This window comes from Myotis daubentonii, chromosome 3 (assembly GCF_963259705.1).
Source record: "Myotis daubentonii chromosome 3, mMyoDau2.1, whole genome shotgun sequence".
Classification (NCBI taxonomy): domain Eukaryota; kingdom Metazoa; phylum Chordata; class Mammalia; order Chiroptera; family Vespertilionidae; genus Myotis; species Myotis daubentonii.
In genome coordinates this window covers 96,696,278-96,768,366 of record NC_081842.1, presented here as the reverse complement: position 1 = coordinate 96,768,366, position 72,089 = coordinate 96,696,278, and the positions used below count along the sequence as shown (strand labels likewise).

Below are 72,089 nucleotides of genomic sequence, written 5' to 3'. Positions count from 1 at the left end.
GCTTCATTTTGTCCCAAAGCTCCCTTAAACACTCCTCCTGTTTTTTAATTTTTATTTCCAATTGCTGCTCTGATTGGTTGATTTTTCTACCCTATCTTGTAACTCGCTGATTCAGTCCTCAGCTTCTTCTATTCGGCGATTGAAACCTTCCAGAGTGTTCTTTACTGAAGCTATGTTATTAATTTCCTCTTGATTTTATTCATGTTGGTCAACTTCCCATTCAGCTCCTTATAATTCTCCTTGAGTTACTTGTAATCTTCAGTCAGATGTTTGAGCATCTTTATAACCATTGCTTTGAATTCTTTATCTGACAAATTACTTGCTTCCATTTCACTTACTAGGTGCACTGGTTAATAATGTGGATTTTTTTCAATAGAGATGGAGTTACACATATGTTGATATATATGTGATTTGATATGTATGCAATTTTGTATTGACAACACGCTTCAAAACTTCATATGTCAAATTTTCTGAAGGTGTTAACATCATAGATAATTTTACGCTTAAAAATGTTGAATTTCATGCCCAAAAAAGAGCATGTGCGGGAAGTTTTAATTCATTATTTTATTTTGAAGAAAAGTGCTGCTGAAAGTTATTGTATCCTTCAGGAAGCTTATGGTGAACATGCTCCTTCTCAAGATACTTGTGAACGCTGGTTTATATGCTTTAAAAGTGATGATTTCAATGTGAAAGACAAAGAATGTCCAAGTCAATTTGAAACATGCTTTGATCATAAAATGACTAGAATGGGCCAGAAGACACAGCAAAGTAATTTTGCTTCATGATAACGCACCATCACACACTTCAAAACTAGTTAAAGACACATTAAAATATCTTGCCTGGGGAGTATTAACCCACCTGCTGTATTCACCAGACCTTGCTCCTTCAGATTACCACTTGTTCCAATCGATGGCACATGCACTTTTTGAGCAGCCCTTCAAAATGTACGAAGAAGTGGAAAATTGGGTTTCTGAATGATTTGCCTCAAAACAAGAAAAATTCTGTAGGACAGTATCCACAAATTACCTGAAAGATGGGGGAAATGTGTAGCTAGCAATGGACATTACTTTGAATAAAGCACTTTTGATGTTTCTCTTGAAATAATTGTGTTTTCTTTTATTACAAAATCCGCATTATTAACCGGTACACCTAGTAGCTCCGTTTCTGGTGATTCCTCCTTTTCTTTCCTTTGGGGATTGTATTTTGTCTCCCAAATTTTTCTGTCCCTTTGTAATTATTCCTATGTCTTAGATCAAACCTCTATCCCACCCAGGTTTTTGGGGAGGTGGCCCTGTAGTTGATGTTTTATAGGACCCAGTGGTGCAGCCTCTCAGATCTCCTGGGCTGGGTGTTCTAAGAAAGCCCCCTATGGGAGAACATTTGGGTTCTCCTGATGTACTTGGGTCTTGAATGTTATTGTTTCCTTCATGTGTGGCGTTTCCTCACAGGTTGTCTGTTTATGTGGCTCACACCTGAATTTGTCGTGCAAGCTGTTGTTGATGTGCTGCTTCCTGTTCCAGGCAATCTACTGATTGATCAACTGGTCCGTCACTTGTGTCCTTCTCCACAGGCATTGGAGGGGTCAATCTGCCTCTAAAGGAGGCTTGCTAGGAGCATGGTGCTCAGGGCTGGGTCAGATACTTCCCCTGATCCTCAGGCTCTGCCCTTTGCCTGTCAGCCAACTATCAATCTTAATCACTCAAAAGTCTGTTTCTGACAGGGCTTTAGGAGAGGGAAGTGCTGTTTAGCTTTCAGAGAATATGTTGGGTGTGTTTACCTGCTGCACTTGATTTTTGATGTCCTGTTCTTGGGAGGAATCCCCCCCCCCCCTCCATTTGCTGCCAGTGAGGTTGGGGTTCACTGAATTTTGCTCTGATGTTGTTGAATCTGGTCCTTCGGTGTATCTATCCTAGGCCTCCTGGAAGCTTCTCTAGTGCAGGTGAATGTGAGTCGTTGTCCCTTTCCGGACCTAGGCAACCTGATTGAGGTCTGAGAGTTTGAAGTCCCTAGTAGTCCAGTGGTCAGGGACTCCGTAGCCTGAGGCTGGGTGTGCCTTGAGTCTCACACCTTTATTGTCTCTCTTCTGAATTGTACTCCCTTCCCCCATGGACCTGGTCCATCAGGTGTGTTCGAGGTTGGCGTGTGCATGTGCACAGTCCCTTTGGTGTGTGACTCCCTGCAGGGTCTTAGAGCTCACTGGCATGCAACTCACTGCGTGGCCCCAGCGCCCTCAGCGGGGTAGCTCAACCAAAGGTCCTTCTGGCATGCACTCATTGTTTAAGGTCTGGGCCAGCAGGGTGGAGCATGAGGTCCTGCTGGAGTGCGCTCACTGTGCATCCCAGAGCTTGTAGCATGCGACTCACTGCAGGGGAGAGGCAGGGGTCCCTTGCAAGTTATGGCTGGTGAGCTGCTCACTGCCCAGGTTGGGGGTGGTGTCCGAGGCCAGTCTGGGTGTTGGTGTGGCTGTGCTCCTAGCCTCCGCTGCTCCCCCCTTCAAGACGGTGTGGTTTCTGTGCCAGAGTGCCTGTGGCCATAGCAGGGGCTCTTTGTCCAGGAGATCCTGCTTCACCATCCCCCAAGACTCCTGCACTATCTAACTGTCCCTCATCCACAAACACACGCACACCACACACGTCCACACACTCCCCTCTCACTCCTTTACTCACTCACACTCTCTTCCCCACTGCAATCCTGCCAGCCACCATGTTGGGCTAAAATGTATTTACTATATGACAATTGTTAATTGTATTATGGGTCTTTAATAATCTTTAAGAATTAACCTTAGAAACATAACATCTATAAAGTTATACTTTGAGAGACAAATGCAATTTAAGAGATGTAAAATAATGATTTTTTTCATGAATGTATATGCTTGTATTATTAACTTTGTGGGAAAGCAATCAAATGTCAAGAAAAAAAAGAAAGTAGCAAATTAAGGCAGAGAGGAAAGACATATTAAAGAAATAATTCTAACCTGTAATTCTTGAATAATAATGTATCAGATATTTATTATATGTGATATATCAAACATTTTAAACAGTGTGTTATGTGCATATTTCATTCTATTAAAAGAAAATCACAGTAGTTTAAAAAACATGAAAGTGGTGTTCTTAGCTCTTAAAATAAAAATAATCAATAAAGAACTTAGATGCTATTACTTTACATAAAATATGGATATGTTCTTAATTTAATAAATATCTGAGTTATGAAAAGAACCTTTAAATTTCAGATTTAGTGTTTCAAATAATATATCCATTGTGCTATTTGAACCAGAAAAAGTGACTAAATATAGCAATTGGTTCTAGTTAACTTACTGACACTTTTGTTAGAAATTTTTATTTTTCCATTATAAAATATCCTGGATGTAAATCTGATTAAACCTATGCTTTTTACTATGTAGAGTCAAAGCCTCGCCTAGAAGGATATGTGAAATTATGGATGACATATAGATTGCATTTACATGGGATGAGAAAGTAATGCTTCAGATGTTTCATTAGGGAGCAAAAACAAATCCTTCTGAAGACTTTGGTGGTTCCAAGTAGCCAAATAAATCAGGGTTGTGTGTTTACTAAACTGATTTATATGTATATCATGGAATAAATCTGGAATGTTGGCTACAGTAATGAGAATACCCAAACAACATCAATATTTCATTTACTAATGGTAATATGCAGTGCAAGACGGGTGTAATGTATTTGCAGAAGCGTTTGGGCAAGGAAATCAGACACATAGGCTTACTTTGCAGAGCAGTATACACTGATTATGCTAGGAGATTGTGTATCATCTCTGGTTGAGCCTATAAATCTATGTGAAAAAATATTGAAGACCAGATTTTGATAAGGTATTATTGGAATTAATAGAGTGGCAAAATACATAGCCTACATAAAATCCTTGAGAAATAAAATCTATTTCCCCAAACTGGAAGTAAAACATTGTTTTTCTTTTTCTCTTTAATATATTAGGGGGCTTATTTTTTAAAAAAGCATTTTAAATAGTATAAAATATGTTTAAAAATTAATATGCCTTAGGAAATTGAGGAAGATATATTTTAAATAATATATATTTGTGTGGAAACTGCACTGCATAATGTTAGGATATTTTGACTTTGGGGTAGATATCTTTGTCCTTTTTTTGAAAATTGGGAATTAAAAATGTGGTATAACTTACTCATCACTATAAAGGTTTGAATGTTAAAAAATATAATTTTCATTAATTCTGTAGAAACAGAATTAGGTTTTATAATTCTAAGACTAGTGAACTTCATTTTATGCCATATCTATCCTCTTTTAATGTAAAATATCAGATACTATTTGCCATTGTAAAATTAAGCAAGGGTTGCCCAATCTCAAATAATGCATTCTTTATCTCACTTTCCAACATAAAGGTGTTGGAATAAGTAACCTGCAAGGTGTTTTTCTGTTGTTGTTTTGTTTTATTTTATTTTTGCAAGTTCTAAATGCTGTGAATTTATTAGCGTGACTGTGGGAAACTGGCATTCATACATTTCTGGTGCAAATTCCAATCAGTAGAATTGTCAAATTATTATGGGGAATTGTCAATAATTTGACAATTATTGTCAATAATTTGACAATATCTAACAAAACAACATACATGTTTACCTTATGGCCAAAAATTACCCTCCTAGCAATTTATGTTGTAGATACATCTGCAATAATAAGAAAATGCATTTACATAGAGTTATTAATTGCAGCATTGTTTGTATTTACTAGATGCTAAAACAGTCTAAATGCTCACATAAGAAGAGTGATTAGTAAATTGGTATATCCATAAAATGATCATGCAGCTCTAAAATAGAATAAAATATCTATAAGAACAGATGTAGAATGATTTTCAAGAAAATGAAAATGAGTATATATCCATATAAAAACACATTTGTGAGAAAAGAAGGGATAATAAAATATATATGTACTTCCTTATTTATTCATGAAGAGATAAAGAAATATGTAAAGGATAAACTAGAGACCAATACTAGTTACTTTCATTGGGATAAATGCATACAGAGCAGAAAGAATAGAAATAATAGGGACTGAGAATTATATTCCTGTGAATATATCTTTTTTATACAATTCTGACTTTTCAAATTGTGTTGATTCTTCACATACCCCAAAAATAATAATATCAGAAATCAAAAGGGATAGAGAGGACACACTAGTATAAACATGAACAGGAACATACTAATTCAAGTGGATTTCAACAGAATACTATAATTAAAGTAAAGGAGGAAAAATCCTAATAGTATTTGGCCTACGTGCTCTTAAGCTAAACACAAATCCTTTGCTTTAGTTGCTGCTTTGATCTCCCATTTTTACTTGTTAGCAATTCTGAAAGTACTTTCTGTGTACTCTCATTATATGAGTAAGTAAATAGGTTAATATATTGTGAATAATGTGATTCAGATTTGTCACTGTCAAAAGAAGGATTTAAAAATACAGAAATAAATCCCTCTCTTTTTATTGCCACATAGTATTCCATGGTGTAAATGCAGACTGATGAACCACAGGGGGATGTTAAAAAAATAGAACTGAGGTGGCTGGGTAGAGATTAACCAAGAACTTGTATACATACTAGTGGCCTGGTGCACAAAATTTGTGCTCCAGGGGGGTGTCCCTCAGCCCGGCTTGCACCCTCTCCAATCTGGGACCCCTCGGGGGATGTTGGACTGCCGGTTTAGGCCCAATCCTGCAGTCTAACATCCGTCTCACAATCCTTGAGTCAGACTGGCAGTGAGGCATCCCTCTCGCAATCCGGGACTGCTGGCTCCTAACCACTCACCCAACTGCCTGCTTGATTGCCCCTAACCACTCTGCCAGCAGCTTGCTTGCCCCCAACTGTCTCCCCCTGCCGGCCTTCTTGTCCCCAACTGCCCCCCTTGCCGGCCTGATCACTCTCAACTGCCCCCCCACTGCCAGCCTGCTCGTCCCCTACTGCTCTCCCCTGCTGGCCTAATCACCCCTAATTGCCTCTGCCTCGGCCCCGCCACCATGGCTTTGTCCAAAAGGATGTCTAGAAGGACTCCCGGTCTAATTAGCATATCACCCTTTTATTAGTATAGATATGCAGAGCCCATGGACACATACAATAGTGTGGTGAAAGCCTGGGCAGGGGGAGAGGGGGACTTGAGGGGGTCAATGGGGAGGAAAAGGGTACATCTGTATTACTTTCAACAATAAATATAAATTTAAAATAAATAGAAATAAAATAAAATAATCTGTAAAAGTCCCTCCTTCAAAAATAAATAAATGAAAATACAGAAATAGGAAAAAATAGAATGAACCATGAGATGTTGAATTGGAATTGGCAGACACTTAAATAGAAGAGATGTTAATAGAGAAACGTGAATGTATGCAAATACATACTTTTATTTCCTAGCTCTGTCCTATGAGATAGCCAAGAAGCCATTAAAGTCAGTAGCACTGAGCACAATCAGTTTCTAGATTTTGGCTTCTATGTATAAGTTTCTACTAAAAGGAACTAGCAATCCTTCATAAAGTGGTTTTTGCCAGGACTAGATCAACTAATCCTAGATGAGCTTGGGATATCTTTTTGTGCTAACAATTATTTCAAAAGCACATATGAGTCAAAATGAAGGTGTTCTTACTGAGAAACTAGGGACTATTTGAATATCAAATAAATAAGTAAATAATTATAATACAGTGAATACAATAAGAATCCATAAATCTAAAATGATATAAGTTAAAAATAAATGCAAACAAGAAGAAACCATGTTTTTTACAGTAGAAAGACAATTGAAATATGTAAAAAGAAAGACAGAATTACAAAAATTGCCATTTTATCCTTCCTTGGTGTGGCTCAGTTGGTTGGAGCAATATTCAGTTCACCAAAGGGTCACTCAAGGTTGTGTGTTTGATTCCTAATTGGGGAGAGAACAGGAGACCAACCAATTGATGTTTCTCTCTCCCTTTCTCTCCCCCCTCACCCTTCCTCTTTCTCTAAACTTAATAAGAAATTGTCATTTGACAAGCATAAAATAATAATTGACATAGGCAAAGATTATCAATGAATGTTGAAAGTAGCATTAGAAAGTTTTATGACTAATAGCTAATTAGTAATAATCTCAAAATATATCACCATGAAATACTTATTGATTATAGTGGAGACAGTAATAATTTTACAGTGGAGAAACCTGGAAATAATTGCCTTAACTCAGTGATTAAAATAAGGATCAACAGAAGCAGGTTAAATAGGCATCCTGAGTCTTTTGGTTCCGATGCACTGAGAAAAACAAAACATCTTGACCAGGCTATTCAATCCATAAGTGCAATTCCTAAATCAAATCATGAGGGATAATAATAATAAAAAAAACCTCTATTGAAAGATATTTTATGAAATAATTGATCCAAAATGTAAACATCATAAAAGACAAGAGAGAAAATGTCAAGTGAATGGATTATCTGGTCTGGACTTACTTTAAATATAAGGTACATTTTAGGGACACTTCCAAAATCTGAATAAGGTCTGTAGACTTAAGTATTTTGTCAATGTTCATTTCCTGCTTGTGATAATTTTATGATTATACATGAAGATGTCCTGAATTACTAGGAATTGCATGTTGGTAAAATGTTAATATTTTGCCAATCTGCCCTTCCTCTATATAAGTAGAATAGTACTATCTTTGTAACTTTTTATTGAATTTTAAATAAAACATTAAAATACATTTTCTATTGCAACATTTTTAACTGTGATAATTCTACCTATCAGAGTGCTTTTATTTTTAAATGAGTGAGTCAACCAATCCCAGTCTATATATAGAAAAACTTCACCAAGTCACTTAGTAATAGGAAGTGCATGATTCTTATAACTATATCTAGCGCTGTATTTTCCATCTCTTATATCCATAGTAATGATTGGTAAGTAATTAAATAGGTAATTGCTTGATATCAGAGGTGTTAACAGTTAGGGTCTAGGTTCAGAGGACTGAGTTCAAATTCCCACTGTACCACTTCCTAGTTGTGTATCATGGACAAATTATTAAAACTATTTATATTTTTGTTCTAAATTTTAAAAATGTGGATGATTATATTATCTAACTTATTGAACTCTACAACATTATAATCATTGCAAATTAAAACGGCATACCTTACAAGGTAACATAGCCTGATGACTGGCACAGTAAGCAGTTAATAGAGGGTGGGGCACAAGTAGGTTTACAATTGTTTGTATGGAAAATAATACAATAATTAATAAGTAAAAATACACAAATAAGCTCTGTTTCTCACCCTCAAAACTGTAAACCTACTTTTGCCACACCTGTATGTGTGGCAGGCAGAATTTCAACAAGGTTCCACTCCAAGATTCCCACTCCCTGGTATGCAAATCCGCTATAATTCCCTCACTTTGAGTTTTGAGAGGAACTGTGAATATGATTGGATGCCCCTCCCATAATTGACTTACAGTGTATGGCAAGAATAAAGAGATTTTGATAAAGTAATTGAGGTTCCATATCAATTGGTCTTGAGTTAATATAAAAATAAATTATCCTCAGTGAGGCTGTTCAGTCAAATGAGCCCTTAACCAGGGACTGGGCCATTTGTGAAGAGGCAATTTTCTGCTGGTTTTGAATAAGTTAACTGTCACACTGTACCCGAACTGTGTGATGGCCATGTGGCAAGAAATGCAGGAGCCTTTAGCAGCTAAAAGAGACCACCTGCAGACCATCAGCAAGAAAATGTGGAACTTATTCCTACAACTGCAAAGAACTAAATTCTTCTAACAACCACATGAGTTTGGAAGAGGAGCCTAAGGAAAAAGACAAAGCCCAAGGTAACTTGACCACATCATTGAACGATGCTGAACAAAGCATTAAGCTCAGCTTTTCCCAGGCTTCTGATCCAGAGAAACTTTGAGATAATACGTGTCAGTTCAAACTGCAACGTGTGTGATAACTTGTTACATAGCATAGACAAAACGTACATGCTATTATAATTATATGAGCTCTGCATCTGAATGTTCTTGATCATATTTTTTATTTTAAATATATATTTTTATTGATTTCAGAGTGAGGGAGATGGAGAGAGAGATAGAAACATCAATAATGAGAGAGAATCATTGATCAGCTAACTCCTGCACACTCCACACTGGGGACCAAGCCCATAAGCTGGGCATGTGCTCTGACCGGAATCAAACTGTGACCTCCTGGTTCATAGTTCGATGCTCAACCACTGCACCACACCAGCCGGGCATGTTCTTGATCATATTGAAGTGCATCTGCAGCAAAAGAAACTGACAACAAAACAAAGAGACAGCCACCAGATGGGAAGTGATATTTGCAAACAGGAGCTCCAACAAAGGTTTAATTTTCAAAATATATAAAGAACTCATAAAACTCAACACCAGAAAAACAAGAAACAAAACAAAACAATAAAAAGGGCAGAGGACCAGAACATATGCCTCTCCCAAGAAGACATGTGAACAGCCAATAATATATGAAAAGATGTTCAAATTTACTGGCTATTAGGAAAATGCAACTCAAAACTACAATGAGATACCATCTCACACCTGTTAGAGTGGCCATTGTCTACAAGACAAGCAATAACAAGGAGAGGTTGTGGAGAAAAGGGAACCGTCATTCATTGCCGGGAGCCGGTCCATCCTTGCTGTTTCAAGGGACCTGGCATATATGGCATACTGTTCTTAATATGTTTGCTCACCTTCTTGGCGCTGTGTTTTAACCAAGGTCACCTCTCCGAGAAAGGTTGAATCCCCAGGTAGGGATTTTCCCCTGAAGTTAGGGAGGGAATAAAACCCCTCAACTAAGTGCCAGGTGGGTAATTAATCACTTTAACTATGAACAATCATGCTTAAGCTACATAATCTTTACTCCCTGGAATGGAGATAAGAAACGCCCTATCCTTTGGAATAGAGATTGATAGGATTGGAATCAACTGGTATAAATACAGATGCAACAAGACAACAACAGACAGAATTCAGAAGACAGAACCTATGCGGAACCTGGAGATGGAGGAGCTTCGCTGGAGAGAACATGGCAAGGGATCCTGGACTGAACCTGACTACAGAAATTGGCAAGAGAACCTGACTAGAACCTGGTGACTGAACCTGGCTGGAGAACCTGTACAGAACCTGGCTGGAGATCCTAAGCAGAACCTCTCTGGAGATCGAGACCAGAACTTGGCTGGAGATTGTGGCTAGAGATCCTGGCAAGGCTGCTGATTAACTGAACACTGTCTCTTTGTTCTTCCTTCTTCGCCGACTCTGTCTACACCTTTGGGAACCCCTGGACCTGCTGGGGTTGGACCCCGGCAATTCACTGCTGGTGGGAATGTAGACTGGTACAACCACTATGGAAAGCAGTCTGGTGATTCCTCAAAAAATTTCGAATAGAGCTACCATAGGAGCCAGCAATTCCTCTCCTGGATATATACATGGAAACCTTAAAATCATGTATTTGCAAAGATATATGCACCCCTATATTAATTGCAGCATTATTCACAGTGGCCAAGACATGGAAACAACCAAAGTGTCCTATGATAGAGGACTAGATAAAGAAGATGTGGTACATATATACATATACACAATGGAATACTACCCAGCCATATGAAAGGATGAAATGACGCCATTTGCAGCAACATGGATGGACCTTGAGAACATTATGCTAAGTGAAATAAGTCAGTCAGAAAAAGCTAAGAACCATATGATTTCACTCATATGTGGGATATAAAACTGAAACTCATGAACATAAATAGAAGTGGTGATTGCTAGAGGGAAGTGGGTGTGGGAGAGGGTTGTCCTAATATATGGCGACAGGAAAAAATTTCACTTCGGGTGGTGGGCACATGGTGCAATATACAGGTCTTGTAACATAGAAACCCACACCTGAAATGTATACGTTCATATTGACCAATGTTACCCCAATAAATTTAATTTAAAAAGTGCATCTGGCATTTAGTTTAAATGTTTTATACAGCATAGAATATATTCTTTTTATATACTTCACATTTTTATTCCCAATTTTCTTCATTTTACTTATAATTGATTTCTTAACATTTTCTTTTATTTATTTTCAATTACAGTTTAAATTCAGTATTATTTTGTATTAGTTTCAGGTGTACATCATAGTAGTAAGACAATCATACTTTTCAAAGTGTCCCCTCTCCTCCCTGCTCTCCAATATCTCCAGTACCCACCTGGAGCCATACATAGTTATTACAATATTCTTGATATGACAATATTATTCACTATATTTAATATGCTGTACTTTATATTTACATGACTATTTTGTAACTACCAATTTGTATTTCTCAATCTCTTCACCTTTTTCACCCAGTCTCTCAACCACACCTCCCCAGTAACCATCAGTCTGTTCTTTGTGTCTATGAGCCTGTTTCTATTTTTGTTCGTTCATTTATATTGTTCTTTAGATTCCACAAATTAGTAAAATCATACGGTATTTCTCTTTCTCTGATAGACTTTTTTCACTTAGCATAATACCCTCTAGGTCTATCCATGTAATTGCTAATGGTAGGATTTCATTCCTTTATGGTTGAGTAATATTGCATTGTATATACGTATCATCACTTCTTTATCCACTTATCTCTTAATGGGCACTTAGTTTGCTTTCATAGCTTAACTATTGTAAATAAAGCATAGCAAAAGATACTACAGAGAGTCTCCTGTTTCTAGCATTAACACCTTACACAATTTTTATAGTAGATAAACCAATATTGATACACTAGAGGCCCAGTGCATGAAATTCATGCATGGGGGAGGACATCCCTCAGCCCAACCTGCACCCTCTCCAATCCGGGAGCCCTCAGGGGATGTCCTACTGATGGCTTGGGCCCACTCCCCGTGGTTCTCTGCTCTCTGAAGGGCCTGCCTGCTCCACACCACAGAGATGGGAAAGCAGGCCCTGCTGGGTGCTGCCTGCAGGCCTCGCTTGCCTGCTGGGCTCACATTGCCGGGGTGACACCTCCAGCATCCTGTCCTGCCGCTGTGGGCACCTCCATCTTTGTCGCAGAGTGATAGTTAATTTGCATATTACTCTTTTATTAGATAGGACTATAATTACATAAATTCCAGAGTTTTAGCTTTCATTTGTTTTTTACCCAATGTTTCCTTTGGTTACAGAATTCCACATTAAATTTAGTTGTCATATCTCTTTAGACTCCTCTTGGCTATGGCGCTTGCTCACTTTCCTTGCTTTTTTAAACTTTGAATCCTTTGAACAGAATTCTGGTATTTTACGGAAGTTCATAATTTGTCGGATTTTTTTTTCATGATATGACTAGTGCTATGGGTTAGTCCAAGAAAGACCATAGTAGTAAAAATACCATTGTTATTACATCATATCAAGTATACATTAATCAACATTATTTATGAATATTTATGTTGCTATACATGTATACATAGAATAATTAAATAAATGGATGACAGATGGTAGGAGGCAGGTTTCTCACTATTGAAGTGGGAGTTTCTATATAAACAAGAGGAGGAAGTGAGAATGGTACATATGGTAAGGGACTGGAGGCATCAGAATAAACTCAAGTTTAGGTTAATATAGATACAGATGGCTACATATAGAAAAATTTATAGTTATGTGTATATATGCAGGTTTGTATAGCCACATATAATTTTGTTCTGTTAGCAGAGATGGCAAAACAAGCAAACACAATCAAAAGAAAACAGAACAAAGAACCAAAACATCTCATTAGCAATGAGAACATCTAATATTCAGATATATCTCATATATTATTCTCCAATAACAGGAACCAAGGCTTCTAGTAAGAATGCCTGATTCTAAGTGTAGGGCAGGCTATACACAAGATGAGTCTACACCCACTTACAATACCAAAAGGTAAGAAAGCCCCTGAACACACACTCGCACGCATCTACAGTGATAGGGAGGTATATCAAAGGAGTACAGGAGCTAACCGAATGAGTGACCAATGTTTAGCCAAAACTGAAGCAATCTGAGAAATCATAAAATCATATATTGCAAGCTATAAAATAAATATTTATGAACTCATAAGAATATAATTTGATACATCTATAATAATAAAAGCTTAATATGGTAATTAGACTGGATCTTCTTCTGTACCACCTTCCGGATGTGGAGAAGGCCAGATAGGTTTTCCCTCCTTGCACTTCCTAGGCTCCCAAGGGCTGCAAGGGAAGCCCATGTCCTGGGTGCCTGCTGGTGGATGGAAGGAAGCCTGGGTCCTGGGTGCCAGAGAAAAGCCAGTGCCAGCAGCCTGAGGAAAGAATGTCTACTCTTGCATAAATTTTGTGCATCAGGCCTCTAGTAAATGAAATGGGTAATAAATAAGAAGTCTCACATACAGAAGTATTCAAAATAACATATATGAACTAGAGGCTCGGTGCACGAATTTGTGTACGGGTAGGGTCCCTCACCTGGCTGGCGATTGAGGCCTGTCAGGGGACCAGCCGACCTGGGGGAGAGACTGCAGGAGGTTGGCTGTGGGAGTGCACTGCCCACCAGGGGGCAGCACCAGTGTTAAGCATCTGCCCCCTGGTGGGCAGTGTGTGTCATAGTGACTGGTCTAATGGTCATTCTGGTTGTTCAGTCGTAACGGTCACTTAGACTTTTATATATATAGATACTTTATCCCCAAGATGCAGGAGTATAATTGCCCACCCATGGGAAAGGTGACTTCCAAGGTGAATAGTATGGAAAGGTAGGGAAGGAGTAATGTGGAAGTAACTTTATAGTGTAGAAATTTTAATAAGTGATTATGCCAATAACGAAATATAAATCCCTTGTTATATTGAATTATTTATTCCACCAACCTGTAATAGTCTCTCAAAAGTATTGATTATGGTGTCAACATGTTGGCATGTCCAGTCACAGGATAAACCAGGACATTAGAACTGAGAATAAGTGTCTATAAAGGACCTAGAAACAGACTGTATTACATGGCTCTGTCTTGCTAGATATAATGCCACATTTTGGGGAAAAACATAACATAAATTATGGATTTAATAATGTAGAGTTACTTAAATTTATAACATTTTGTAAAAATAATTCTGGAACAGATGAAAGGATCTACATATAACTTGTTTTTCAGTATTATGTACATTTACTTAATCATCCTAAATTTATTAAAGTTCAGTAGTTAGTAGATTGCCTTGAATCTATAGAAGTTTAAAACATAATCATTATTTGATTTGATTATCATTTCATAGAACAGAAAGAGTGCTTTAAAGTGATTTTCATTTTGACATGTTATTGCCTGCCCTTATAAAAAATGGAGATTTATGTATATGACAATTGCATAACTTTAAGGATAATTCTGTTGATGAAAACTTGATTCATCTTTCAGAAAAAAGAAAAAAGTAAAAAAGATTTTCTTTAAAAATCAAGAGAATAATGATTTTAATAAGCCTCCTGGGATACTTATCTTTTCTTTTTTTGATAAACACATGATTATGAGGACAAGTTATATGAGTAGTAATAATTTCCCAGTAATGTGATCATTAAAAGACCTCTCAACTGCAATATATCAGTATTAATTGGGGGTAGATGATCATTTTAGTGACATGTTCAAGTCATTATCCATATTTCATTACTTCATTAATACCTGAATATTTTTAATGAAGTGATTATATTTTAACAATTTTCAATGAAATGATCTTAACAGGGTTATTTTAAAACTAGGAAGAAGAAAAACAAATAGAATTAAGCATTGTTAATTAAAACTGTTAAAAAGATATTTGGGAAAGGTGAACCAAATATTAACTTTAGTAATTTTTGGGTGTTGGAATGCTTTAAAATTTATTATAATTATGTTGTCTATTACCAGTTTTATTATATAAGCAAAATCAACCATTGGTGTGTGCTCAGAATCATTGCTCCAAATTGCCTTAACATTACCAAATAATGTACATAAAATATTCCTACAAAAATCCTGTATTGTTGGAGACCGGGTGTAAGCTGGCAAGGTCCTTGCACCTGAAGGGGCTAGCAAGGCTGGGACCTTTACCCACACAGTTTTTCCAGACTTGTTTGGATGGCGGTTATCAGTAGAATGAGAGCAACCTTTGTAGAATGAGAACAGCCTTTCATGGTTTACCAAGAAGTCTGTAACTATTTACTGAGATTTGCTGTACTGAGAACTTGTCCTTCTGCTCTGTCTCTCCCTTAGAGATTAAGAGGAACAAAGAATACATTCCTCTTGACAGACCTCCTATTCAGTGTTTTGTGTATAAAAGGCATTGCTTGGTTAATAAACTCGCTGCAGTTCCTTGATTGACCTGTAGTCCTCCCGATCCCACTCTCCTGTCTTTCTTTCTTTTCTCAATTCCCACCTCCCTACCTCAGCCCGGTTCAACCTGTCAGGCTGGCCCTGACACTGTATTTCCTAATAATTATTACTTTGTGCTTATATACTCTATTTAATACTTTTGTGCCTATTTATCCACCTGTTAAATGCAAGCTACAATGTATTTGGAAGGGATTCCAAAGAAAATTAAGTTTTCTGAGGGGGTCCCAGATTGGAGAGGGTGCAGGCTGGGCTGAGCCCCCCCCCCACCCCCCCGAGTGCACGAATTTTGTGCACTGGGCCTCTAGTCACTATTAAAGTTGACCTTGACCTGGCTGAATTCAAGAAGTATTTCTCAGGTTGTTCCACTGTGAAGTTAACCTACCTCTGCCTGCTCCACACATCTCACAGTGTACACTTTGAGAGGAAATCACTATGTATAGTTCACATTTAAGGACTGAGGAGTTATGCTCTACTTCTTTGAGGGTGAAGTACCTATATGAATTTTTTTGAATTATTCTGCATTGGAGATTTGTCTATTAAATACCATTTATCTGTTTCATTATTTATTTACTAGAGGCCCAGTGCATAGGTACAGCCCGTAGGCCTGGCCTGCAATCAGGGCCATCTTTCCCAGCTGCCATCAACCACCTGCTGCCACCCACCCTCGGTTCCCCATGTGCCATCTTGAACCCGAGGTGGGGCCTACCCTAGGATATACTTCGAGCTCATGTAAAAGGCTGTGATCCCTCCGGTGGAGGCCCCTTCGCAAGTAGTGCTTTTGTGTGGAATTTCTTTCAGGTAAGGGATGGGGTGTGGGTCCAATGCCCAAGAGAGTCCCAGGAGGCCAGTGGCACTATCAGGGTCATTCTGGTCACACCTGAACGTTCACTGCATTAATTCTCTGGAGGATTCTACTTGCAGGGTCCTGGGGCATGACAACCCATCCCACAAACAGGTCCCATGAGATTTCAGGTTGCACCACCACTGAGGAGGGTAAGATCAAGTGCTTTAAGCAGAGAACATGGGATTCTGACCAGGGTTAGGATTCAGCAGCTTTAGGAGACAGGTTTCTCAATAACCCACCTAACCAATGCCTGTTACCTTGCTGATAGCTTCTTCCTCCCCCTCAGAGAGCATGTGGGGAGGAGTGAGGAGCAACTGTCTGCAGCTGTGGGCAGGCCTGTGTCTCGACTGTGGGGAAAGAATGCCAGCCAGCTGACCTCGTCCCCCATAGCCACCCACCCCAGTTCCCAGTTAGCCATTGGGCAATTGGAACCTGCTGGCTGAGAAGTTGGCCTTTCCCGCCTGCTGGCCAGCCCCGCCCCCCACCACCTGTGTCCCTCTGTGTGTGGGGCCACCGGTGGGGTGGGAGCCTTGGCCTGGCACCGCCCATGCCCTCCACCATCCACTCCCTATTCTCTGTTCCCCATTGGGCGATTGGGAACTGAGTGGTTGGCCAGAAGGCCCCGATCAGGGGGGATGGGGCCTGTGGGCCAGGGGCAGCTTCTGCATTGAGCATCTGCCCCCTGGTGGTCAGTGCATGTCATAGTGACCGGTCAATCTGACGTTTGGTTGATTTGCATATTGCCCTTTTATTATCTAGGATATTTATATAGACTCATGAATATTTATTTTATACTTTGGGTTTAAATATAAGACTATGTAATTTTTGTATTGTTTAAATTGTTCTGTTAGCGTAGGTAGCTAGTTATTAATAAGGGAGAGGAGCAAATGGAATCAGAAATGAAGGCTGCTTAACTAGGGAGCTGAATCAGACATTAAATCCGATTAACTAGGTAGCTCTAGCATTCACAGACTCCCCAAGAAGACAGGAAGAACTAGCTTTCCATCTTCCTGGGGACAACTGGCTCATTAGCCAGGATTTCCTGAGGAAGGATGAAACAGTAGAGGAAATTCCTTTGCGAAGCACATGCTGGGGGTGGAAGCCAAGATGGTGCAGCGGGAGGTAAGCACATGTTCAGTAGAAACCAGATGGTGAGGCAAAACTTTAGGGCATGTGCAGTAGGAGCCAAAATGGCAGCATAAAGGGGAGCCCTGGGAAAATTTTGAGAAAGTACTGGATGAGATGAGGACATGGAACCCTAGTAAACCCAGGAAAGGGATTGGTTATGGGGGGAGGCCCAATACAAGACCACAAAGAATTAAGAAGAAGATTGGTTAGTTTGAAAACGCTTAACAAAGTGGATATACTCAAAGCTTAACAAAGGCCCAGGACTAGTTTGTTTGGGTGCCCTCTCTCCATAGCAGCTATGCAGGCCTGAAAGAAGCTGGGGCCCAAGTGCAGAGCATGTTGTGGCCCCCGCAACATTCAGGGGACATACAGATTAGCAAAGGGGAGCCAAAGAAGTTCTGCATCTCTGGGTCTTGGCCTTCCTGGGTCTGGCAGGTGCAGGTGCAGGTGCTGGTCTGAGGCCCTAGGGGCTGGACTTCTTTCCCAGCAAGGCAGAGCTGAGCCATCTGGTCAGAGCCACTTGGCCTAGATGAGACCTCAGGCACCTGGGGGCAGTCCTTTGTTTTCTCTGTAATAAATCTTACCACCACACCTCACATCCTCCTATTCGGGAGTCACTAGAATGCTTTTCTCATGACTCTGTGGAAGAATCCTGTTTCCACCTGGAACTGTACCAGTATTGGCCATTAGCTCTTTTACCTGACTCCTATGTACCTTGAAAATATCAAGATATTATTTTTTTTCCTTCCTTCCTTCCTTCCTTCCTTCCTCCCTCCCTCCCTCCCTCCCTCCCTCCCTCCCTCCCTCCCTCCCTCCCTTCCTTCCTTCCTTCCTTCCTTCCTTCCTTCCTTCCTTCCTTCCTTCCTCCTTCCTTCCTTCCTTCCTTCCTTCCTTCCTCCTTCCTTCCTTCCTTCCTTCCTTCCTTCCTTCCTTCCTTCCTTCCTTCCTTCCTTCCTTCCTTCCTCCTCCTCCTCCTCCTCCTCCTCCTCCTCCTCCTCCTCCTCCTCCTCCTCCTCCTCCTCCTCCTCCTCCTCCTCCTCCTCCTCCTCCTCCTCCTCCTCCTTCTTCTTCTTCTTCTTCTTCTTCTTCTTCTTCTTCTTCTTCTTCTTCTTCTTCTTCTTCTTCTTTTCTCTCTCTCTCTCTCTCTCTCTCTCTCTCTCTCTCTCTCTCTCTCTCTCTCTCTCTCATTATTTCTGGCATTACATAGTGCTCCAAGATTATCTTTTAAGAATAAAGTAAAAACTTTATTGTTTAGAGCAGGGGTCAAAACTTTTTTTGTAAATGATCAGATAGTATTTTTGGCTTGTGGCCATAAATGGTTTCTTTTGCATTGTGTCTTTGTTGTTCTTTTGTATTTTAACATCTTTAAAATGTAAAAAACATATATATATTGTTAGTTCTCAGGCTGTACAAAAGAGATTTTAATCTATATTTGACACCTGGCAATAATTTCCTGAACCCTGGTTTAGAGAAATAAGATTACAAAATAAACAACCGTCTCACTACTGCCTTCTACCCTCAATCGTCTATGAGGATTTTAAATCTGGTATGTTTTAACAGCTTATTTTGGATCATGATAAAGATAACATTAAGGATAGTCTTAAAACTACATTTTACTATATGTATACATTACATATAAACATAATTTTATAGGTTATTACTATAGGCAGAATTTTAAGATGCCCCATGACCTTTCCATCCTTTACTAATATGCCTTGGATTATGTTATATTAGTGGTAAATGGAAATTATTCAGGTGGGCCTAATCTAAGTGTGAGCCCTTTATAAGCAGCAAGTTTTTTTTTTTGTGTGTGTGTGTGTGATGGAAGATAATTAAGAGAGATTTGATTTCTGGCTATGAATATGGAAATAAGAGCAACCTATAAGAGCTGGAAATATTCCCTGGGGTATGATATAGTAGTATTGTGGACTTGATTCTCAGGCCCACAGATAGACATAGAAGGTTTTTAGTGGGGGAAGGGCATAGATTGAAAAGTGGCTTTTAATATTTACCCATTCTGTAAACTACCCAATCACTATCTTTAGCCTACTTGCTTATCTGAATTAGAGACTAACAAATTCAAATGCATAGTCAAGTTTTCAACTTGGAAGTCTTGTAAGCATTTCAAACTTAATATGTCTCAAATACTTGATTACCCCTGTTAACCTAGACCAGTGATGGCGAACCTATGATACCTCTGACACGCGAACTCATATTTTGGTTGATTTTTCTTTGTTAAATTGCATTTAAATATATAAAATAAATATCAAAAATATAAATCTTTGTTTTACTATGGTTGCAAATATAAAAAAAATTTCTATATGTGACACAGCACCAGAGTTAAGTTAGAGTTTATTCAAAATGCTGACATGCTGAGCTCAAAAGGTTCACCATCACTGACCTGTACTCCACCCCAAATATGATATTTCTTGAAGAGTTCCCTATTTCACTTCAAGTAAAGAAAAATCAACCTCTTTTTCTTTCTTTTTTAAAAAAATCTTTATGTTCAGATTATTACAAATGGTCCTCTCCCCCCCACTCCCGAGAGGTCCCCTCCACCCGGTTCTCACCCCACTCCAGGCCTCCCCCTCCTGACTGACCTCATCCATAGGTGTAAATTCTTTGTCCAATCTCTTCCCGCACCCCCCACAATCCCTTCCCCCTGAGAATTGTCAATCTGCTCCCTTTCCATGCCCCTGATTCTATTACATTCACAAGTCTTTTCTGTTCATCAGGTTTTTTATTCATTTGAATTTTAGGTTCACTTGTTAATAGATATGTATTTGTTGTCACTTTGTTATTCATAATTTTTTATCTTTACTTTTTTCTTCTTCTTCCTCTTCTTAGAGAATACCCTTCAGCATTTCATATAATATTGGTTTGGTGGTGATGAACTCCTTTAGTCTTTTCTTATCTGTGAAGCGCTTTATCTGACCTTCAATTCTGAATGATAGCTTTGCTGGGTAGAGTAATCTTGGTTGTAGGTTCTTGCTATTCATCACTTTGTATATTTCTTGCCACTCCCTTCTGGCCAGCATAGTTTCTGTTGAGAAATCATCTGACAGTCATATGGGTACTCCCTTGTAGGTAACTAACTGTTTTTCTCTTGCTTCTTTTAAGATTCTCTCTTTGTCTTTTGCCCTTGGCATTTTAATTATGATGTGTCTTGGTGTGGTCCTCTTTGGATTCCTTTTGTTTGGGGTTCTCTGCGCTTCCTGGACTTGTAAGTCTATTTCTTTCACCAAGTAGGGGAAGTTTTCTGTCATTATTTCTTCAAATAGTTTTCAATATCTTGCCCTCTCTCTTCTTCTGGCACCCCCATAATTCAGATATTGGTACACTTGAAGTTGTCCCAGAGGCTCCTTACACTATCTTCATATTGTTGGATTCTTTTTTCTTTCTGCTTTTCCGGTTGGGTGTTTTTTGCTTCTTCGTATTTCAAATCTTTGACTTGATTCTTGGGATCCTCTAGTCCAGTGGTTCTCAACCTTGGCTGCACATTAGAATCACCTGGGAATCTTTTTAAAATCCTGATTTCTGGGCCTCATCCTCTGGAAATTCTGTTTCTTTGTTACTAATGTTGTGGCCCCACCCCATAACAAAGAAACAGAATTTCCAGAGGATGAGGCCCAGAAATCAGGATTTTAAAAAGATTCCCAGGTGATTCTAATGTGCAGCCAAGGTTGAGAACCACTGCTCTAGTCTGATGTTAGATCTCTGTATGTTACTCTTTATTTCAGTCAGTATATGCTTAATTTCTGATTTGTCCTTTTTCATATCCTTGAGGGTCTCACTAAATTTCTCAGAAGTTTCTAGAAGATTCCTGAGAAACCTTATAACCATGGTTTTGAACTCTATATCTAGTATTTTGCTTTCATCCATTTCTTTTATTTGTGATTTGTCTCTTTGTATCCACATTTTGGCTGCTTCCCTGTGTTTGTTTCTATGTACTGGGTTGCTGCTAAGTCTTCTTGAGTTGATACAGTGGTCTTGTGTGGTAGGTGTCCTTTAGGGCCCAGTGGCTCAGCCTTCCCAGTCACCTGAGGTGGACGCTCTTGGTGCAGCCCTTTGTGGGCTGTTTGCACAATCTTGTTGTAGTTAACCCTTGATTGTTGTTGGTATCACTGGGAGGAATTGACCTCCAGGCCAATTGGCTCTGATGACCAGCTGTGTCTACACTGGAAGATCTGATGCGCAGGAGACACCCTTATGGGGCAGGACTTGCTTCAGTGGCTCTTTTGTGCTCACTGAATCTGCACCTTGAGTGTGTCTCTTATGGATGTGAAGAGTTGTAATCCGGTATGGTCTCACTCTGACCACTGGGTACACTGGCTCTTGGATCTCCAAGGAGGTGTAACATCAGCCACTGTCTGGGGTTGCCCAGCAGTAGCTATAGAGACATCTGCAGATTCCTCCTCTTTGTATGGGGTTTGGAAGTGCTCAGACGAGGCCCAGCTGTGAAGCAAGGCAGGCTGCTGCTGCCAGGCCTTGGGCCTTCTTTTGGAAGTTCTGGGGCTCTCTGACCCAGCTGCAGTTTGACAGGTTTTAGGCAGAGAAAGGATAGGCCATTCACATGCAAAAGCCAATGCACACAGCTTGGATGGGTTGTAAATTGGGAATCACTAGGGAGGTGCAATCAGCAATGGCTGCCAGTCATCCCTGCACCAGAGAGGTCCCCGGGTCTCCACATCCCGCGCCCCCTGGGCAGGAACAATGATCACTGTGAGCACCTCTGCGAGAAAGCTGCCCTCTCATTCCTGTCCCGATGTCAGACAGTCCAGTTTCCCCCCGTATGTGTCTGGGCCCCCCAGAGTCTTGCCCAGAACTGGAGTTCAGAGCAAGCAGGAGCTTGTATCTCCCTCCTGATTAAAAGAGCAGCACATCCAGGTGCCAGCACTTTCTGCACCTCTGCACCTCTTACCAGTCTCAATGTGTTTTCTTCACCTCTCTAGCTGTGGAACTTCCACTCAGCCTACTTTCCTGTGGTTCTGGGTGGTTGTTGTTCTGCCTTTTAGTTGTGATTTTGATGTGGTTGTGAGAGGCAGCAAGTATAGATGTTTACCTATGCCGCCATGTTGGTTCCTCTCAACCTTTTTCGTTTTATTTTCTTTTTTAAAAATATTTTTATTGATTTCAGAGAGGAAGGGAGAGAGAGAGAGAGAGATAGAAACATCAATAATGAGAGAGAATCACTGATTAGCTGCTTTTTGCACATCCCCTACTGGGGATTGAGCTGCAAACAGGCACGTGCCCTTAACCGGAATCGAACCCGGGACCCTTCAGTCCTCAGGTTGACACTCTATCCACTGAGCCAAACCAGCTAGGGCTCAACCTCTTTTTCTACCTCTTGTGTCATTATCCCCAAATAGGCCACTCTCAGTCTAATCAGAAGTATCACAAAATCCTCCTCAATAGTCTTCTTGTTTCCATCCTTGCAGTCATAGTGATCCTTTAAAAGCACAAATCAGATTACTCACATCCTACATAGGGTCTTCCGATGCTTTCCTTTTTAATCAGATAAAAGGTAAACTAAATCTTAGCTAACATGGCCCCTCATTATCCTTATGACCCCATCATCTTCTAGGTCCCCATTCTGTCACTCTACTTGAACCACACTCACCCTTTTCTACTTTACAAGCATATGCTTTCCTTAAAGCTGTGCACTCTTGTTTATTCTGCTTGGTAGAATCTCCCCCTAGTTATCCACATGGCTCATTCCCTCATTCATGTCTTGATCAAAGCTCTGAGAGGCCTATCCTCACTTGTTTTATCTTTTACCAGCTTCTATTCCTTTATCATTACTTTCTACTACTATTCTTGATTTTATTTCTCTTTATAGCTCTTAATGCCATGCAGCATAGCATATATTCTCTGTAATATCCCTTCAATACCATATAAACTTACTAAAATGAGGATCTTTATTTTAGTGTAGTTAAAACCTGAGGCAACACCTGAAACATAGTAGATACTCAACAATTATTTGTTGACTGGATGGTGACTGTGTGATTGTCTACCACAAGAAGAATAGATCATAGCTAAGAGATTGAAATGCTAGGAAAATACATTGGAATTATATTAGAATAGTTTGAAAATAAATGTTATTGATTTGTACCATACTGCTAATAATATAGATGAAGAAATTTGGAGATATTTCTCCAAGTATTTGGAGATAAAGCACACAATATTTGTTCCTGGAGTTGAGGGAAAGCAGGAGAGGGGGGATTGCAGATAAGCCTTTGGCTCAAGGTAGTAAAAGTTACTAAAAGAAAATAAGTCCCCATTCTGTTAAGCTTTGGGGAAATAGTGAAATCAAGACTTTGATTTTTACCGCTTATTTCAGATATTTATTATATAACATAGTTGGATTTTGAGTTTTTATTTCAGTAAAAGGAGTAGAGATATATATATTTGGAAGTTGTAATAAAATGGATTATTGTGGCCCACCATTCTTCACTATTTCAATTTCCATGTGACCTAATAGAATAGGAGAATTAACCTCAATTCAATGATTTTGGACTTGTTCAATATGCCTTGCTGTGGCAAATGGAAAATTAAGAAAGGTAATATAAGTGGAATGTTTCCTGGTTGAAGTTGTCATCTTTCACTTCTTCAATCTTCAAAGGACATCCGACAGAGGACAATAAACCTATTAGCTGTTAGTTCAAGAGGAATGAAGAGATAAATGGAGCAAGCCTATACACTGCACAGATTGAAGACAAATTAAACTGATCTCAGGAGAACTAGAGCTAACTGCACACTCATGGGAGAAATGAAAGCTTGATGAGTTGTGGGGTTGGTTTTTCTGCAAAATTATTGCAGTATACACCTGGCATATACTGAAGCAATTGACTTATAAATAGTAGTTAAAGTCAAAATATGGGATTAGGGCATTTAGGCAAAAATAAAACAGATGATGTGAGAATCCAGAACCAATACTAGGGTACCAAAGCTTTTTGAGGTTAGATTAATTGAAGGAGGAGCAGAAAAAAGTTGAGATTGGTTAGTTTTGTGTGTATATAGAAGCTCAAGAAAGTAAGGAAGGGAAAGTTAACTGCATTGAGTGGTGGTAAAAAGTAAACTAAGTTGATAATAAAGAAAGATTTCTTACATTAAGTAGCATTGAACAAACTGCGTCACCAAAGATAGCTGCTCAGTTCTTCAGTTCCCTTAATAATATAGTTCTCTTGTCTTTGAGATAAATAATTCATCAAGTAAGATTAAAATAGCTGTCTTTTTTCAAGTTCTATAAATCTTATGAAGTGAAACACAGGCATAAGGAATGTAAAGCCTGGGTAGTTTTCTTTTCTCCCAATTTATCACCAGATTATTTTAATTAGTGGTATTCAAAAAATTTATTGCATAACAAATGTTGCTTATGTATGTAACTAAGTTAGGCATATTTTAAGTAGTCAAAATTGTATTACACTTATGGAATCATATTTTTCTCGGTGTTTCCATGAGTGTTTTACTGAAGAGTAAAAGTATTTAACCCAATAGTGTTGTCTTCAATGTTTAACTATGTCTAGTTGATAAGTTTCTTTTTCTTCACAGAAGATAAATTACATATCTATCTCACAATGTAAACTAAGATCTGAAGATAATATACTTAAAAGAAGTGTTCTTTAGCTCTAAAATGTATTATTTCAATAAAAATTACCACTATAAATTTATACATTAAGCAGGTATTTTATTTCCACAATTTCAGTCATATACACAATTTCAATTACAATCAATTTACTTTAGAATCCAAAAGTATTTAATTCTAGTATTGTACTTATTAAGTCTTAACTGATTACCTCATTCCTTTATGTATATTTTTTGTTCTTTCCTAACATTTCTTTTCTCTGTCCTTACTCATCTTCTCTCTTCCTCTCTCTCTCTCCTTCTTTATCTCTTTGTTTCTCTTTCTCTCTTCCTCCCCCTGCCCTTTCTAAATCCACCCACACACATACACACACACACACACACACACACACACACACACACACACACACACACTAGAAACTTCTATACATGTTTTTTTTCACAAAGTAAAAATAAAAAGGTGATTTATAGATTCTTGTGAAGTGTCACTGAATATTTTTAAAGGATAACGTGAAGTTTAACCACAAACTATTCATTACCGATAAGAAATTGTTATTCTTAAAAAAAAAAAGAGCTATGAAAAATTGTTCCTGAAAAGGTAATGAAGTACCCTGTTTTCTTACTACACTATCTTGAAATAGATTAAAAATAAATCACTCCAGCAAGCTTCCTTGATTTTATCATGTGTGAAAGTAATTTTCTTTTAAACCTTATTGTACCTTGGGGTGGTGAAGGGGATTTATGAAGTATTTTATGCTGTATAGGAAAATGCGATTTTTAAAAATTCTGTTAGACATATTCTGTTCTTTGGTTATGCTTTAAATTCGAAAATATTTTCAGAAAGTTCTGAGCTCAGAGTCATATGGTAGAGTTGGTCTTTTCCATTGTTAATGGAAGGTAGAGGAAATAAGGGAAATTATACAATTTGGTAAGCTTTTTTTTCTCTATTAATTTTGTATTGACATATCTTATTCTTAAGTATATTACTAAAATTTTAGTGTTTATACAGGAGGGAAAATAAAGAGAAGCATTTCAATTGTTAGCACTAAGATTTTCATTTTGTTGATCATAATAAATCACATACCTTTTCCTTCTCCAAGTGGTTTGCCAGATATTTTAATCTCATCCATCTACTCTCATAATCACCATTTTATTGTTATTTTGTTAAACTGGACTGGGAATAGCTGTTTCCTCAGAGTCCTGGTCTACATCTATTCTTAATCCAATTTTTATGAAAAAAAAGTGAGATTCAGAGAGAATATAAATAGTATACTCAAAGTTGACCATTTGTTTGTGTGCTCTGACACACATATTGTTACTGGATTCTGTAGCTTGGTAGTGATCTACCACACTGTGGGTTTTTATTTAATGTTTTCCTGACTCTTTTCCTACTGGTAAATTTTTTGTCCATTGAAATCAATACCAGCTGTAGATTAAGCCTTATTCCCAGCCTAAACAATCAATTTGGATTTAACTCACTGCGGGAAATGTATGTGTAGAACTGTGATTTGCTGAGTCAACATTAAATTAGCCTTGGTGCAGGTTCTGTCCTGACTGTGAGAACCAAGTTCCAGACATGGGGAAATCTGTACCAAAGCTCTGGGTACCTAATCCTTCTAACTTCAGAGATTTAATCTCAGGACTGCATCCCAAGTTTCTCTAAAATGAATGGTTCCTGTACATGCACTCCAATTTTCCAGTAAGTCCCTCTTCTCTCTTATTTTAAAATATTTTATTTTTATTTTTCTGTTACTGATGACATATAATATTACGTTAGTTTCAGGTGTACAACACAGTGGTCAGATAGTTACATAATTTATGAAGTAATCACTCTAAGTTTAGTACCCATCTGACACATGCACAGTTATTACATTATTCCTGACTATATTCCCTGTGCTGTTCTTTGCATTCCCATGATTATTTTGTAATTACCAACTTGTACTTCTTAATTTCTTCACCTTTTTCACTCATCCTCCTCTACCCCCTTCCATCTGGCAACCTTCTGTTTGTTCTCTGTATCTATGAGTTTGTTTCTGTTTTATTAATTAATTAATTTATTTATTTTTAGATTCCACAAATGAAATAATATATTTGTCTTTCTCTGACTTATTTCACTTAGCATATTATATCCCATATATATTAATTAAAATTATATCAATTAAATTATATAACATTGATTAAAATTATATTATATTAATCATATGCTAGGTGAAAGAAGAGACAGAGAAAGACAAATACCTCTTCTCTTTTCCTAGATTCCGCTCTCTGTTATAAAAGGAACTGGAAATCCAAGATTGAAAAAACATAGTGCCAGTCCCTCACATCTTCATTCCTGTTACAGGGACACTCACACTATCTGTCTCCTTAACAGTTGTATGTCCACCTCACATTTATTAAATTCATAAGTCTTTTATTTATTGCTATGAGAATTAAGGTCATATTTCTGTATAACTAACATAAGAATAACCAATTCCCTGGCCTTCCCTAACTTCAGTTTAGGCAATATTAATTTCCCTAAACCTGCCATTCTTGCTTTCCCTTATTTGCCTACTTTTTGCTTACTGAGAATAATATATTATTTACTATTATTTATAACAATGTTCGTACTATGCTATATAATGGTGTACTATAGTAATATAGTTAAATGAAATCACTGCACTTTTTTAGCTTCAAGCTATCTTTAATTATTACCATTCAATCTATCATATATTTAACTACAATAATGATGAGCATATTTAAATATGAAAATATATAAGAATGTTGATATTCTTTAAAATTAATGTACATATTTTCATAGAAAGCTTATGTGGTACTTAATATATTAAATAAAAATAAGATTTTCCCCGAAACCGGTTTGGCTCAGTGGATAGAGCGTCGGCCTGCGGACTGAAAGGTCCCGGGTTCGATTCCGGTCGAGGGCATGTGCCTGGGTTGCGGGCACATCCCCAGTGGGAGATGTGCAGGAGGCAGCTGATCGATGTTTCTCTCTCATCGATGTTTCTAACTCTATATCTCTCTCCCTTCCTCTCTGTAAAAAATCAATAAAATATATTTTAAAAAAAATAAGAGTTTCTACTCCATTATTACTAATAGTATTCATAGGAAAACTCCAACATTACTATATTCATTGAAATTTATAGTAAATAATTTATTTTCTTTTAAGAAAATTCCTTAGCTTATTGTTAATTTTCTCTGGTGTTTTAGACCAGATACCAATTAGATCAGTGGGGTTTCAGCATAAATATATAAATCAATTTCTGAACTCCAGATGTTAAAAAACAGGGTGGTAAAATTTGTCAAATATCATATAAAAAGCAATTTTTGTGAAAGCCAAATTTTATTTATTGTTTTATCTAATGAGATGGCTGTATTATATTACTAAGAAGTCAATTCTATACATTTTTAATGGGAAAATTTATTCAGCTTGGTATAATATTTGGGAAGAGGGTATTCAAATAATGCTTTCAAGAATGTGAAAGTATCCCTGTGAGTTAAAGTTTAATCATAAATGTCTGTTGTCAAACAAATAATTTGACATTTCATATTTGCACATTTAGAATATATGATCAAAACACTTAAAACTAAACAATGTGTTCAAATGTTTAAGAAAATACTACTGCAGACAATCTATCTATCAAGTGCTATGATGGCTGATTGAGAAAGAAATTAAATAGACACTTTTTTAAAAAAGTTTATTGTTGAGAGTTTACAGATGTTCCCCATTTTCTTTCCCCTTGTTCCTCACCACCAGGTTCTCCCACCCCCAAGCCTTCACCAGCCTATTGTCTGTGTTCATGGGCAATGCATATATGCATATAAGTTCTTTAGTTAATCTCTTCCCACCACCACTCCACCCCTCACTTCCCTCTGAGATTCATTAGTCTGTTCCATGTTTCCATGCCTCTGGTTCTATTTTATTCATTACTTTATTGTGATCATTAGATTCCACATATAAGTGAGATCATGTGATATTTGACTTTCTCTGACTGGCTTATTTTGCTTAGCATAATCATCTCCAGGTCCCTCCATGCTGTCTCAAAGGATAATAGATCCTTCTTTTTTATAGCTGCATAGTATTCCACTGAGTAAATGTACCAGTTTTTTATCCATTTATCTACTGATGGGAACTTGTGCTGTTTCCAGATCTGCTCACAGCTACTGTGAGCCACCCACTAGGGTGTCACCTACTAGAAGGTCTCTATTTCAACCCTTAATTCCCTGGCCAGGCCATTGGCATGGCCCCTCCCATTTATGAAAGGTCTTGAGGTTTTGATGATGGCATCCCAGCTACCATGTCCTAGGTAGCCAAGGACGTGTATACCTTCCTGCACTGGGCATCTGAGCCAGAGCATGACCATTGAAAATCCATGGGGTTCACAATATTGATGATGGCCCAGCAGGTGTGGTTCAGTGGTTGAATGTCGACCTGTGAATTAGGACTTCATGTTTAAAATCTCAGGGCATATGCATGGGTTGCAGGCTCAATTCCGGGGGAGACGGGGAATGGAGGAGGCAGCCGATCAATAATTCTCTCTCATCATTGATGTTTCTATCTCTCTCTCCCTCTCTCTTCTTCTCGAAATCAATACAAGTATATTTTTTAAAAAAGATATTGATAATGATGGGCTTGCCATGAATCAGCAAAAGTGGTCATTCCCAAAGAGCCAGAAGATGACATATCGGCCACCCAAGTGACCTGTCCAAGGTTTGCTTGCCATCCTGTTTGAATAGGCCTCAAGCCAATGAACTACCCTGGATCTCTTCAGACTCCAGCTGGCCCTCCTGACCAAGCCTCTCTTCCCCTGGGACAAAAGGGGAGGAGGCAGGAGACCAGGCTCAAGCTCCCGTCCTTCAGCCTCTATCATGGAAATAAATTAAGTTTCTCAATGAAAAAAAAAATAAAAATAGATATATTTTTATTTGATTATTCCTTTACTTTTTTTCCAGCTTGTTTATTTGATATTTTTGCTTTTTTATTTTTATGGAATATAGAATAAAACATTTCTGGGTTTATTAACCTATCTAGGATGGAAATATTCTAGGATATTTCTTCAAATTCAAGATCATGTACTTTCAGTTTCCTGAAAGATATGTAAACAGTAAGAGATTCTGATTTAAAAAACATAAATGCCTGTCACCTGATGTTGGCAATAAGAGATGCCAATAATATTGACTTCAAAAATGAATAAAAAAGTTAATTTTTAAAAGATAAAACTATATTTATTCTTTGTAAAAATGTTTAACTCATTTTTATTTCTTTACAAGATTTAACCACTGATATAAAAGTAAAAAACATATTCATATGTTATTGAAATAAAGTACATGAACTTATAGCTATATTGAATATATATGAAAGGCCTAGTTATTTTGAACATTATATTAAACTAGTGGTCCGGTGCACGAAATTCATGCACGGGGATGGGGAGGTCCCTCAGCCCAGCCTGCACCCTTTCCAATCAGGGACATCCCTCTTGCAACCTGATACCATTGGCTCCTAACTGCTCACCTTCCTGCCTGCCTGATCACCCCTAACTGCCTCTGCCTAATCGCCCCTAACCTCTCTGCCTGCCTCCCTGATCTCCGCTAACTGCCTCGGCCTGCCTGCCTGATCGCCCCTAAGTGCTCTCCCCTGCCTCCCTGATCTCCCCTAACTGCCTCTGCCTGCCTGCCTGATCGTCCCTAACTGCCCTCCCCTGCCAGCCTGATCTCACCCAGTCTCTGTCTCTCTTTGTTTTTCTCAGCAGTCCTCCAGGCCTCCCTGCTTCCCTGTCTCCCTTTTCCTCTTTCCTGGTTGGGAGGGGACATGGCCAATGGGGGTGGCTCCACCCTCTGCTTGCCCTCCCTTCCATCCAGGCCTCTTCAGGCCCAGCCTGTTTTGTTTTCATCTCTCCATCCCAGTCTCTGTCTCTCTTTGATTTTCTCAGCAGCCCTCCAGGCCCCCCTGCCTTCCCCCTTCCTCTTTCCTGGCTGGGAGGGAGCAGGGCCAGTGGTCACTGGGCAGGAGCTAACTCTGTTGGTGGGGTCCTCCCAGGCCCTCAGCACACAGGGAGCCAGGGAGCCAGATGTGCTCAGTGGGTGGGATTGTCACAGAGGCCTCACTGGAAACAGGTCAGGGAGGGCATCTCAGGGTCAGTGAGACTTGAGGGAAGTGCAGTGGAGGGGTGGGGGGAACATGCATGTGCCATGGTCTGGGACTGTTGCGGGCAGGCATGGGTGACAGCGCGCGAGGGACATTCACACATGAGGGTGGGGGAAAAGATGCACTCAACAGAGGCCTGCAAACCCGTGTGGCATGGCCAGGAGGACGTCAATGTGGCCCATCATGGTGGCTGTCCCTGAAATCATGCACCTTGTGGGCCAGGAGGCTGCACTCGGGATCAACCAGCAGCGAGGGTGAGGGCGAGAGCGAGGGCGGCAGCTTAGAGGGGGCCACTGCCACTGCAACTGCCTCCTTGCCTGGCAGTGCTACCGCTGTCAGTGGGTTCCTCCCAGGCCCTCAGCACACAGGGAGCTGGGCTGCTCGCCACGATGCCTGCGGTGCTGCCCGCTACCTCTGGAGCCAGGTGTGCTCGGAGGGCGGTATGTTCACAGAGGCCTAGGTTAGGGAGGGTGCCTCAGAGCCGGTGGGACTGAGGGAAGTGTAGCGAGCTGGCAAGCGGGCCCCACAGAGAGCAAACAGCAGGGCCTGCTTGCAGGTTGCCGTGGCGACCAGGCGAGCAGGCAAGCAGGCCCTGCTGAATGTTCTCTGCAGGGCTGCTGACAGGACTGCTGACAGGATCCGGGAAGGGCAGTGCTCACCTGCCGCCCCCCCACCCCGTGGGGATGACAGGACCGGGGACTCCAGTGGGGCTGAGGGAACTGGGTGCCACCATCTTGTGGCTATGGGCGCTGCCATCTTTGTGATGGTGTGGTGGTTAATTTGCATATTACCATTTTATTATATAGGATTATTTCCCATCCATACATCTACCACTAATATCAAGAGAATGTAAAAAATAGCACAAAAAATAAGCGGCATAATATTGATGTAAGCTTGTATTCTTAATATACCCTTTCTGTGGAACTTGAAAAAGTAGTTAAAAAGATGAAAGATATATTCCCCACACTTTATTATGAAGTTGAAATTCAATTTTTTAACACAAACAACAAAAAAACACATCACAGTCACCTTAAAACATTTGCTACATTTTTTTTTGGCAAATGAATTAAATAAATCAATTCTAACCAACAAATACATACTATAGTAGCCAAAATTTGTCTTATATAGAGTTCATGCCTTGAATCAAAAGAGAAGGCAAGGAAAATGAAAAGGAGATGGAAGAAAGGATGATAGAGAAACGGAGAGACAGAGTAATGGGAAGAAGACACTAGGTGAGGTTAGTTCTGGCATTAAAACAAATTCATTGAAAATATTGATTCAACCCACTTGTTTGGAGCCTGGTTAAATTCCCAGCCCTAGATGAAAGTTGACATTATTAATGAGTCGAGTGTTTCATGATCACAGTTTGTTAATCCATTATCTGATTAGAAATATATGAATTCAACAAGAACTTACTTGTTCATAGTAGTAAAGTAGAAGTCGCAATCCTGAGTCATCAGAGGCTTACAGTCTGGTTGTATACAAAGAAAAATGAGTTAAACATATATAATCTCTAGATCATAACTAATCAAAGTAATATAATCACATATAATTTTCTGAGTTTTGGACCAGGGTGGTTAAAAAACAGATACTAGTAGGATCACCATAGTCTGGGATGTGTAATAGGCTCAGTAGTGGCCTCCAAAGACATCCATATCTTAAATCCTGGAACCTGTGAATATTATCTTATATGGAAAACGTGACTTTGTAGCTATGACTAAATTAAGGGTCTTGGAATGGGCAGATTATTCTGGATTGGCTCTAAATGAAATCACAAGTGTACCTTTAAGAAGATGGTAGAGAGAAATTTGACCACGAACATAGAAGCAGGGGTTGGGGAGTGGGAGGCACTGGGATGAAAATCTTTGAAGGCAAAATTGAGAACAGTGTCCAGAAACTCAAAAAACAAACAAAAAAAGAAACCAAGAAAACTAATTTTCCATAAGAGCCTCCAGAGATAGTGCAGCCCTTGATTTTGACCCCGCAAACTGATTTCAGACTTCTGACCTCAAAAACTGGAAGAGAATATGTGTTGTTTTAAGCTATCAAGTATGTAGTTATTTATTATAGCAGCCACATTAAACAAATAGATGGTAAACCCCTAAATTCATTTTCCTTGTATTTGTTAAGTACAATATACTAACACTTCCAGCAGTACTCCATCACTATAGAGATAAAGGAGTTATCTGAAAACATGAAGTGTGTATGTTTTGTGGAGTGTATAGGCTGTCATTGAGTAATCCCATAAATGAAGAAGAAAAGATTACAAACTGTTATTATTATGCAAAAAAGATGGGCAGAATTCTATAAGAGAGAATGACGTTAAGACAGTGGAGAACAGGCTACACACTGGAAGAAAATATTTTCATATCATATGCTCAACAAAGGACCAGCTTAGAATACATAAGGATTTACCTCAGGACATAAAACCAGAAGCTTAATTAATATATATATATATATATATATATATATATATATATATATATATATGTATATATACAAAACACGTGAACAGACTCTTTATTAAAGAAGATGTACAATGGTAAATAATACCTGGGAGGTGTTCAATATTATCAGTGTTTAAGAAAATGCAAATTGAAACCTCAATGAGATACTGCTAGACACGTAACAGAGTAGCTAAATAAAAGCATACTGTTTATTTTATTTTGTTTTATTTAAAACTAGAGGCCCAGTGCACAAAAATTTGTGCACTCGGTAGGGGGAGTCCCTCAGCCCGGCCTGTGCCCTCTCGCAGTCTGGGACACCTCAGGGGATGTCCACCTGCTGGCTTAGGCCTGCTCCCCGGGGGATTGAGCCTAAGCTGGCAGTCAGACATCCCTCTGGCAGCCCAGGAGCCCTCAGAGGATGTCCACTTGACAGCGGGGAGCAGGCCTAAGCTGTGGTCGGACATCCTTAGCGTTGCTGAGGAGGCGGGAGAGGCTCCCGCACCACCTCTGTGCTGGCAGCCATCAGCCTGGCTTATGGCTGAGCAGAACTCCCCCTGTGGAAGCACATTGACCACCAGAGGGCAGTTCCTGCATTGAGCGTCTTCCCCCTGGTGGTCAGTGTGTGTCATAGTGACCAGTCAGTCCCAGTTGTTCTACTGTTAGGGTCAATTTGCATATTACCCTTTTATTATATAGGATGATACCAATAAACAAGAATGTGGAGCAACTTATATTCTCATACATTACTGGTGGGAATGAAAATTATACAGGTACTCTTAACAACTATTTAGCAGTTTATTATAAACTTAAATATATGGTTATTATATTATCCAAATACCTATTATTTGAATATTTATGCTTGAATCATGAAAACTTTTTTACTTTTTTTGTTAATCCTCACCTGAGAATATTTTTCCATTGATTTTTTTTTTTTTTAAGGGAGTGGAAGGGAATGACTGAGCTGAGACAGAGAGAGAGAACCTTTGATGTGAGATAGACACATTGATTGGTTGCCTCCTGCATGTGCCCCACCAGGGTCAGGGATGAAGCTTGCAACTGAGGCACATACCCTTGACCAGAATTGAACCCAGGACCCTCTGGCTATGGTTTGATGCTCTATCCACTGAACCAAACCAGCTAGGGCCTAGAGTCATGACAATTTTTGTTTCACAAAAATATGTAAACAAATGTTTATAGTTTTTCTATTCAACTTTGCAAAAAATCTCTACCTATCTCAAATATTTTTCAAAAGATAAACAATATCCAAACAGTGGTATATCCATGCAATGGAATAATATTCATCAATAAAAGGGAATGTTTTGATACAAATAAAAACTTGAAAGAATCTCAGGGGCATTATGCTTAGTGAAAGATACAAGTTTCAAAATGTTACTTATGTTTGATTCCATTTATATAAAATTTGTAGAGATCAAACATGGGTATGAAGACTTTAGTGGACACTCATGGACTGGAGTCAATGAACAGTATGACTATAAAGAAATAGTACAAGGGAATATTTTGGGGAATTTGGAAAGTATGGTATTCTAATTTAATTGTGGGTACATAGATCCAAACATGTATAAAATCCATTTAATGTCATTGTAAGCCAATTGTATTTTAGTTAAAAATATTTTTTTTTAAAAAAAAAGCTACTGTGGCTTTTCTTTTTTTTTTTTCTTTCTTTTTTTTTTTTTTTTTTTGTCTAACAGGTTTATCTGTGACTCTCAAAATATTTTGTATATATACATATATATTTTTCACTAATAAAAGAGAAGATTTATTACTATCCTAAATTATTTTTTTAAAAAACCACACACTCACACAGGAACAATACCTGTGTTGATTAAAACCTAAAGACATTTTTACCTCCTAGTATTATGCCCTACTAATGAGATAAAGAATGGAATTGAAAAAATGACATTAAAAATCAAATGTTTTGCCCAGCCAGTGTGGTTCAGTGTTTGAGCATTGACCCATGAACCAGGAGTTCACGGTTCCATTCCACTCAAAGCACACACCCGGGTTGTAAGCTCAATCCCAGTAGGGGATGTGCAGGAGGCCGCCAATCAATGATTCTCTATCACTGAAGTTTCTATCTTGCTCTCCCTCTCCTTTTTTCTCTGTAATCAATAAAAATGTATTTTAAAAAAAAAGAAAAAGAACTTAAAAAATCAAATGTTTTGACGTTACATAGAGTTAGTCCTAATGTCCTATCCTAATCTATATATATAAAAGGCTAATATGCTAAGTGTCCCTCCAAACGTCCAACCGGTTGCTGTGATGCATGCTGACCACCAGGGGACAGATGCTCAATGCAGGAGCTGCTGTGACGCGCACTGGCCATTTACAAAGAAACAGCACTGCGGACCTGGTGCCAACAAAGCAACACTCGGCTTCCCCCAAGTGGGACACAGGCCCCGCCACCACCCCAGAGTAAAAGCCCACCAAATCGCAGCCAACACTGCTGAGATCCGATAGTGCAAAATGCAGCCCAGAGTCCAGCCCAGTCTGGAATCGGTCACTGTGGGCACCGGGTAATAACATCATGCAGCAACGCCCGGCGGCCTGGCTTCCTCTCCCTCGCGACTAGCCTCCTTGCAATTTCTTCAGTCCAGGAACACAACTTGCTTTACAACCAGCTGCAAACATTTTACACATTAACCAAATATCTATGAAGCGTTTTCCCGTGCCTCATCTCATTTGATCCTCACAGAAGTCCTGGAGTTGTTAGATAGGAGACTTCAATAATAGTCTGCTTCGTGTTGATATTTACTGCTGTGTTGCTGACAATTACTTCTTTCTGGCTCTCTGGAAAGGGGAAGCGCCATCTTTGCGAGGCCGCCCCGAGGTCTTTTGTCTGCGGCTGCGGGGCTCGGGGCCGGGGCTCCGGGCTCCTCGGGGGGTGGTGGCGGCGGCTGCGGCTGCTCCGCGCCCTTGTCCTCCTCCGACGACATCCTAGTCACCAGGAAAGACACATGGATTCCGGTCCTCCTCCTGGGGGGCTCCTCCCGCCGCCGCCGCCACCGCTCGGGTTCCTCCTCCCTGGCTCAGCCTCTCGCATTTCCCGCAGCCCCAGGAGCAGCAGCAGGTACCGGGAGCGGCGGCAGCATGGAGCGAGCAGGACACGCACTCACACACACATCGGCCTACTGTGGCTTTTCTTTTGTCCATTCAAAAATAATAACAATAGTAGGAATAATAAGGAAAAAAAATAGAAAAAGACTCGTCAGGAAAAGGTTTGTGAAAGGCGCACCGCCCGCCTCTCCGGGCGGTGCGGGGGGAGGAGTCTGACCGCCTGGCTCTGAAATCCCTCCGCGCCCGCTGTAGGGCCTGGCCTCCCCGGAGCGGTCGAGTCTCCGGACCGGCTGCGTGGTGGCCGGCGGCGGGCCGAGGGGTGGGGGCCTGGCGGCGACCGACCACAGGGGAGGTCATGGGGGCGGAAGGCCTCACCGCCTCGCTCTTTCCTCCCTTCCCCCGTGGTCGGCTCCCCGCTTGCCCGCGCTGAGGCCGAGGGTCCATGCGGCCCTCGGGGCCCGGTCGGGGGGGACCGGGGCCTGCGTGGGCCGACCGCCGGGCCCCATGTGGGGGGCCATCCTGCCTTGTGGCGAGTTCGAGCGGCAGCAGCAGGAGCCAGACAAGGACTGTGCCCTCCATCTTGCCTTGGGGTCTCCATCTTGGGACAGAACCATGTGCACCCTCCATCTTGCCTTGGGTCCTCCATTTTGGGATGGGGCCATGTGCTTCCTCACGGGAAGAAGCCGCTGCTAGCCACACCCAGGATTTCTCTGAATTAACCAATGGTGATCAAGGGAAGTGCACGCCATCACTATGACCACATCCTGTACCGACTCGCGCCTGGCCAATCGGCAGGGCCCACAGTGCCCTCTCCTGCCCTCACTCCACCCCCCTTTAAAACCCCCTGTCCCATCAGGTCTCTCTCTCTCGGCCACTGGACTTTCCGCTGTGTCGGTGGGTCTGGTGAACGGGGAGCGCAGGCCGGCTTGCATAATAAAGGACTCTTTGCTTTTGCATTGGACTGACTGGCTCCCTGGGGGTCTTGGGAACTTTGAAATCTGGGCACAACATTTTGGGGGCTCGCCCGGGGTTCCCAGGACCATCGAGGGACCCACAATCCGAAGAGTCTGACTGACCGCGGCAGGGGTAGGTGTGTTGTTTGTTTTGTTTGTTGTGTGTTTTGTTCAGTGTGAGCTCATTTCTGGAATCTGTAATTGCCTGAGAGGGTCTAGGTGGACGCACCCCAAAAGACCACAGGCGGGGGGGAGTTGGAAGACGTTCCGCCCCCCCAGGAGGGATGGATATGCCCCTCAGAGGGATGGATATGCCCCTCGCGGAAAGCAGGTCGCTCCTGCTAGCTAGTTTGGTATAAGGCCATTGTCTAGCGTTCGGGTTTGGCTTCCATGGAATTGGAAGCCTGTTTTGGTTCTGCTTCCATGGCGTTGGAAGACTGTATTTTCGGGCCCGTTTGTTGTTTGTGTTTGTGTCTTTTTGGTTTTATTTTGTGGACTCACTGGACGGACATTATGGGACAGACTCAAACTACCCCTTTAAGCATTATGGTCGATCATTTCAGAGAGGTAAGGGAAAGAGCCAGGGACCTCAGTGCAGAAGTTCGGAAAGACCGGTGGCAGACTTTTTGTTCCAGGGAGTGGCCAACTTTGGACGTTGGGTGGCCGCCGGAGGGGACTTTTGACCTCCCCACCATCCGCCGAGTCAGGGATGTCGTCTCCCGACTTAGGGGGGGACGTCCTGGTCAGCTTTCTTACATTGTTACTTGGCAGGACCTCGTGGAAGACCCGCCATCTTGGCTCAGGCCCTTCCTACCTCCACGTCCTCCCGGGCCGAAGCCCATTCTTGCTTTGCAGAGAACGGAAAAGGAGGAGAAAAGGAAGACTCTCACCCAGCCTTCGGCCCCTCCCATCCCTATCCTGCAGGGGGGGACTGAAGAAGAACTAATCTTTCCTCCCCCATATAGCCCATGGAGGGACGATCCTTCCACGCCGGGAGTGGCTGGGGGCGGAGTTCTGGGAGTGGCTGGGGGCGGAGTTCTGGGAGTGGCTGGGGGCGGGGTTCCGGGAGTGGCCTCGGTAGGAGGCCCGCCTCTCACCCGGCAAAGGGCTCAGCGGCAACTGTCTGCTGCAGCACCTGACTCCACTATCAAGACCCTGCCCTTACGGGCCGCTGGACCCCCGGATGCGGATGGCAACCAACCGTATCATTATTGGCCTTTTTCAACATCCGATCTCTATAACTGGAAGGCACAAAACCCCAAGTTTTCTGAGAAACCAGGGGGACTTATTGACTTGCTAGATTCTGTTCTTTTCACCCATCAGCCCACATGGGACGACTGTCAGCAGCTTTTACAGGTTCTGTTCACGACGGAAGAGAGAGAAAGGATCCTCAATGAGGCCCGGAAAGTGGTTCCAGGCGTGGATGGAAACCCAACTGCCAACCAGGTCCAGATAGATGTCTCTTTTCCCTTAACTAGGCCTGAATGGGATTTCAACACGGCAGAAGGTAAGGAGAGGCTTTCGGTCTATCGTCAGACCCTAATGAGAGGTCTCAGAATGGCTGCTAGAAAGCCAACTAATTTGGCCAAGGTGGGGAATGTTCAGCAGGAAAGGGATGAGTCTCCAGCTGCCTTTTTAGAACGGATCATGGAGGCTTACCGTACCTACACCCCCATGAATCCAGAAGCTCCTGAAAACAAGGCAGCTGTGATCATAAGCTTTGTAAACCAGTCGGCCGCGGATATTAAAAGGAAACTACAAAAAGTAGATAGGTTGGGAGAGAAGAGTTTACAGGATTTACTGGCAGTGGCAGAGAAGGTGTACAATAACCGAGAGTCTCCAGAAGACAGGCAAGCTCGCGTCGTGGCTGCCTCTAGCAGTAGGCAAGCTCGGGACCTGGCTAGGGTCCTGCTGGCTACGACCATGGACTTCCCCAAGGAGCGAGACCATCGCTTCCGACAGCTTGCAAGCAATAAAGGAAGAGGTAAGCAGACCACCCAAGAGGGGAGGCGGGGGCTACGGAAAAATCAATGTAAGTTTTGCATGGACATAGGGCACTGGGCTCGAGAGTGTCCGAAGAAGGCCGGTGAGAAGGGAGACAGGACTGACCGAGTCAAGGTCTTAGAGCTGGGTGAACTGAGTGATTAGGGGAGTCAGGGTTCGGACCCCCTCCCCGAGCCCAGGATAACTCTCAGAGTGGAGGGGACTCCTGTTAACTTCCTTGTTGACACCGGGGCACAACATTCGGTCCTCCGTACCCCGCAAGGAAAACTGGCGAATAAAAAGTCCTGGGTGCAAGGAGCAACTGGTATGAGCCAGTATTCATGGACTACCCGAAGGACAGTAGATTTAGGAACAGGCCAGGTATCCCACTCTTTCATGGTAATACCGGAATGCCCCTACCCACTATTAGGACGGGACCTACTGACCAAAATTGGAGCTCAAATAACTTTCAGACAAGGGGGGCCTCAGGTCACCGATGAGGAGGGCCGCCCCATTCAGGTCCTGACCATGAGGCTAGAGGATGAATATCGCCTCTACCAGAAGACTTCCCTGGTGGAGGGCAGTATGGACAAATGGCTACAAGAATTCCCAACAGCATGGGCAGAGACAGGAGGGGTGGGGCTGGCCGCCCACAGGGCCCCAGTCCTAGTAGAACTAAAACCAGGAGAAGGTCCGGTAAGAATCAAGCGGTACCCTATGCCTCAGGAGGCACGGAAGGGGATTCAGCCTCATATCAGGAGACTGAAGAGCTTGGGGGTGTTAGTTCCCTGCCAGTCTGCATGGAACACTCCCCTACTGCCGGTTAAAAAGCCCCAGACAAACGACTACAGGCCAGTACAGGACCTCCGAGAAGTAAATAAAAGAGTTATGGACATACACCCAACAGTCCCAAACCCGTACACTCTCTTGAGCTCCTTGGCACCCTCTAAAGTCTGGTACACGGTATTAGATCTGAAAGATGCCTTCTTCAGCCTACCCCTAGCACCTCAAAGTCAGTCCCTGTTCGCCTTTGAGTGGCATGACCCAGAGGAGGGCTTCAGTGGACAGCTGACTTGGACACGCCTACCCCAGGGGTTCAAAAACTCGCCCACCATCTTCGACGAGGCGCTGCACGAGGACCTGGGTGAGTACAGAAGGGAAAACCCCAACCTCACCCTCCTCCAGTACGTAGATGACATCTTGATTGCTGCAGACACAGCCAAGGACTGTGAGCGGGGGACCCAAGATCTATTGGCCACCCTGCGGGCCTTAGGGTACCGGGCATCCGCGAGGAAGGCTCAGTTATGTCGAGAAAGGGTGAGTTACCTGGGATACATCCTGGAGGGCGGGCAGCGGCGGTTATCGGATGCCAGGAAAGAGACTGTTTTGAAAATCCCTACTCCCACCTCCCGAAGAGAAGTAAGGGAATTCCTAGGATCGGCCGGCTACTGCCGCCTCTGGATACCGGGTTTTGCCGAAATCGCCAGGCCCCTATATGAAGCTACCAAAGAGGGAAAGGCGTTTGACTGGACTGAGAAAGATGAAGCTGCCTTTAGGCAGTTAAAGAAGGCCCTTCTAGGTGCCCCAGCCCTGGGCCTGCCAGATATTACAAAGCCCTTTCACCTCTTTGTGGATGAACACAAAGGGATAGCGAAAGGGGTCTTGACTCAAGCTTTAGGCCCCTGGAGCCTCCCAGTGGCTTATTTGTCCAAGAAGTTAGATCCTGTAGCTGCCGGCTGGCCACCATGCCTGAGAATTATCGCGGCAACAGCGCTCTTAGTCAAAGACGCCGACAAACTGACCCTGGGGCAGGAAATCTGGATTACAACCCCACATGCCATTGAGGGAGTCCTGAAGCAGCCTCCTGACAGATGGATGAGTAACGCTCGTATAACCCATTACCAGAGCCTCCTACTCAACCCTCCAAGAGTACGGTTCCACCCCAGTGCGGCCCTCAATCCTGCTACTTTGCTGCCCGACCCTGACTTAGATGCCCCACTACACGACTGTGCGGGAATCCTAGAGCAGGTGCATGGACTCCGGAAGGACTTGACCGACCAGCCCCTCCCTGATGCAGAGGCCACCTGGTTCACGGATGGGAGCAGCTTCGTGCGGGACGGGTGCAGGTACGCGGGTGCAGCGGTGGTCACTGAAACGGACACTGTGTGGGCGGAGGCCCTGCCCTCTGGGACGTCAGCCCAGCGAGCAGAACTCATCGCCCTTACTAAGGCACTGACGCTGGGGGCTGGAAAGCGGCTTAACGTTTACACAGACAGCCGTTATGCATTTGCTACAGCTCATGTCCACGGAGCAATCTATCAGGAGAGAGGGCTGCTGACGGCAGAGGGACGGACAATAAAAAATAAGCAAGAGATTCTTGATCTGCTTGCAGCCTTATGGCTTCCTGCCAAGTTAGCCATAATCCACTGCCAAGGGCACCAGAAAGCCGATGACCCGGTAGCAAGAGGTAACCAAAAGGCTGACCAGGCTGCGAAGGCAGTAGCCCTTACCTCGGTCCCTACCATGGCCTTACAACTCCCAGACCCAGGGGACCCAGTCTTACCAGACCAGCCCAAGTACTCCCAGGAAGAATTGCAACGCATCAGAAAGCTCCCCAGAGCCCATGAAATAAAGGGATGGTGGCATACACCAGAAGGGGAACTCATACTACCAGACCGGCTCGGGGACACGGTATTAGAACATATGCACCGGTCTACTCACCTGGGGACCCGGAAAATGAAGGACTTAATTCGACATGCTGGGATCAAGATTCACCAGCAGGATACCAAGATAGATCAGGTTGTATCTGCCTGCAAGACCTGTCAACTCACAAACACAAGAGCTGGATCAAATGAAAGAGGGACCAGGCTCAGAGGCACCAAACCGGGAGCACAATGGGAAGTCGACTTCACTGAAATTAAACCAGGGAAGTATGGTTATAAATATCTTTTAGTATTTGTAGATACCTTCTCTGGCTGGGTAGAGGCATACCCAACCAAGCATGAAACAGCTCAGACGGTGGCCAAGAAGCTGCTCGAAGACATCTTACCCAGGTATGGTTTTCCTGCTATGATAGGGTCCGACAACGGGCCAGCCTTTATTTCACAGGTAACACAGGTAGTAACCAGGGCTATTGGGGCAAATTGGAAATTACATTGTGCTTATAGACCCCAGAGTTCAGGTCAGGTAGAAAGAATGAACAGAACTCTAAAAGAGACCCTTACCAAATTAACCATGGAGACTGGCGGGGACTGGGTGGCTCTCCTACCGTATGCCCTTTACCGGGTAAGGAACTCCCCATACACCCTGGGCTTTACTCTCTATGAGATCATGTTTGGCAGGCCACCCCCTATCATTCCTAACCTTAAAGCTGACCTTCTCGCTGAATTTGAAAATCAAGAACTATCTCTTTCTTTGAGAGGGCTCCAGAAGGCACATGAGGACATTTGGCCACGCCTCCGCGCCATCTATGAAGCCAGCCCAACCCCAACTCCTCATCAGCACAGACCAGGAGATTGGGTCTACGTCAGAAGGCACCGCCGGGAGACCCTAGAACCACGTTGGAAAGGTCCCTACACTGTGGTGCTGACCACCCCCACCGCTCTCAAGGTAGATGGCGTCGCGACCTGGGTCCACCACACTCACGTGCGGTCAGCGGATCCATCCATGACCCCGAAAGACTTCATCACCAAATGGAGCATCGATCGAGATCAATGCAACCCGCTCAAGCTCAAGCTACGGCGTGCTCGACCTGCCTGATGCCGGTAACATGGCTCGCGATCACTCCTGTCACCAGGAGCCCCCACAATACTGTGTAATACACGTAGATAATGCCTGCATCTTCATGGACAAGGCTCCAAAGAGACAAGGACAATTTATGGGGTCACATGTTTAGTAGCAGAAGATTTGGCTGCCTAAAGCAGCCATGATGTTTCATTGTATTGATATGTTATATTAACCTTTGATTCTTTTGCAGGTTTCGAATGTATGTTGGCTGTCCTGGAAGGGAGCTGTGTGGGGTGGCCCCCAAAAGTAAAGGGTGTCTAGCTGGCAAGGGGGCAGGTGCCCAACTGGGCAGGAAAGGGTGCCCATCAGGTTTTGGACTCTGTTGAGAGACAGCTAACAGCTGGCAGCCTATATACTGCCTTGCAGGCCTGAGTCACCATGCCCATGTCAGGGGTAGTAAAGCTAAAAAAAAAAAAAAAAAAAAAAAAAAAAGAAGCCTGTTTAGAATAGAAGGTTAGGGGGATAGTTATGCATAGGTAGAAGGTTTTATGCCAACAGTTACTGTTTTGTTTTAAATCCATGAAAAGGAAGTAGCAAGGAAAGTCAGAAAATCTTAGAGTAGATCAGTATGTTCTTCTCCTTATGTAATTCCTCCAGAATCTGGTGATATGTGAAGGGATTTATTCCCTCCTGAGAAGGCACTTAAGCATTCTGTATTGCCAAAAGGATCCCAATTGTCTACAGCTGTTGTCTGAGCTCTCCGTTCAAGCTGGGTTTATGAAAAGCTGGTACCGTGGATCTGTCTCTTGCCCAGTGGCGTAAGCTGGGGCCTCTCTGTAGACGAAACCTGGACTCCCCAAGAGATGTGATCAATGCCAGGACCCCGCCAGCAGGCGAGGGGAACCCAAGGCAGTTGCTGGGCATGGAGGCCAGAGGGACATAGGCTATCAAGGAGACAGAACTGAACCTCACATCACCCTACTTGGCCCAGAGATAGCTGGTAGTCAACGACGGGTAAGATCCCACAGGGTGGGACGACCTAAGACAGGCACAGCTGGGGGCCAGTAGGAGAAAACTTGGGGTGCAACAAAGGTGGGGCACAGATCCTCACCCCCCCCCAATGGTGCACGGGCTTGAACACTCGCCCCTTCTGAGGAAGGTCTCCTGTCCCCGTGGCTGCTTCTTGCTTCCCATGCCCAGCCCAGACCAGGAACCAAATAACAGAAGAGACTTGGTCCAGCTGAAAATGGTGCCCAGAAAAACGGAGGCTTAGTTCAACAGACTCTAAATTTAAACCTAGCCTAACAAACAGGAATGCTTGAGCCTCTTCAAGGCAAATAATACTAAATCTTGATTTGTTTTTTTTTTATGATAACCATGGAGGAATTCTAAGAAGAAAGATCCTATTTCAATAGAAGTTATTAAATCTAAAATGGTTTCTTTCACTTCCACCGGACCATTTGTTAGCCTTATAGGGATAGTTCAGTTGATAGTTTTGGTGGAATAGAATTGCAGCCCGTCTCATGATTGAGCCGGAAGTTCCAAGACAAGGGGGGAATGAAAGGCGCACCGCCCGCCTCTCCGGGCAGTGCGGGGGAAGGAGTCTGACCGCCTGGCTCTGAAATCCCTCCGCGCCCGCCGTAGGGCCTGGCCTCCCCGGAGCGGTCGAGTCTCCGGACCGGCTGCGTGGTGGCCGGCGGCGGGCCGAGGGGTGGGGGCCTGGCAGCGACCGACCACAGGGGAGGTCATGGGGGCGGAAGGCCTCACCGCCTCGCTCTTTCCTCCCTTCCCCCGTGGTCGGCTCCCCGCTTGCCCGCGCTGAGGCCGAGGGTCCATGCGGCCCTCGGGGCCCGGTCGGGGGGGACCGGGGCCTGCGTGGGCCGACCGCCGGGCCCCATGTGGGGGGCCATCCTGCCTTGTGGCGAGTTCGAGCGGCAGCAGCAGGAGCCAGACAAGGACTGCGCCCTCCATCTTGCCTTGGGGTCTCCATCTTGGGACAGAACCATGTGCACCCTCCATCTTGCCTTGGGTCCTCCATTTTGGGATGGGGCCATGTGCTTCCTCATGGGAAGAAGCCGCTGCTAGCCACACCCAGGATTTCTCTGAATTAACCAATGGTGATCAAGGGAAGTGCACGCCATCACTATGACCACATCCTGTACCGACTCGCGCCTGGCCAATCGGCAGGGCCCACAGTGCCCTCTCCTGCCCTCACTCCACCCCCCTTTAAAACCCCCTGTCCCATCAGGTCTCTCTCTCTCGGCCACTGGACTTTCCGCTGTGTCGGTGGGTCTGGTGAACGGGGAGCGCAGGCCGGCTTGCATAATAAAGGACTCTTTGCTTTTGCATCGGACTGACTGGCTCCCTGGGGGTCTTGGGAACTTTGAAATCTGGGCACAACAGTTTGGAGGAGGTAAAATCTGAGCAAAGATTTAAATGACAAGAGGGATCAAGTATATGAGGATCTAGAAGAGATGGATTCTAGACATTCGTGAGGGCACATGCAGAGTTAAGGCAGGGCAGGTTTTGTGTTTCTAAATGAGAAAAAGGTGATTGCGGGCAGCACACAGTGGGGCTAGGATGGAAGGGAGCACTAAAATAAGGTCAGAGATTAGTTGATGAAAGCTTCACCACACTGTAGGGTGGCTCAGTTGGTTGGAGTTTTGTCCTGTACACCAAATGGTTATGGGTTTGATTCCTGGTGTGGGAAAATACCTGGGTTATGGCTTTGATCTTGGTTGGGTGCATATAGGAGGCAACCAATTGATCTCTCTTTCTCTCTCTATATATAGATCCCCCCTAATAATAACAACAACAACAATAATAATAATAATACAAATCCTCTGGTGAGGATTAAGAAAAAAAAAAAAGCTTCACCAAACAGTTGGATCTTGAACAGTTAGGACAGCATAGTAGTTGAATTTAAAAAAAAAAAAATTAAAAAAGGGGGACCAAAATCCAATTTGAAAATCATACATACAATATGATCCTAACTATATGACATTCTGGACAAAAAAACAAAAAACTATGGAAACAGTAAAAAGATCGGTAGTGCCAGGGATTGAGGTACAAAGGAAAGTTGAAGAGGTGGAACACAGATAATTTTTAAGGGAGTAAAAAATACTCTGTATGATATCATAATAGATACATGCCATTCATTATGCATTTGTCCCAACTATCTCTATATATAAAAGCCTAAGCAACCAGCCTATAGCTATGAGGCACACTGACCACCAGGGGGCAGATGCTCAATGCAAGAGCTGCCAAGCGATAGCAATTTTGCAGTGCCCTCTTGCACTCTGGGACCCCTCAGGGGATGTCGGAGAGCTGGTTCAGCCTGATCCCTGCAGGCCAGGCTGAGGGACCCCACTAGTGCATGAATCCATGCACCAAGCCTCTAGTTTTGTCATATAGGCAGTTAGACAAACATAAGTAGAGCAAGGATGATGGGTCAGGTACAGAAATGCAGCAGGGCAGAAAGTTCTAGATGCCTATCAAAGGACAAAACTGGGAAAATAAGAATCTCACCCTCAGACTAACTTTTCCTCCACTAACATATTGTTGGTCATGCGGTTTAGATCCCCTGACTTAAAGATGACATCTGAGCCTCAGTTGTATGTCAGCTTCAGGCCCAGAAAAGCAGCAAAACCAGACAAGTGACTGTGGTTGCCTCCAGACCAGATACATTGTCTAATGACCCCCTGCTCTGGCACAGACCAAAAATGCCAGTTTCTATAAAGTAATACTCATCTATAAAGTAATACTCATAAAAAGGAAAACAAAACAAACAAACAAAACAAAACAAAAAAACAACCCCAAAACAAAATAACAACAACCTTAGCCATCAAAGCAAATCAAATTAACTTATTTCAGCTGGTGAATATTAATTGATTGATAAGTCTTAAGTTCATCTACTTTTGGCCTTTTGTTAAAAAAAAGCAAAGCTGTTTACCAATCCTGTTATAATTAGATCTCTAACCATGCCATTTTAAGTGTGTCATTAACAGACAGTCATTGTTTTGCTCTAATGCAATTGCAAATATGTTAATTATGTCTTTGGAAAGGTTCATGAAAAGTACTCTCACTTACTCTAAATTATAGGCTTCTAAACAGGTCATCAAAATATTGCTAATTTTAAAATATTTTTGTTTTCCAAATATAAGGAAACTTGTTTTTTCCCTAAATCAATTTGGTAAACTATACCCTCATAAGCAATATTGAAGTATTTACATTTTTCTCTCTACCTAATCCCTCCAGAATTTGGCAACTCTTAGTAAATAAATATTATTTTCATGGCAATATATTTCTATGCATGAATCCATCAGACAAGTTTTCAATTGTAGTTTTATTAACCAAGTCTTTGACTGAAATATCATGTCTAAGAGAGACATGCCTTGACTCTGGATATCACCAGAGAGCCTTCTTAAAACTGATCAAAACCAATTAGAAGCCACTTGCAAAAAATGGCCTGGTACCTTGGCAGTCTTTCCAGGTAAGGACAAAGATTGCTTTCCTGAGCGATAGCAAGGAAAGAAGCTCGAGACATTTTGGGGACCTCAAGAATTTGAGGAATCCACACAAACTAATAGGTGTTAGAGGCAAAGTCAGATGGCAATTGTGTGGCTTGGCTTCTGGGCCCTGGCATGTTGGCTAAAGCTCAGTCTGAAGATTCCTTGTGAGTGAAAAATTCCAGCAAACAGATTTGAAAAAGCCTATATAATCAATTACTATTTTTGCTGTGTTTGTGCAAATGATCAGGCCAAATTAAAACTCAACTTAATAAAACAAATAAATTACGTTTTAATTTGACTAATAGAAATGAGGGTAATTTTAGAGGAAAAATGTGTTAAAATAGACTCCATATATACAGTGATAAATGTTAGATTCTAGTTCAGTTTTTCATCTTCAAAGTCTTATTTTTTACCCATGAAGCAAACTAGATCCATAGTTGTGTAATATTCTTAAGTATTTGACTACAACCCTCCAAACCAGAGGTCCTCAAACTTTTTAAACAGGGGGCCAGTTCACTGTCCCTCAGACATTCCACACATGTGTACTGCGGGCCGGGTCGAGTCGGCTGCTAAGCAGGACAGGCAGCGGCGGCAAAAACACCCGGCGGGCCAGATAAATGATTTCTGCTGGCCGCATGTGGCCCGCAGGCCATAGTTTGAGGACCCCTGCTTCAAACTAATGTTTCATTTTTTTTCTGTCATCCTTTGACTTGGAATTATTAAGAGCTGGAACTTTTTCCTTTTATCAGGTCATTTGTCATAATTGTTGCTATTCTAGCTTTTGCCCCAATAATACTGAAATTTGAAACACAGTTTGTCTTCACCAGGTTACAAACTTTACTTGTATTCAGAAGATACCACCCCTGGACATTATCACAACCTCCTTTTGTTCCCAGGCCTCATCATCCCTCTGAAAGAGAGCAAGGATGTCTTGGTTCTGAAGAAAAGTGTTGCCCCCTTTCAGCAGGAAGCAACTACAGAAGATACTGTAGCCCATCTTCTCTGAAAGAATTCAGAGCCAAAATCCTCGAGGGGGGAATGTTAGACAGACAGACGTGAGCAGAGCAAGGATGACGAACCAGGTACAGAAACTCTGCAGGGCAGGAAGCCCTGGCGCCTAGCAAGGGGCAAAACTGGGAAGGAAGACCTGGCTTCCAGGGTAACCTTTCCTCCCCTAGTACATTGCTGGTCATGGGATGTGGACCCCTGGTTTTTCATACTGCTGGTTCAGTTTGGACACCCTGACGTTTTCCTCCCTAAAGATAACATCTAGGCCTTAGTTGTATTTCAGCTCCAGGCCCAGAAAAGCAGCAAAACCAGACAAGTGATACTGTGGCTGCCTCAGGAGCAGCTACATGGACTAATGACCCCCTGCCTTGGCACCGACCATAGTCAGGGATGCCATGACCCTGAAAGAACACACCTGGAAAGTTGAGACCCTCCCCAAGATCTCCTCTAAGGTTTCCACCAGTAAAAGGTAAATACACTCAGTATGAAGGACCCAATAAGCGCTCTTCCCCAGGGCAGGGTGCCTGCACCATTCCCTTCCCCCTTCTTCCCTATAAGGGATCCCAGGAGACTTGCAACCAGGGGAGCAATGGGCAGCAGCAGGTCATCCTGGGCTAACCCCCTAAATCTGTCTCCAAGGCCCCCCTTTCTCTGACTTCTCAGTGAGCCCAAAGCACCCCAGCCTAGGCTTTCCTGTTGCTTCTTCTATGCTGTTTTTTGTTTTACTGTCCTAAGTATATTTTTGCTGTGGCAAAAGGATTCTTACTTACTTTGCTAAACACACACACTTCCTCTCTTTTTGAATCATATATGAGTGTTAATTCAAATAATGCTGGAAGTATGGGAGAGCAGCAGATCCTCCATGAAAATCTGCCCTGCACCAACCACCCCATAAGCCAGCTGCTTATATCGGGTAGAAGGACAAAGATTACATGGAGAAGTGGGCAAAAGGAACTACAGGCATCGGGAAGTAGGAAAAAGGAGTAAGATGGGTACCCTTTGTCTCTTGATTGAAACCTTTCCTTCAAGAAGACAAGAGCTGAGGCTCATCATCTCCCATGTAACAATTTGAATGTACTCCAAGAGTAGACTCTAAAGTAAACTCTTGGCCTTTGGGTGATTATGAGCTGTCAATGCAGGTTCATAAGTTATAACAAATATATCATTTTGGTGGGGGATGTTGATAGTGGGAGAGGCTCTGTGTGTGTTGGGGCAAGAAGTATATGGGAACTCTCTGAGTCTTCCTCCTAATTTTGTTGTAAACCTAAAACCGTCCCTCCATAAATAAAGTCTTAAAAATAAATAAATCTAAAACAAAACATTTTAAAAACCTTTTAATACTCTCTCTATATGAACATTTCTTACTCAGAGTTATTTTATCTCCATTGCCAAGGTCACTTACTTGGCAAGAACTCTACACTGCCTTGTTCACTTATTTTGCCTTCCTCCTTCCCTCCCTTTCTCTTTCTTTTCATTCCTTTCATTCTCTGTGTGCTATTTTTGTATTTTTTATTATACTTTTATTTCTTTCTTCTATGTTACTGTAAGCAAAGTACAAATACTTTGAAAGCAAGATAGTATCTAAAACTTACTTGCAGTCCTAAAACTCAGGATTATATCCTCAGCATAGTAGACACTTGATGGATATTTGTCGATTTTTGTTTGTTTGCTTCTAAACACTTTCATAAAATGTATCATTATATAAATAAATGAAATATAAAGTCTTCTTTAAATAAATTTTCTAATATATTAGAAAACACAAATGTTTTTACTATATTCTACAATTATCTCAGTGAAACTTCACTTTAACATGTCTAGGAAATTTATCAAGATGTTTAGAAGGGGAAAGAGGTGGTCCTATGGAAAAAATGTAGATATAGATATAGATATATATAATAGGAAATAGAAGGTTAAGGGAATAACTGACACCTATTTTCAAGTGCACTAGCTTGATTACAAGAATCATGACCATATCTTTCTAAATTTCTAAAGGTCATGACAAAGATAAATCATAAGTTGCTGTAATACTGTTAATTAGACATAAGAAAGGAAGAAAGATGTTCGACCATGATGTTAAGTAATTGCTCAAGCAATTTATCATAGGGGTTTTAGAATTCTAATCCTGAAAAATGAAAAAAAAAATATATGTATATATTTAGATTATTTCTATGCATATATATATTTCTAGATTATTTTTATCCTAAAGCAAAAGTCTAGTATATATCAACCCTCTGGAATTATAGTTTTTCTATCATAAAGAAAACTTTACTTTAAATTACAAATCCTTTATAAAATTAATAAAGTTGTTTAATTTTAAAAAACTCAATGTCTTAATTTTCAAAATTAAATACAAATTAATCTATTGGGATAGTTTTAATTAATTGCAATAGCTTTTCTTAGAGTGCTTGCTAAATTTTCTATAAGCAAAGAAAGCATATTTTATATGTCTTTACTAATCTCAGAATTTAGCACACAACTAGGCACAGAGAGGCCCATAGTACTAGTTTGCATGTCTTAAAACCATATCCATATTCTAAATGTTGATCTATAGCAATTTATCAAAAACATTAAATCATTGTGTAAGCCATGTCCTCTATCAAAAAATAAATAAATACAAATAGAAGGTACAGGATCTGATATTTATGTCATTATATGTAAAATTATATTTTCAAAGAGGAAGTAAGCAGAAAATGAGCATTTGTTAAAGCCTTTATTTAATTATTAATTACACATTTACCTATTTTAGTTTCATCTAGGTTGGGAGTTACCATCATAGAAACCTAGATTCTGCAAAGAAGGTAATACCTTAGCAGTGATGAACACTGCAAATTGAAAAAAAAATGTAAAGGCAGAGAGAGGATATGAACATGGTGTGATTTCAGGATGTTCTCATAAATGGTAGAGGTCACAGGAAATGTGATTGACTAGGCATAATGTCACTGGACAATGCAATAAAAATGGAATAAGAAATGTTATCTTAAACAAAGATCAATTCTCATTACATTATTAAAAGTCAAGTGAGTCCAACATTTAGATGCTCGAAATCTAGTTCACAGTGATGAGGACTTGAATTTAAACTGTGATATATTAACAGTATTGGTTGAAAACATTTCCTTTTTTTTTTTTTTTTTGAGAAACATGAAAAATGTGTTATTTGATTTTATGATAACCTAAAAAATTTAGCATATTCAGGACAACAGTTTAAAAGACTTGAGACAATTTATATTTTTCACCAACTGAGTACTTTTATTAAAGACTAGAGGCCCGGTGCACAAATTTGTGAATATGTGGGGTCCCTTGGCCTGGCTGGTGATTGGGAACTATAGGGCCAGCCAGCCAGGGGGAGGGACCGCGGGAAGTTGGCTGACCGCATGAGGTTGGCTGTGGGAGCACACTGATCACCAGGGGGCAGCTCCTGTGTTAAGAATCTGCCCCCTGGTGGTCAGTGTGCATCATAATAACTGGTTGACCAGTCGCCTAGTCATTTGGTTGCTTAGGCTTTTATATATATAGATTGTTATCAATAGTACAGAGCTACCCTTATATTCCAAGTTCTGGTTTATGGATTCATTTTGCCCTAGTGTAAACTCTCATAGAATATCACACAACAACTATTAACAACATAGCAAATTTCCCTTTTAGATACCCACTTTAGATACTTTCTGAAAAAAATTCTGTATAATCTACAAGAATATCCTTAAGGAAGTCTAACATTGCCCTACTCCATCTCCAATAACCACATTTACCTTCTAGTTTAAGCCTAAACTGTGCGAATAAAATCTATAGAGAAAAGTTCCCCCTGCCTCAAAATCACAGCCTATTCTTTAACTCAGCACATTAACTTCATCTATTAATATCCAATATTTCCTTTCAAAATTTTAATATTTTCTGAATGATTCATAATCTGAGGCATCATTAATTTCTATCTAAATTATTAGTTAAGATCTCAAAATGTACTAATTAATAACTCAAAAGAAAAACTGATCTAAAAATAAACGCTGTGTTTGTGAGAAGGTTCCTAGAGAAGAGGAGGGCATTTTACAAAAAAAGAAGGGAGTTGTTTACTGAAAGGTTGACAATTACCATATATTGTACACTTTATAAATTTGATGAAACATGCTACACAGATTCTAACCCAAATATGTTTTTCAGATTTCTATAAGAAAAATTTTCTTTATTTTCTTATGTGGGTGGGGTTCTTAATCTAATTGTCATTAATGCTACAAAATTCTCTTTGAAATTATTTTGTACAGTGATAGATTTTCTATTTCTGAGTCAGGGGTCAAAGTGTAATGGAAGGAGGAGGGCAATTGGGCACAATAGCCAGTAGCAGGATAAACTGATAATTGGGCTAAATCCGACTATAAGCTCATCTGAGGAGCAGGCTGAAAACACCTACTGAAAAAAAAAGGGGGTAGATAAATACCAAACATTCAAGACTTGGTAACTGTAAAACATTAGTTAATCTTCAGATTCAAATGGGGCATAAACAAGGCAACAATTAGAAGAGAAAAAATGCAGACTTAGGGAGATGAAGAACTGTTTTGAAATAAAGAAGAGCAGGATCAGGCTGTCATTCTAAGAAGTAGTTTTGGAAAACCCAGAGGTCCCAGGGATCTGCCCATAGCAGTCCGTGTTGATTTAAGGAGGGAGGGGAAGGACAAGTTGTTTAAAGAGAAGAGGCAAACCCAGCAGAAAGACTATAACAATATGAGAAAGCAGACAGAAAGGCTGTTTCCTTTTCCTTTTCCTTTTCCTTTTCCTTTTCTTTTTCCTTTTCCTTTTCTTTTTCCTTTTCCTTTTCTTTTTCCTTTTCCTTTTCCTTTTCCTTTTTCTTTATCAGACTCATGACCTTAGGCAAGTTATTTAATATTCACACTGACCTCAGTCAACATTCCATACTTATGTGATCAGGAGTATGTGGGGCACTGGGAATGCAGAAATGAATAAGGCATAGACATAATAATGTCACATGCCTGAAGGAAATTGACTAGACTAGAGGATATTGTGAAATCCTTTCATGTAATTATGTTAGAGATGCAATAAAATGTTACTGATTTCTATATCTCTGGTTTGTTTTGTTTGTGCTAAAAGGTCACCTCAATGCACTGAGGAAATTTTTTTTGCTAGCAGAGACGCTAAAAAAATGTATTTATATGTATGTGCCAATTAGGAGTTTTCCTATACTTCTTCTTTAAAATAGTGTATTTAATTTTATGACAAGGCAACATACCCAGATCATTTCCTAACAGAAACTAGGGTACATTATAGGGACAGAGAACAATATGCTAATTTTTATTTTGAGGTTAACGTGACTTCATATTTTTGTCAAAGTCAGAATATACCTTATGTTAGACAAAATTTACAATGGGATTTTTCCTCCCTAGATTATATTACAAAAATCCAATTTTTAAAAATTTGATTGATAAATAAAATCCATGCTTACATTATAAAACCAGGAAGTGGCCAAATGCTTAGAATATTTTTTTGTATTGATTCTCTTTCTTTGTATTGTATGTTCTATGTGTCAAGAATTATGCCTCTTATCTTGCTAGATTCTGGTACTATCCTTCACATGTACTAAGAATTCAGCAAATGTTATAAATGGATAAATGGAATGTGTGTGTGTGTGTGTGTGTGTGTGTGTGTGCGTGTGTGTGCAGAGAGAGCAAACACAGTATTCATTTTACTCAAGATCTTAGACTATTTTCTTCTAGACATGTCTTCTTTTTTACTTATCAATAAATAAATTCCTCTTCATTCTACAAGATTTAGAACAAATATCATTCTCTCAGGAACATTCACTATCACCCCAAAGTTGATTAGATTACTCCCTATTTATATAGTCTAATCATTGTTCTCTATACATTTATTTTATAGAGCTTATCCAAATTGACAAGTATGATACATTAGTAAGTGAATTATTATACTATTTATTTCTACAAAAATACAACTACAAAAAATTATTCAAACCAAATCATCACAACTAGCTTTTAGTGTTTTAGGGTCTGGGCCCCCTTAGACAAGGGGAAATGTGACAGTCATTACGTGTCACAATGCCTAACCTTTAACACACCTCCTTCTGGCCTTGGTTCCCGAGGCTGTACCTTTCCGTGCTGTCACTAGAGAAGGACACAGACTTCTGTACTTCCACTAGAAAACCAGGGAGTGGCCAGATGCCTGAAATATTTTATGTATATACCATCCCTTTCTTTGGATGGTATATTTTGAATGCAAGTGTTATGCATGTTTTTGTATTGCTAAACTCTGATACTCTGCCTCACATATACTAACAATTCAACAAATTCTATAAAATAGACAAATAAAACTTATTATTCTAAAGTTGCTTCTGTCTAAACATTTTATCCTACTTCTAACCTTAGATTAACCTCAATTAGACCTTAAAGTATTTAGGTATATATATTTACTAGAGGCCCAGTGCATGGAATTCATGCACAGGGGTGGGGGGTGGGGGAGGAGGGATCTTTCAGCCCGGCCTGCACCCTCTCCAATATGGGCCATCCCTTTCACAATCTGGGACTGCTGGCTCCTAACCACTCACCTGCCTGCCTGTCTGATTGCCCTAACCACCTCTGTCTTGGCCCCCACACCTGGGACCCGAGCTTGCCTCTCTCTGGCTGGCCGCAGGCACCCAGGACCCGGGCCAGCTTTGCCTGGGCTGGCCACAGGCACCTGGGCCAGCGTTGGCTTTGCCCGGGTCATCCACAGGCACCTGGGACCCCTGATATCCCCTAACTGCTCCCTGCCAGCCTAACCACCCCTAACTGCCTCTGCCTCAGCCCACCACACCCAGGACCCAGGCTTCCCTCTTCCAGCCAGCCACAGACAACCAGGACCCAGGCTTCCCTCACTCTGGCTGACCGCAAGTACCCAGGACCTGGTGGGTGGGGATCCCTCAGCCTGGCCTGCCCCCTCTCATAGTCTGGGAGCCCTCAATGGATGTCCTACTTATGGCTTAGGCCCGCTCCTCTCAGAGAGGAGCGGGCCTAAGCCACAGTCTGGCCTCTCTCTGCAGGAGGCAACCAGGCCTATCGGGGGAAGGTGCAGCTCCCATCACCCTGACACTGCTGCTGCCTCTGGTTTTCCTCTGCAGGAGGCGACCAGGCAATCAAGGGAAGGTGCACCTCCATCACCCCACTGCTGCTGTCACTGCCAGCCTCTGCGGCGGCCTGCCTTTCAGCCTGCCTCCCAGCAGTGGCCTGCCCTTGGCCCTCACAGCCGCCACCATGGCTGCCTCTGGCCCATTACCCTGCTGCTGCTGCCGCCTCTGGTCTCCCTCTGCGGGAGGCAACCAGGCTGATTAGGGGAAGGCCCTCGCACTGTGTCTTTGCCCGGAAGGACATCTGGAAGACATCTGGTCTAATTAACATATTACCCTTTTATTAGTATAGATCATTCTTATAATGGATGTAATTGCTTTAATGAATAATATCTGCCTGTGAAGATTAGAAGACAGAAAGTTATGCATCCAACAGTATTTTAAATTCCACAGTTCTAATATATTGTGAAACTACTAACAGTTTTTAATTCAATAACTTCTAGTTAGCTTTTTGAAAGACAAAAATGAAATTGGGGGGTAATTGAATATAAATAATTTCACAATTCAGAGAGAGAGAGAGAGAGAGAGAGAGAGAGAGAGAGAGAGAGAGAGAGAGAGAGAGAGATTGAGAGAAGGAGCTGGAACAAGTAAAATCAAAACCAAAACATTACTTTAAGGGAAAGAAGCATGACACCATAGACTTTTTTCATTCAAAACATTTTATGGCATAATCGGTTTCCACACAATATGTTCAGTAGTTCTCATTCCAAACTAAAGCACATTAACTTTTAATCATACATAAAATGTCAGTTGTTAGCCAAAGAACAGAGAAATTCTTCACAAAACTTACACTGATAAATTAAAACCTAATGTTAGCTCTGCCAAATCCATTAGCAGAATTACTTTAATGATTTCCACATAACTCAAAGAAAGAAATTGCAGCTCAAAAAATTGCTAAAAGAAGCCTTTCAATTTGAGTCTCTCTCTCTCTCTCTCTCTCTCTCTCTCTCTCTCTCTCTCTCTCTCCCCTCTCTCTCTGACTTCAAAAAACAGAGTTGGGAGAGAGTGATTCTATAAAAGGCATTGACTTTACATTAACTAATTTGAATCTTATTTATCACATATTTATGGTAATTCTGTCTTCACTTATTTTTCTTATGCAACTTCTCAAATTTAGACAAAGACCTTAACTGTTTATGCAAAAATATGAATGATGTAAATGATCTAATGTCATACTTTGGATGAACATTATCTGACCTTTTTTCTGCCTATGAGAGAGAAATTCAATGTGTCTTTTTCTGGGGAATCTCAGGTCTAGCAGCAGTAACCTAATCCACATTTATACATTTTGTCAAACCTTATGATTTGGAGCAATGAATCAATCAATCACAGTATTGTATTGTCTTTAAGTTTGAATTTGCAGAGCACTCTCTTAAATGCAATCTGTAAGGGAACTTACCGTATCTGAGTTTCTTAATTAAGATTCTACATACTTCATTATGCAAGGGTCTGATTTAACACATTTCCTATCTGATTCACAAAGTATCTTTCCCATATCAAACACATTCATACTATAAACAAAAAGAGAAAACATATAGTGGACACATTTATAGATTGGCTTAGATTCTGAGAATATTTCTATTTTATAATTTTACAATTATTCCAAATAATAATTTGCATTGCACAATTTAGAAAGTATATATCTTCTTACTTTTTCTTATTGAAGGCAATAAGAATCAGAATTTTTTGCCCTAACTGGTTTGGCTCAGTGGATAGAGCGTCGGCCTGCGGACTGAAGGGTCCCAGGTTCGATTCTGGTCAAGGGCATGTACCTGGGTTGCGGGCACATCCTCAATAGGTGGTGTGCAAGAGGCAGCTGAATCGATGTTTCTCTCTCATCGATGTTTCTAACTCTCTATTTCTCTTCCTCTCCCTTCCTCTCTGTAAAAAATCAATAAAATATATTTTTTAAAAAAAAGAATCAGAATTTTATACATGTAAGGTAAGATGCTTTATCCATTTTTAGCCCTTTTCCCCTGGTTTCATAATCATTGGAATATAAATATTCTGCAACTCTCTTTGCATTATCTTACAGATATTTTTTAGCCCAATGTTTTAATAATTCATAGCACTTGATTTTATAAGATTCTGATCTTGAAGTCTTATTATGACCAATAATTTATATTAATTTTATCCGAAGCCAAGTGATATTTTAATTTTAATTTTTATGTTTATAAATAATCTTCTTACTGTCCTTTAAAAATGCTTTGAAGATACTCATACTCTCATCTTCTTATTCCTAACCCTAACCTCAATCTAATTCATACACTATAAAGAATGAAAATTTCTAACATTTTAAAAACCTATTTCAGGTCATAGTAATCTACTTTCCTGAAATCTTATGCTTCATGCTGTATTTCATTTTTTTATAATTTTAAAGCATTTTTATTTCCAAACCTGTTATAAGTAAGCAACACAAGAACAGAAAGGTGGTGTGTTGTTTTTTTTCTCTTTGTACTATAATTTGCATAGTGCCTTGTATAATATAATTGGCCAATCATCTTTTGGAAAGAGATACCAATAAAATAGAAGCTGGCATTGTAACTCAGAACACAACATTTAACAAAGACATCCTGCAAATAAAAATAGAAATGGAGAGCAGGCAGTTATGATGCTTTCATCATCTAATAAAAAGCAGGTAAATACATTTATAAGGAGAAGGAAAATAAACTTTTTCTGGCCCTAAATGTAAGGAGAAATTCATTATGTAAATGTTTCTTTGAACAACTTAGTGGACAGGCCTTTAACAACAGTGTCACAAGATGTTAGACTAATTTGCCATCTAGTTGTATCTTATGTCTATCCACAATAAAAACAATAAGCATAACAAAGAATCAAGTTTTATGAGGGAATCTCTGTGGAATGAAATAATATAGCATAGGTTTGAAGAGTTGTTGTGAGAAAGAACCATTGGATATTTTCATGTTCCTGAAAGGGTTAAAGTGTATGGAAGACATGGAAGTGCCAGAAATGTAAACTAGAGGTAGATAATGAAGATGTAAATGCATTTTGATTTAACTATGAGGGGGAGATGAAGAACTGTAATGTGGGAGAAACATAATTAGACTTGAATTTTAGAATGACAGTTCAGATTGTACCACCACCTTAAGTTCTGTGTATTTATCCTACAGAAATAACCACACAGATATATTTCCAAAGGCTTCTATAGAGCAATGCTTGATTGAAAAGCAGAACAATTTGTTACCACCAGGTAAGTATAACTACATAATCCTATCTAATAAAAGAGCAATATGAAAATTGACCATCACTCCAACACAAAGATGGTGGCTCCCATAGCAGCTGGGGTGGGACATGGGCGTTGTCACCCTGGCAATGACGCCAGCATCCCGTGCCTCAGCCATGGAGGGAGGGAGGGATGCAGACACAATGCAGGGCTGCTGGACTGGGGGCATGCCTTGAGCTGCCTCCCCGCAGCTGCAGGCATGCCCTCAGCCTGGCAGACACAACATGGCTACAGCCCAGTGGACACAATGTGGGGCTGCTGGGCTGGAAGTGTGCCTCCGGCAGCCACCACATAACTCAGGTGCACACCCCCAGCCCAGCGGACACAATGCAGGGGGTCCTCTGCACATGTGCTGCAGAGAAAACACCTCTTCTGACCACTCATTGGCTAAGCTCCTTGTATGCCACCACTGGCAGTGTTCTAGGTAATTTGGGTAATAAGAATCCAAGAAGGTGATCTAGGGTTTTTCCACCTCACTCCTGGAGGAAAAAATGAAGGTCTGCTGCTGGAGGGGCTAAGAAATGTCATATCCTGCTCTAGCCAGTTTGCTCAGTGGATAGAGCCTTGGCCTGCCGACTGCAAGGTCTGGGTTCGATTCTGATCAAGGGCATGTACCTAGGTTGCAGGCTCCTCCCTAACCAGGGCTCAGGTCAAAGCTCATGCAGGAGGCAACCAATCAAAGTGTCCCTCTCACATTGATGTTTCTCTCTGTCTTTCCCTCTCTCTTCCATGCTCTCTAAAAATCAATGGAAACATATCTTTAGGTGAGGATAAAAAAAAGAAAGAAAGAAAGAAAGAAATATCATATCCTTTGAAAGACACATCTTGAAAATACCTAAAGAAACTTGTCATTTTTTCATGGTGAAGGGACTGGAGTCCGTGTTGGTGAAAACACCTTGGTGTCTGTGGCAGTGGAAGCAGCAGCGGGGTGATGGGGCTGGCGCCTTCCCCTGATCAGCCTGGTCACCTCCCACAGAGGGAGGCCTGACTGTGGCTTAAGCCTGCTCCCCAGTAGGACATCCCCTGAGGGCTCCCAGTATGTGAGAGGGGGCAGGCTGGGCTGAGGGACCTCCCTCCCCCTCCCCCCCCCCAGTGCACGAATTTCATTCACCAGGCATCTAGTATATTATAACTCCATATTAAGAAAAAACTGTAAAATGCTGCACAAATGAAGGACAGTTATGTTTACAGATAGAGAAAGATTTATAAAATATGCTAAGGAAAGAAAGTGGTTCAGCCTCAAGCACTTGCCTCAGAATATAGATTTCAAGAAGAAAGGTCTTCTTGACAAAAAGGAGACAGACTAACTTTGAATTCACAAGTTTTCCCAACCTTTTGGAGACCTGAGTTTTCAAAGTAACCAACTGGCCCAAATTCTAAATTGTGATGGTGCCTGCAGAGAGAGAACAGACCTGAGTTGAGCTAAAAAGCTGACACACTGGTAAAGATTGAGTGTGGGTTGCCAGAGCAGTATACAGCCCTGGCTGTGGCAGAAACTAGGGGAATTCATAACCTTGTGAAGGCTTTTTCCTCCATGAACCCTCTTGGACATAGAAAAACTTAGAAAGAGCCCAACAGCCACTCTGGTGCAGACTTGGCGAGGAGAGCAGCAGCCATTGAGGGAGCAAACCACTACAGAAGAGAAAGCTTAGTGTGTAGGGAAAGGGTAATGAGTGCTACTGCCCTTAGGGCACTGATGAAAACTCATTGCAGACCCATGAAGGGAAAGAGAAAACATAAAAGAAAAACAAATGAACACGCTAAAAACTCACGAGAAGCATCATTATACACTAAGCCCCATAACCTGTGAGACAAAGTGTTTATAGTCAATCAGCAGGGGTTTGTGGGAAGGTTTTAAATGACAAATTCAACTTCATTATTAGATCTGGGGTTATCCTGACTATGCATTTAATTTTGAGTGAATTGTGATTATTGTGGGGTTTTTTGTGTGTGTGTGTGTGTGTGTGCTTTTTTAAGAATTAGTGTACTTCATAGACTTTTAATGTTGGCAGAGTCTGTAGTAATATTTTATCTTTTACTTCTCATATTTTAAATTTGTCTTTCAATTTTTGTTTTCCATTTTGCTGGAGGTTCATTCATTTTCTTGATTTTTTTTCCAATAACAACTTTAAGAGTCTGATTTTTTTCTTTTCTTTCTTTTTTCCCCTCTCATCTTCATTATTTCCTTCATTCTGCATACTTGAATTTTTTGTTGTCCCTTACTAGTTTTGTGAGGGAGAAGCTTAGATTATTGATTTGAGACCTTTCTTCTTTTTTAATATAAGCACTTAACGATATATATTTTCCTTTAAGCATTGCTTTAACTGTATCCCATAATTTTTATATGCTATAGTTCTATTTTTCTTCAGTGCAAATATTTTCAAATTATTCACAGTGACATGAATTTTTGGAAGTATGTGTTTTATTTCAAAATGTTTGAAGATTTTGCTATTATGTTATTGTAAATTTCATTATTGCCAGAGAATAATTTCATATGATTTGAATTTTAAATTCGTTTTTAGTTTGGCTTATGATACATAACACTGTCTATTTTGATGAATACACAGAAAATGCATTTTATTATGGTTTTATGTTATGTTTTGTATAGTTTTTAATTCTTTTTTGTATTGTGATTTTATGTTATGAGATTCTGATCATGTTTAAGTCCTATGGAAAACAATGGTATTTTTGGTTTAGCAGACAATTGGCCTGGTGGCAATTAGGCCTCGAGTTTCTCTTAGATTTTCAAGAGTTTAAATTTCAGTAATTTTAATATTCATTCCATTTTTAAAGTCTTTGCAATACTATTCTGATCACTTGGGCATTTGTTTGCCCTGTGGCCAGTTTGTAATCAAAGTAATGGTCTAACACTAGTTCAGTGTTCACAGTATGTTGTGTGCTGTATAATATCAAATCCATTCACGCACACCACAGGGCTGAGCCCAGAAGTCTATTACAAATATTTCATGCATCACTGTCAAGAGCTTTTCCCTTTCCAATGTATCTCTAGTATTTTCTGGTTCCCTAGGGCTCTTCTTATTTTTTGCCAGAGAGAAATAAGAAACTTTATTTACCCTTCTCTTCCATGCACTCCTGCATTTGTACCTGCATCAGGGCTAAGATTTAAAAAAGTCAGAAAAGGAGAAAAAGCCCAACAAGGGTTGGCTGCACAATTTAGGGACCATAACTTGTTCAATTAGAGAGAAAGATACCCCTTCCTCATAGTCGAAGTAACCTACATTGTGTCTAGTGCCACTGAGCACTGTCAAGCAATCCCTTTCCAACTCCAAGAGTTCGCTCTGCCTCTGACAGTGATGGCTACTGGCAGAAAAAAGGGATTACTGCAATTCTGATTTTCCCCAATCAGTCTGATACTAGCTACTTTTAAAAATCATTAAGTGCTACCTCTTGTCTCCTGTCCTTGTTTTTACCTGCATTCTGTAGAAAGGAGAGAGGGTGGAGTATATTTATAGTATTTTACCCCAAATCAGAAATTATCAACACTTCTTATAAAGTTAAACATGCACCTATGACCCAGCAAGCCACTCCTAAGTATTCACCCAAGAAAAATGTAAAATGTTATGTTCATACAAATATATATTTGTCTTAGTCGTCTCAAGCTGCCATACAAAATACTATAGACTAGATAGCTTAAGCAGCAGGGATTTATTTTCTCACAGTTCTGGAGGCTAGGAAGTCCCAGAGGTTCTGGCAGCTTTCTTCCTGGCTTATAGGCAGCTGCCTTTTTACTGTGTCCTCACATGGTGGGATGGGGGAGAGGGAGAGAGAGAGAGTCAATTCAAAGTCCTATTAGATTAGGGTCATACCCTTAAGATCTCATGTAACCTTAATTACCTCTTAAAGATCCTATCTCCAGACATTGTCACACTGAGAATTAGGGCTTCAATGTATGTTTTTTGGAGAGAGAAAGTTTAGTCCACAGCACACACATACAAATAATAAATCGCTCACACATAGACACACGCCTCTCTTAAGAACAATTAATATTAACCTATTATTTGTATTTTTGCCCTTTTCATATTTAACATTTTTAGCAATTACTTGCTTAGCAGTTCTTTTAGGATAATTTTCCAAAACCACTGGGCTCTTGGTGGAGGTTTGGTTTTCATAACCCCACTGCATTTCTTTTTAAACGATCATAAAAATATTTATAAGTAATTAGATATGTTAGAATTCCAATTGTTTGTTATCCCTAAACAGGAACTAGAAATTTAGAAAAGTTAAAAGGAAAACTCCAGCTTTTTACTTGCAACTCTGACTATTTAAGTCCAACAAGTAAACAGCTTAGAGGTTTTCACTCCTGCTCTTATAACAAGAAAATTGAAAAAATAAGAAAACTTCTCTGGACCCATCAAGAAACTGATGTTATGGGGAAAACAGCTAGTTTAAAATCTAGAGTGACAGGCACATCAAGAGAGATCCAGGAACTGAGGTTTGGTTACCCTAAGAAGTCACTGAAGCCATTAACTTAAAGGAACACTTACATGGTAAGTTTAATGAAACACTGAGTGCAGAATAGCATTAGAATATCTACAGGAGCTCCACCAGATCCCTTTCTGTTTCTCACAAGGTGAAGAATAATTTTTGTTAAAAACATTCAGAGCCTTCTTTATTAAAAATATTTTTTCCAGGATCAGTAGTTGCCAGAGCTTACCTTTTCTGGGGGGGAAAAATAATCCTGTATGTCCAGCACATTCCAACTTTCCTACCTTATCTATGGGTGGAATACCTTATCAGCAGGGGTCAGGGTTTCGAGGAAATTGATTGGAAGCTCTGAAGCCAGGGATGGGAGTGGAGGAAATAATATTATTCTGCCAGAGAAACACTTGTGATTGTTAGACACCCAAGACATAGCCGTATATCTTACCACCACCACAATGGGGCTCTAGTATATTAAAAATGCGTGACAAAGATTTTCTTAGAGGAGGAATACATGGGAAGGCCATAGTAAAGAGAGGACAAGAATAAGGAAGAATTTGAAACTTCTTGTACCTATAACTACCTAATAATTTTTTCATATGAGTCTGACAAAAGGAATGGAAATATAAAATAATTCTTGAAAGTAATGATATCCTTATATAGTTCTCACTCCAGAGTTACAGTCAAAGATAATTTCAATTTTGTTTCTAACACTAATTTGTTTCTATTGTTAATTTCCTGGCTTCTAAATTTATAGTTTATACAATAAATTGGTATTTGAGGAAGGGTGATTCTTAGCAGTACTTTTCAGCATATTACAAGCACTTAGATACAAGGCCGCCTGAATGCTTAATTCCAAACTTACTCACAAGTCATTGTGATAACCAAAATTAGCCCTTCTATTTTTCAAATGCTTTTTGGAAGGCAACTCCTCTTGGGTTGAAAAACACTAATAAGTTATCTGAGTATTATAACCAGTTCTAATAAGTTTTATGGTTAACACCAATTGCCTGAAGAAATGATATTCAATTATATTTCTAATTTTTTATGTTTATGAAAATATATTTTTTTAAATAGAGAGTGGAAGCGGGGAGAGACAGAGAGAGAGAATCATTGATGTGAGGGAGGCTCATCAATTGGTTGCCGCTTGCATGCACCTCAACTGGGGGTGCGGATGGAGCCTGCAACCTAGGTACATGCCCTTGATTAGAATCAAACCCGGCCGTGGGGCTGGGGCTGGGGGCCAGCCCCTCTGCGTGTTGTTCTCTCTGACTCTGAGACTGGGTGCAGGCCGCCCTCTCTGTTGTTCTCTCAGGCTCTGGGCCCCTGCCAGGCCCCTCCTCCTGAGCTGGTCATGACCCTTACAGCGTCCCAGCCTAATTTGCATATTACCTCTTTAAATATATAGATATAATTTCTTTATCTCTACTAGTAATCACACAATAACTCTTTAAATTCAATATCTAGAGTGACCTCAGAAGAATGGTAGTGTGAGAGTGCACCTTGTCCTCTCTCCGTAAAATTTCAACAATTTACCAACTATAGTTCAATAAAGAAATCCCTGCTCAACACAGATGCCAGATGTCAGAGAGACTCACACATTGGAACACCAAAAGGTCAGAAACTGCAAATAAATGGGGAGACCAGAGGGAGGAAAGTGCAGATGACCTGCAGATGCAGCCCTATAGCCAGGAGCTTGAGGATTGCCCAGCTGGGAGAGGGAAGAAAGTTGGCAGTAGCAGCCATTTCCTTTGGCCAGGAGGAACAGGGAGCTGCTGGAGAATGTAGGTACAGCCCAGCAGGGTGAGTGGTGAGGGAGAAAACAGTGTATAAACAGTTTTTGAGTCAGCAGATGCCTGACAGGGCATAGAGCTCTGCCAGGTGGCTCTCCACTGTTAGGCCAGCAGTGGTGTTTCAGACAGAAATAGAACCACTGAGTCCTGCCACCACTTTGATTCCCAAAACTTGCCTACCATTGCCCTTGGAGTTGAGTCTAGGAGTGTGGTGAAGCATGGGACTTGGTTGGAATGTTTGTAAGGAGGATTATCCAAAAGGTAAGGGGCCTCTAGGGGTTCTTTGCTGAAGGTGGCAGCCCCTGCCTTGACTTTTACAAACAAGCCTGGGCCCCTGGGTATTTTGCTGAATCTCTATGTTTAGTCTTTAACCCCGACCTTGTAGAAGCATGTGCTTTCTCAAGGATACTTACCCTGCTGATTGTATCTAGAGGTTAATTTTAGTTCAAGCTGTTGTTACCATAAAAGCCTAAGGAGGCTGGCAATTGGGGGTTGATTTGGTTCCTCCTGCCAAGCATCCCCTTAGCCTTCTCTTTCACAGAAATGTATGTCAGAGTAATCCATTCATCCGTCACTCAGTGTCTGCTTGTCAGTCCTGGCACAGGAGCATATTATCTGTAAACCAAGAGCTATTGCAGTAGAACTGCTGTTTCTCTCTGTAACTGATCCCTGGGAGATGTGCTTGGTGTGGAATTCCATTGAGGTCAGGGGTCGCCAATCAGGTGAGGGAAAAATAAATCCCACCTCCAAACGACACAGCTGTATTGTCTTATAAATACGTAGAGGTAAATAATCTTGTGATTCAGCACCATAAACTGGAAAATAGTAGAAAAACCTCTTGAGAGATAAATCTGAAAGCAAAAGACAGCAAATACTGCAAATAACCACAGTAATGAGGAGGACCAAAAAAAAAAAAAAAAAAAGATAGAAAAATCCCCAGAAAGTAGGCTGGAACACATGGAAATATGTGATATAAAGAATACATATTTCAAGATTGCAGTTCTGAAAATACTCAATGATATGTGAGAAAATACAGACAGGCAATTCATTGCACTCAGAAAACAAATCAATGAACAAAACCAGTACTCTACCAAAGAGATTGAAACTTAAAAAAAAAACCCAATCTGAATTTCTGAGACTGAAGCATGCAATTAAGGACATTAAGTGTAAACTACTATATCAATTGATGCAGAAAAGGCATTTGACAAAATCCAGCACCCTTTCTTGTTAAAAACTCTCAGCAAAGTGGGAATAGAGAGATCTTACCTTAACATAATAAAAGCCTTATATGACAAACTTACAGGCAACATCATACTCAATGGGCAAAAACTAAAACCATTTTACCTAAGAACAGGAACAAGACAGGGATGCCCACTTTCACCACTCCTATTTGACATAGTACTTCAAGTGTTAGCCATAGCGATCAGACAAGAAGAAGAAATAAAAGATATCCAAATTGGAAAAGAAAAAGTAAAACTCTCATTATTTGCAGATGACATGATACTGTACATAGAAAACACTAAAAACTCCATCAAAAATCTACTGGACTTCATAAACAAAATTGGCAATGTAGCAGGATACAAAATTAACACCCAAAAATCTATGGCTTTTTTATACACCAATAATGAACTCACAGAAAGAGAAAGAAAAAAAAAATATATCCCATTTACAATTGCACCAAAAAAGTTAAGATACCTGGGAATAATTTTTTTTTTATTGCTTAAAGTATTACAAAGGGTATTACATATGTGTCCATTTTTTCCCCCCGCCCTAGACAGTCCCCTAGCCTCCCCTATCCCCCGGTGTCTTATGTCCATTGGTTATGCTTATATGCATGCATACAAGTCCTTTGGTTGATCTCTTACCCCCCTACCTCCTGCACCCACCCTCCCCGGCCTTCCCACTGCAGTTTGACAATCTGTTTGAGGCAGCTCTGCCTCTGTATCTATTATTGTTCAAAAGTTTATAATGGTCTCTATTATCCATGAATGAGTGAGATCATGTGGTATTTTTCCTTCATTGACTGGCTTATTTCACTTAGCATAATGCTCTCCAGTTCCATCCATGACGTTGCAAATGGTAAGAGTTCCTTCCTTTTTAGAGCAGCATAGTATTCCATCGTGTAAATGTACCACAGTTTTCTAATCCATTCATCTACTGATGGGCACTTAGGCTGTTTCCAGATCTTAGCTATGGTGAATTGTGCTGCTATGAAAATAGGGGTGCATATATCCTTTCTGATTGGTGTTTCTGGTTTCTTGGGATATATTCCTAGAAGTGGGATCACAGGGTCAAATGGGAGTTCCATTTTCAGTTTTTTGAGGAAACTCCATACTGTCTTCCATAGTGGCTGCAACCTGGGAATAAATTTAACGAAGGAGGTAAAAGACTTGTACTCAGAAAACTACAGGACATTGAAAAAAGGGATAGAGAAAGACATAAATAAATGGAAGAATATACCATGTTCATGGATTGGTAGAATCAACATCATTAAAATGTCCATACTACCCAAAGAAATCTATAGATTCAATGCAACCCCTATTAAAATACCAATGGCAGATTTCAGAGACCTACAAAAAATTCTCCAAAAATTCATCTGGAATAAAAAATGACTCTGAATAGCCACAGCAATCCTGAGAAGAACAAAGTTGGAGGGATCACAACACCAGATATCAAGCTGTATTACAAAGGCACTGTTCTCAAAACTGCCTGGTACTGGCATAAGAGCAGACATATAGACCAATGGAACTGAAGAGAGAACCCAGAAATCTACCCAAGCCATTATACTCAATTAATATTTGACAAAGAAGGCAAGAGTATACAATACTCTTGACAGTTTCTTCAATAAATGGTGTTTGGAAAACTGGTCAGATATATACCAAAAAAATGAAATTAGACCATCAACTTACACCTTACACAAAAATAAACTCAAATGGATAAAGGACTTAAACATAATTCAGGAAACCATAAAAATCTTAGAAGAATCCATAGGCAGAAAACTATCAGACATATGTCATAGCAGTATCTTTACTGATAAAGCTCCTAGGGCAATGGAAACGAAGGAGAAAATAAACAAATGGGACTACATCAAAATAAAAAGCTTCTGCACAGCAAAAGAAACCATCAACAAAACAACAAGAAAGCCCACTGCATGGGAGAACATATTTGCCATTGTTGTCTCTGATATGGTTTTAATCTCCAAAATTTACAGGGAACTCATACAACTTAACAAAAGTAAGATAAACAATCCAGTCTAAAAATAGGCAAACGGCATAGACACTTTTTGGAAGTGGACATACAGAAGGCCAAGAGACACTTGAATACATGCTCAAAGTCACTAATCATCTGAAAGATGCAAATCAAAACAACAATGTGGTACCATCTCACACCTGTCAGAATGGCTATCATCAACAAATCAACAAACGACAAGTGCTCCTGAGTATGTGGGAAAAAAGGAACCCTCGTGCACCACTGGTGGGAATGCAAACTGGTACAGCCACTGAGGAAAACAGTATGGAGTTTCCTCAAAAAAGTTAAAAATGGAACTCCCATTCAACTCAGTAATGCCACTTCTAAGAACAGATCCCAAGAAATCAGAGACACCTGTCACAAAGGATATATGCATCCTTAGAGGACGGCAGGAGTGAGAAACAGGCATTAAATATACCCAACCTTGCCGACGCTTGCAGAAAGGTCACCACGACCTACAGGACACTGAAGCAGGATATTAAGTCCCTGGTTCATGAACTGAAAGAAGAGAGATCCAAATGCTCCAGGCAAGAGGAGGAGATGGCGGAAATGCTGAAGATGCTGAGGTCCCTGGGAGAGGTTGTGAAAATCTCCACTTCGCAAGCTGCTTTGCCAAACCTGCCAGGATGCCAGGAGCCAAGCCCTGATGATCCCCTCGTCAGGAGTGGACTTGGGTCTTGATGCAGCGCTGTTCCCTCTTCTCCACGTGGCCTCTCCAGCTGCCACTGTGCTGCCTGCCTCCACCTCCACCTCCACCTGAGGGTCCCTGAGATCAGTGGGTGCATCCCTGGGCTGGATTCTTCCTCCTCCACATATAAAGGACGTAAGACTTGGTGTAACACACCAAGACTTGTTTGGATTTTCTCTTAATAGCAATGAAAGAAATGCTGTACTACTTACATGAGGCATCTTGGACTCAAAATGAAACTTCATCAAACAACATTTCTCAGACTTTTGTGATTGTTATATATATATAGTAATCTTGTAAGTCAACATTTATATTTTATTCTCCTCTTAAGTATTCTGTTTAAAATTTAAAATATATTTAGCTTTTCAATAAAGACTTTTAATTGTAAAAAAAAAAGTCAATGAAGTTTTGGAGGTTTGCATAACATGTCGTACTTATTATCCTATCATATTTTTTAAAAATATATTTTATTGATTTTTTTACAGAGAGGAAGGGAGAGGGATAGAGAGTTAGAAACATCGATGAGAGAGAAACATCGATCAGCTGCCTCCTGCACACTCCCCACTGGGGATGTGCACACAACCAAGGTACATGCCCTTGACCGGAATCGAACCTGGGACCCTTCAGTCCACAGGCCGACACTGTATCCATTGCCAAACCAGTTAGGGCTTATTTTATTAAAGTATTATAAATAATAGTACATATGTCTCCTTTTTTCCCCCATTGATTTTCCCCCAGCCTTCCCAACCCCACGGGCACATGCTCCATTGGTTATGCTTATATGCATGCTTACAAGTCCTTCAGTTGATCCCTTACTCCCCCTTAACCTTCCCCTGTCCCCCCACAACTCTCCCCTGCCTTCCCACCACATGATCTCACTCATTTGTGGAATATAAAGAACATTATAAACTGATGAACAAAACTATATACAGAGGCAAAGAAGCATCAAACAAACTGTCAAACTATAGGAAATAAATTTTTAAGAAAAGTCTATATTCATTAAAAAGTAAAGTTTGTTTTGATTAGAGTTTTTTTGGTTATTAATATAAATCACTAATAAAACAAATACATTAAACTCTATGTGCAATACATTTTCAATTTACATGAATATTATGTACATATATTGCATTTGTCTAGATTTTGAATGACTTGTCTCTCTAAATAACCAGCTCATTTTTTGCTTTAATCTCATTGAGAAAGAAATATCGGACAGTTAAAATTTAGAACTCTAGTTCTCATATATGCCTCATTTTTGCTGGTTCTGTACACTGGTTCTGTACTAGCTGAACCTGAAAAAGTACAAATTCTCTTGGACTGGGATCCAAATCACTTCCACATGTCATGGAACCAGTGTTCCCACCAGTCTATAGTTGAGCTTCTGAATTATATTGTGCCTATCTGGGTCTGGCCATGTAGAGAAGTTTTTCTTTTTTTTCTTGCCTGATCAAATGTCAGAGATGATGAAGAATGTCTCCAAGAGCTTAATACTATTAGGCCTTGGAACAGACATGTCAAAAGATTACTGAGGCCATATAAGAAATTCTGTCTAATATGACAGGGCACTGAAAAAAAAACTAAATCAGGAGACCTTCTGTTCTGATGTTACATCTAATATGCCTTTTATGGTGTGTGTTTTTCTTTATGGAATTTTGCTTAGACTTAAACTACCTTATCATGACACTATTTATGTTCCATAAGAGCTTTCCACTTTTCATGTAGAATTCCATGATATTTTTAGTAAATTCACTACTTGTTCAACCATCATAATTCAGCTTCAGAAAATTTCATCACCCCAATAATATCTCTAATGTTCACTTAACAGATATGCTTTTGATCCTTCAAAATTGTTCTTCTACTGACCATACTTTTGATTCCTACTACTTAAAAAATAAATCAATTCATTTTAAAAGTTGGAAAAGACTTGCATGCTACATTTTATTGTGCATACCCTCCTTTTTACTGAACATAACTCACATAGAAGTATGTTTCATTTCTGAGTTATTTATTTATTTATTTATTATTTATGTATTTATTTATATCATAATACAAATGATTAAGACATATATCTTCATGTAGTTTCTCCCAAGGCACAACTTGATTCGAGGACTTCGGCTCAGATGTTCTTTGGTTGGTGATCCCCTAAAGAAGTGAAATTGAAAATGTGAGAAAGTTGGTAAGGGTGTGCTGTTGAGCGAGGCTCCTCTGTGGTCATTGACTTTTACTACTGCTTGGTATCCTTGGAGAAATGTGTACATTGTGCCTCAGAATTGTATCTGAAAAATAAGAAAGAAAACATTGAGACTTTCCTCATTTGCTGAGGGTTTTCCCCTAGGTGGGAATTCATTTACACATTGAGGCTGCCCTTTGAATGGTTGGAATCTGCTCTCCTCACTTCAGAAAAAGTCCATGAGAGAGAAAAGTGGAAGATTCAGAAGGCATTGAGGTGAAATATGAGCAGCAGGCAGAGAAATTGTCAACCAAATGGCACGTATTGTTATATCTAAGCGTCAAGGAGGTTTCCCATTATCCTTGAAGCATCGTATTTAGATTAATTGCAAAGTGTCATTGCTAACACTTTTAATACTGAGTTCTTGAATGCTCTTTCTAGGTCATTAATGTCTCCTGTTATATTTTTCCCCCCATCTTGTTCTATAATCCTTAAAATCTGATCCTAGTTATATTTTCCCATTTCCTCTTGGGACACTTTCTATAATTCCATTAGTGAGTAAAATAGTTCCTCTAATATCAAGTACCACAGTGTTCAACTTGGACTATACTGAGCCCTGACCAAAGTTGTTTTGAGAGGTTATAAAGGGAGATAAGAGTGAATTTGAGAAGACATCATGTCACTTTGCAAGTCATTCCACTCAGTTGAA

At 40.8% G+C, this 72,089-nt stretch overlaps 1 protein-coding gene across 1 annotated transcript; it reads left to right on the top strand.

Annotated features, from left to right (window-relative positions):
* The first annotated feature begins 31,147 nt into the window (after positions 1-31,147).
* Positions 31,148-48,677, top strand: LOC132229665 (uncharacterized). Its single transcript, XM_059686198.1, is given in 4 exon segments — positions 31,148-31,230; positions 36,240-36,511; positions 38,584-43,110; positions 48,499-48,677. Coding segments are annotated over 4 exon segments (5,061 nt in total).
* Positions 48,678-72,089: the final 23,412 nt, after the last annotated feature.